Source organism: Coenobita brevimanus, chromosome 56 (genome assembly GCF_032717465.1).
Source record: "Coenobita brevimanus isolate Jiangsu-jjx chromosome 56, ASM3271746v2, whole genome shotgun sequence".
Classification (NCBI taxonomy): Eukaryota; Metazoa; Arthropoda; class Malacostraca; order Decapoda; family Coenobitidae; genus Coenobita; species Coenobita brevimanus.
In genome coordinates, this window is record NC_137009.1 from 1,084,569 (window position 1) to 1,156,657 (window position 72,089).

The following is a 72,089-nucleotide window of genomic DNA, read 5'->3' on the forward strand; positions in this document are numbered from 1 at the left end:
GGCAGAGGGTATTGCTCCCTCGTGGCACACTGTGGATGTGGCAGAGGGTATTGCTCCCTCGTGGCACACTGTGGATGTGGCAGAGGGTATTGCTCCCTCGTGGCACACTGTGGATGTGGCAGAGGGTATTGCTCCCTCGTGGCACACTGTGGATGTGGCAGAGGGTATTGCTCCCTCGTGGCACACTGTGGATGTGGCAGAGGGTATTGCTCCCTCGTGGCACACTGGAGAGCCTCTTACCCTGGACGTGGCAGAGGTAGGGACACCTCGTGGCTCACTGAAGGGCCTCCTGCCCTTGAGGGGTGTAACTAGGGCCGTCGCCAAAATGTTACTAGGGACTGACTCTTGTTCAGTCCCACCCCACTGCTGTCGATGGTTGTCCCGCCTGTGAGGTTGTTTCCGATCCTGGTTCACCTGGTGTCGGGGCAGTTGCGGGGAAAAGGGGCACAGGTCAGTGGTGGGTGGGTGACCCTCTTGCCCTGGGTCATTAGCCCCCCCCCCCCGTTGTCTCTTCCGGCGGCGGGTATTATATAAAAGTAGAACAAATAATTTACCACTAAATGATAGGAAGAGATTTTCAGGGGGCAATATTAAATGTGATTTGTGCGGGGCAGCAGAAGAGAACATAAAACACTTTTTATTATGGTGCCCATTGTATCAGGAAGACAGGAATAAGGAAGAACACCTACAACAGCCTTATATAGAAAATGAAAACAATTTAATAGGACAATTACTGTTTAGTGAAGAAAATATAGGAAGAACAAAAGACTATTTATATAATATATGGAGGAAAAAGAGAGAAATTAAGGAAAGAAAGAGGAATACGTTAACAAATAGCAAAGAATAGAAAAAAATACAAAACAAAATAAAACAAAAGACACACGAGCAAAACACGAGCTAAATACAAGAAAAATAATAAACTAGAAAAATTAATTGACAAGAGGAGTGCCGATGAAAAGGCAATACTCCTCACCTATCAACTGAACTGAACTGAATTTTACTTGACATGGCTCGACTTCTTCCGTGACGTGGAGGCGATTTGCTTGTGGCCACCCCGAACAGGATTGAGGCGTCTGGCAATAGATAGATTAAAAGGGTTAGGACGTCATTTGTCCCGGGTTGGTGTATAGGAGAACCGAACATCGAAGTCTGTAACCATAGTAACGAGGCGCCGTATGTGTTGTATTACGCAGCTTCTGAGAATAAACAGATTTGACCGCTTACTGGTGTAGAACGTGCTGGCTAATCAGTAATAGTAAGTAGTAGTACTTCCGTAGTTGGGTTAATTGATTTAGAATTGTTAGACATGCTCAAATGACGGTGTAATATTTGGTAAATTTGGAGGTTCAGTCGTGGTTATTCTGTTGGCTGTTTCTGATACTGTGTAGCAGAAGCCACAATTAGAAATCAGTCAGGTTTTGGTAAAAGGTAAAAATTTAAAATGCGGGCATGGCAGTTCCACCTATCTTCTTATATTCCCATGTTCTTAAGGAAAGTAACTTTAGTACATTATCCAACACAGAGAACTGCTTGTTGATTTTAGATGACAAAAGGATTATGTGAGAAACAAGTTTGACCTATTTTAAGGTATTTAAGGAAACTACCTTGGTAGCTGCAGCAGCCTATTTACTAATGGTCTTGCCAACCTAACCAACCCCCCAGGTCCCCCACTGATTTTAACCACTTGGAATTGCCACTAAATCTAAAACTGGAAGCCTCCAATTCCTATCAGCCCAACACTTATGCCCCAACCTGTTCCAGTCAACCGGTGGTAGAACCATTTGGATTGGAAATTTTGAAGTTGTGTGTTCAGAGTGGTAAAGGATTTAATTAACTTACCACACGGGCACAGCAATACCGCCTGCCTTCTTATGTTATCACATTCTTAAAGAGAATAATTTTACTACATTATGCAATACAGATAATTGCTTGTTGATTTTAGACCACAAAAGATATACAGTATATAACAAACAAATCTTGACCTGTTTTAGGGTAGCCATTTAAGGAAACTGCCTGGACACCTGCAGTAGATTCTTTACTGATGATCTCGCCAACCTAACCTAAGTGGAGAGCTTCACCTTCTAGATCCCTGATGATTTTAACCACCTAGGATTGCCAATAAACCTAAAGTTGAAAGCCCCCACTTCATATGGAACATTTGTATAATTAGGCAGGTGAGCTGCCCGGTTATATAGTGGCACCACATGACGATGACCCTCTCCAGCGCCAAATTTAGTACGGTAATACCTCAACATACGATACCCCTAGATGCGATACCCTGGCTTAACGATGGGGGTTGAAATTGCACCATGCCCCTCCTAACGATGGCCAAACCCTGGTTTAATGATGGGTTTTGATTTTTCTTTCCGATTTTGATGATATTTTAGACTAAAATTGTGTGTTTAGGTTGACTTCATTTAATGTGTTTTAGCCACAGGTGGGGTGAACATTGTCATTTTGGGGTACAGTTTACTATGCTTGAATTTTTCCAGACTTATATTTGACAATATTCAGATTACATTTGTTGGTATAGTTGAGTTATTTACAGGTGTTAGGCTTAGGTTAGCTTCCTTAACAGCTGTTAGGCCATATTGATTGCCTTTAAACCTGTTTTGGGGCTCATCTGGGTGGGTTTTGGACCTGGTTTGGGGGGAAACCCATGGCTAGTAAACAGTCCACATTGAAATACATGTTAAAAGTACCCCGATATACGATACCCCGCCTAATGATGGGGTTTTACCCAACCAATTAGATCGTTAAACCGGGGTATGCCTGTAGTTTATTACAGTGTATGGGTATGGTAGCTTAGCCTCGGAAGATAGGAACCATTTTTTTTTCCCCAAGATTTACTATTTTCATCTGTTAACTGTGTCATGGTTAGGAGAGGTCTAATATTCTTTTCATCTAATACCATGCAATTTTATTCAGCTGAGAATGAGTTCCATGAGACTGAGATTATGAAGTATGTTCATGGGTAGCTACATTATGTGGTACCCTTTTAGGTGCGATGAAATACTGACTCAGCGATCATTAGCCAAATCAGCACCTTTGATTGGAAAATATAATTTTTATCACCATATACGTTCATTTTTTCATTCATTCATTGCCAGACGCCATGTATCCCAAACGGGGTGGCCAAGGGCTTAGAGTTAACTGTTTTACAGGGAGGGGCACTAATCCTCCACCAACCCTACTTGACACGTAGGGATAATATACGTTCATACTGGTACATATTTAATTATCTGAAAGCCATTCAAAATTTTCTGTTTAAATTAACATTTAATAAAAAATGAGGATTCAGAGGGAAAACTTGTGAAAGCAGAAGTGTTTTGCCTATACAGTAGTTCAATAGTTCACCTTGGCAGACTTGTAGTTTGTATAAATATTGATATAATATGCAAATACATCAGGCATACACTGGTTTAATACTGAAATTGGTAGAGTGAAAACCCATCACTAGGCGGGTATCATATCTCGGGGTAGATTTAACATGGAAAGTATAAGGATGTGTTTTTGAGCCTTGGGTTTCCCTCACAACCAAGTCCTAAACCCATCCAAATGAGTCCACAAACAAGTTTCTAGCTAACCTTAACCCTCAAATAGCTTTCAAACAAGCTAAACTAAGCCTAAAAACAGTTTATAACTCACTAAACCCAAAAATAAAATCTGATCAAAAATAAGTCTGGAAAAAATGAAACTTGGTAAATTGTACCTCAAAATGACAATGTTCATCCCACCTAGGACTAAAATACATTAATCTAAGTCTAAAAACAGGCTATAAATGAACCTAAACACAAAATTTACGTCTAAATTGTAATGAAAATCGGTTTTAAAAAAACAAAACCTGTCATTATACCAGTGTTTGGCCATCGTTTGGTGGGGCAGAGTGGTATTTCTACCCCCATCGCTATGCTGGGGTATTGCATCTAAGGGTATTGTATCTCAGGGTCTGCCTGTATGTGCACTGTAAAGCAATATTTATGCAAAATAGAAGTCTGTCAAGGTGTACTGGTGATCTAAATGGGAAATATCTGCTAACTTTAGCATATTTTTGCCTGAATCCTGATGTTTTATTATTAGTTAAAATAAGCACAATTTTTTGACTGGATATCAGATTATTAGGTGTGTATGAACCCATATGGTGAAAAAAAAAATGATAATATATAACTATTAAAAATGCCGATTTGGTGTTGATTTGGTAAATGACTGCCGATTCGGTATTTCGTTGCACTGTACCCTTTTTACTAACTTGGACCAGATTCCTGTCCTTTTGCAGCATATTTTATTTAGCTGTGACAGAAAAATACAGTACTGCAGCCTTACATTCATTTTGTAGCACTTCTTCATTCCTAGCACTATACTGTATTCCAATGTTAAGTGCTTGATACTGCTCAGTATTCAAGATGAAGAACTGGCAGGTTTATGCCTAGTTAAAGTGAACTGAGTGTAGTAAATTTTCACCACTTCTTGCCCTCTCAGCAGGGTAGATTCCAGAAAAAGAGGGAAGACTTAAGAGTTCCTGGACAAAATCAGTAGAGAAAAAGAAGAGGGCCTGGTGTTCTCGGAAAATTATTGGGTAAGCAACTAGCTCAAAGACAAATGGTTATCCCTAAAAGGATTATGGTATCTGGCTATAGACAGAATAGACATCATATAAATATACCTACCGGTACTTCACTATATGGATGTGGTTGTAATAGTAGTAGTAGGAGAAGTATTATAGTAGTAGTACCAGTAGTATAGTAGTAGTAGCAGCAGTATAGTAGTAGTAGTAGTAGTAGCAGTAGTAGTTGTAGTTGTAACCCCAGGCTCTTCTGAATATGATACTGGTGGACTGCAGGTGGAGGTTGTTCTGTTTCCTCAGTCCATCCTCCTCGTTTGGGAGATAGGGAGGTAGCTGTGGGACATTTTTATAACTGGACACCTCCACTGCTTAGTCATATTGGTGCCACCACTTGAAGGCATCTCTATCTCCAGCACCTGCTATACAGAAATAAACTACACTATTCAATGTGCCCTTCTGTACACCATCCAAACAATATGCCCTTCTGTTCACCATCCAAACAATGTGCCCTTCTGTTCACCATCCAAACAATGTGCCCTTCTGTTCACCATCCAAACAATGTGCCCTTCTGTGTGGTTATTATGCACAAAAAATAATTAAATACAGTAATGGAAAAATCTGGGAAAACTATAAACTGCTTCCTTTTTGTAGGTTCATGTGGCTTTCTTATCATTACTGTGTTTGTGTATAGGCTACGGTATCAGTGGTGAATTTCAGGCATCTTTTCAGTTTTCAGACAGTTTGGTTGGTGGTCGTTTTTTGTACAGTACTGTGCCTTTTTCATACTCCTTTCATTTCTTGCTTAGTTGCTTCAGTATACAGCAGTTTCTTTTGTTGTTAGTGTGTTCTAACGATTTTCACCTCCTCCTTCCAGTGGCACAACTAGAAAAAATAAAAACAAGGGGCACAAAGTAGAAATATGTCAGATTTTATTGCATGCCTTGCATGTGTTGTTTCCCATTAAAAATAGAGGCAAACTTAAGGAGACTAAGGATAAAGTTCTTGGAAATAACATCAAGCTTTGGTGTATGTAAGTAATGGCTGTCAAAAATGAAGTGCAAATGACAAAGAGTGTAAAGTGGAGCCAGGATTTCAGGGACTTGAATGATGTTTAAATGATTGTCTACCCCCTTTGGCATACTGTTGGTAATTTTGCCTCTTTCATTCTGTCTTTTTCCTTTTGTTATGGATTCCACCTCACTTCACCCATGGTTGTGAAGAAAGGTATGGGAAAAAAAACTAAAGGTGTTGATAATGACAGTAAGAATGAATGAGAAAGTAACAAAGAAAAAAAATACAGATAAAGCAATCTGGGATGGATGGGTGATGATGATGATGATGATGATGATGATGATAAGAATAAATAAAAAAGTAAAAAATAGAGATAAATAAATAAATAAATAAATAAATAACTGTATTGCAGAGAAAGGAAGGGTGTTGTGTTTTGGTGATGATGAGGATGATAAATAGTACCGGTATGTGATTAAGCTCCTCTGGCTTGCCTAGGTGTGTTATTTTTCATTCTGTCTTAATATCACTGAAGCACAAAGGTTTCATCAGGATCAGAAAACAGCATGTGACCTAAACATAGCCCTTCCTGTATCTCTTCACTCCCCATGCATTAACTACATGTGTATTTACCTATTTACCTATTTGTAGTATGCAGGAATTGAGTGATGCTCGTGTTGTCCTGTCTCCATATCCACATTTATCTAGTTTACATTTACACACATGAATGTTTTTCTCCTGCACCACCTTTTCGTCTAAGTCGTTCCAAATACTTATGTATTTACCCAGTATACCTAATTGAGATACACACGAAATATGCTATGCTCGTGGGTTCCCATCGCTGTTTCTCAGTAAGTCAAATTTGGCTTTAAACTCATTTAAGTTTTTAGACTGGATGATCTCTTTGTCAAGGCTATTCCATAAATCTATACTTCTGTAAGGAGAGCTATGTTTCTTGATATCCTTCAAGCAGCTTGACTTTTTCAGTTTCATTCCGTGTCCTCTTGTTGCTCTCTTATCCCATAAAAACAGATCTTCTCTGTCAATTTTATCTACTCCCACCATGGTCCTGAACACTGCAGTCATGTCTCCCCTCTTTCTCCTTTCCTCTAAGGAAGGCAAATCCAGCTTTTCCAGCCTCTCTCTCTGTATGACAGATCTGCCAGACTGGGGACCATCTTGGTTGCTGTTCTTTGTATTCTCTTGATCTTGTTTATATCATTCTTTTTGTGTGGGGACCACACTACTGCTGCATATTCTAACCTGGGGCGGATCATGGCCACTATCAATTTTTTCATCATCTCCTCATCCATATAATGAAATGCTACTCTTATGTTAGTCAGGAGTTTATAAGTCTCTCTAACTATCTTATTAATGTGCTTTTCAGGTGACAAACTATCTTGGACTAGCACTCCCAAGTCTTTCTCTTCTCTCATTTTAGTGATTAATTCATTACCCAACAAATAATTCAGTGATGGCCTCCTGGTACTTTTACCCATTTCCAATATTTTACATTTCTTTACATTAAATTTCATTTCCCACGTCCGGCTTCAATCATGTATCCTATCCAGATCCTCCTGCAGCATTTTACAATCCTCCTCAACGTCTACCTTCCTCAAGATCTTTACATTATCAGCAAACAGACTTGCATAACTGTTCACTCCATCTACCATATCATTTACGTAAATCAGGAACATTACTGGCACCAATACCGAGCCTTGGGGGACTCCACTTGTTACTTCCCTCCATCCAGACATCCTATCCATTATTACTGTCCTCATTTGTCTGTCCCTCAGAAAATCTCCCATCCATTCCAGGAGTTTCCCCTTCAGTCTTCCTATATATTCTAGTTTCCACATTAGTCTCTTATGAGGTACCTTGTCAAAGGCCTTCTCTAAGTCTGAGTACACACAATCCACCCAACCATCTCTCCCCTGTACCACGTCCATCGCTCTTGAGTAAAAGCTCAACAAGTTAGAAACACATGACCTTCCACCTCTGAATCCAAACTGACATTCGGCCAAAATATTCATCTCTTCTAGATATTTTACCCATCTGTCTTTCAGGATTCGCTCGCACAATTTTGCGACCATGCTGGTTAGAGACACTGGTCTATAATTCAGGGGTTCTTCCCTGTTTCCTCCCTTATAAATTGGTACCATGTTTGCCCTCTTCCATTCTTTTGGCACTTTCCCCTCTTCCAGAGAACACATGATTTAACTGTGAATTTTATCTGCCAGTTGTTCTCTGCATTCTTTCAGTACCCAGTTAGAAATTCCATCAGGTCCTGGGGCTTTCCTTACATCTTGGGTTTCCAATAATTTGTACACTTCCTGTACCTCCACTTTTATATCTTTTATCACCGGTACATTTCTAGTCACTCCCTCCCCTTCCACAATCTCTTTTTCATTAGTGAAAACTGATTGGAAACATTTGTTCATTATTTCAGCTTGCATTGCTGCATCTTTATAGACCTCTCCTTTTACTTTCAATTTGGTGATTCCTTCCTTTTGTTTCAGTTTGCCATTAACAGACCTATAAAACAGTTGGGGTTCATCCTTGCATTTGTCTATTATACCTTTTTCAAAATTCCTTTCTTCTTCTCTACTTATTCTTATGTATCCATTTCTAGTTCTTTTATATTCTTCCTTTTTTCTGGTGTTTCCTCTCTTCCTGCAGTTGTTCCATGCGTTATCTCTCTCTTTTTTTGCTGTCATACACCTTTTATTAAACCACTCCTTTTTCCTGTTTTCTTTCCCTCTTACTCTTGGTACAAATTTTTCCACTCCCAAATTATAGAGGTCTAGAAAGATATCCCACTTCCTTTGTATCTCTCTTGTTTCTCTGAATTTTCTCCAATCTGGATTTTCAAAAAATTTGTCTGTCCTGTGAAATTAGCTTTCCCAAAGTTGTATCTTCCCCGTCTATGAAGCTCGTCTCTTGGCTCGACGTTCCCTATTATCATCTGGAATACAGTGACCACATGATCACTTTTTCCTATAGGACCGAAATATTTCAGTGATTCTATTACATCGGGTTCTTTGGTAAACAGTAAATCTAACCTTGCTGGTGTGTCCTCACCTCGGAACCGTGTCTCTTCTTTGACCCATTGCGTCATCACATTATTCATTATTATATTTAATAATATAGTGCCCCACGAATCCTCGCTGCCTCCTGAGTACCATTCCTCCCAGTTCACCTCTTTACAGTTAAAGTCACCCATCAGAATTATATTGTTGCTTTTCTCAATTGTTTTTTGTAAATACAGGTCTCCCTCACTATTCGATTCCTCACTATTCGATATTTCGCTTATACGATCGATATTTATTGATACCAATCCCTCATTAATCGATTGAGAATGCTCGATTATCCGATCGCTTAAATAAAAGTAAATGTACGCATCGTAAACAAACGCATCGCATCACGCGCTTGTTTTTCTGGCTGAGCGATCGTACCCAAGCCCGCTCATTCTCGCGCTCATTCCCGCCTTGTCCCGTCTAGGCTAAGCTCTGATGCCGCATTTCTTCCATCCACTTCTGCCACTGTCATCATCCATCACTGACATCCAGGATTCATCAAGCCCTGCCACTGCTGACGATGAGGAGCAACTTTTCTTCCAGTGATTTAATGAAGACTAAAGAGTCTCTGAGTTGAGAGTGTACTGCAGCCATGAAAGGTACGTTATGTGCAGGACTTAGCCTAGCGCGTTTGTGATTTTGATTTTTCTGATCTTTCCAGTGGATATAGGCCTCCTGGGGAAGCCACTGTATAAAAAAAAATAATGTGTCTATTACACTACCTCCTTGGGTGACGTGGAAAAGTGTTCTCCATCTCTTTATTGGTAAATATTAATGTAGCGGTCCGCATTAAATTAAATCCTATTAAACCTTAAGTTCGTTATTCGATCGTTCACTATTCGATCTAGTTTTCAGGAACGTAACCCAATCGAATAGTGAGGGACGCATTAAATTAAATCCTATTAAACCTTAAGTTCGTTATTCGATCGTTCACTATTCGATCTAGTTTTCAGGAACGTAACCCAATCGAATAGTGAGGGAGACCTGTAACTAGCCATATCTGACAACATCTGGTATTCGTCATCATTCCATGCTCTTGTCTTAGGGGGAACATACACTACCACCATATCTCTCTTGACTTTCTCTCCAGTTTCTAATTTCATATATATCACTTCAGCCCTGCCTTCTCCCATTTCCACGGTATCTACATTTATGTTGTTCTTCACTGCTGTCATCACTCCTCCTCCCGTTTTTTCTTTTCAGTCTCTTCTCCACAGATTGTACTTACCGTCTCCCAAATGAGCATCAATATCCTCTCTTAATTTAGTCTCTACAAAGCACATGACATCAGGTTCATATTCTCTCAAGAAATCATTAATTTCAGTTCTTGCCTGTGTGATACATAGATGATGTTTAGTAAGGGAAGTTTGTTGATTGCAGAGTTGAAGATAGTGTGCTTTGGTGGTGTGATCATATGGAGAGAATCAGTGTAAATAAGATTGTGCAAAAATGTACATAGTGTGAGTGAGTCTGAATGAGGAAAGAGACGTTATAGGCTATGCCAAGAAGGAGGATGGATAAGGTGAATGAGAGTTAGAGAGTGAGGTATGGATGGTGATGATCCTACAGAATTGAGTGAAGATCAGATTGGCTGAATGGAATATGTATGGAGGAGTACATGGCAAGAGTCTGGCATCCCTCATTGAACTTGATAGCTAACAGACTGACTTAATCAGGCAGGCTCTTGTTGTTGAGTAACCTTGGTCTTTCTGGCCAAGCAGATCCATTAGTTGCAGCAAGCAACTGCCCCTGCAGGCCCGACCCATGCAGTGAACCTGTGTTCCTTTGTGGTAGACAGTGCCCCACCACAGCAAGGCATGGGGAAGAGTGTGGAGGTTTGGTTCCCAATACTGTGCAGCAAAAGTATTAAGATAAATTTTTAACTGTGCAAATGGTTAGCCCTGTGAAGCAAAGTCAGGATACTGTGTGTTTGAATGTGTGTGTATGAGCATTTACTCCATCCCATTGGGCATACTGTTGATAGTGCATTTTGTATGAGGTTTGTGTGTTCCTACCTTAGCCCATACTGTACTTGGGTAGTAAAAAAGTTAAGGGTGATGATGATGATGATAAATATTATATTCTGCCTTTTTGGGTGATTGCTATTGGCCATGTGGAGAGGATGGAGGGTGAAAGACTGACGAAGAGAGTGTATGTGAGTGAGGTGGAGGGGGGAAGAGGGAGGGGGAGGCCGAGGATGAGATGGAGGGATGGGGTGGAGAGGTATATGAGAAAGGGGGGTGTGAGTTGGGAGCAGGGCAGTGAAATGGCGCGGGACAAGGCGACTTGGAGGCGATTTGTTTGTGGCCACCCCAAACGGGATTGAGGCATCTGGCAATAGATAGATAGATAGATAGCTATTGTAGGATTCTTTTCTTTAATGTTTAAGCTCAGCACATCGAAAACTGTCTCAAACGATAATTATATATTCGTAGTTCAGGGAGGGGGTATTAAATTTTGTGTACAAGTCTTACATACCTTACAGTTTGTATATTATTCCATCTAAACTAATTGCTGAGCATAATGCCATACCATCACCTTACCCATCAATCTTAAGTGCACATTTGCGGGGATGGCTACATTGACGTTTTGGGGAAATTGTAATTTGGCGGATCACCCAAATCACCTAGTAGTGTGTTGCCTGCATTCGTGGTAACAGAGTTTCCAAAAAAGTTTGTTCTCCAACCATCACATTCATATGAAAGTCATGTGATAGAAATTACTTGCATATTACTGGTGCTGAGTCTACCTTTTACCTGGACATCAGCCTGGGTCAAAGCTAGTTTATACTCATTTTGATTACACAACAGTCAGCCTGTGGGAGCCCCATACCTACAGGGCCTCTAGACATGTTCCTGCTGTGTCTGTTGGGTAATCCAGCACTGATGATATCCTAAGAGATAATGTATTTGCATTGCAGGGAAAGAAATCTGTGTTACAGTGGTGATGATGATGATGATGATGGTGAGAATCAGTGATTAATAAAAAAAAATTGTATTGCAGGAAAAGAGTCAGTGTTACATAAGTGAAGATGGTGGTGCTACACGTGAAGAGAGGAGATGATAGCAAGTTCCTGCTGAGTGCCAGTGTGGTTGACCCCATAGAAGAAGTGCTGGGCAGGACCATCATGATATACAACGGATGCCTTAAGATTCATCGTATTTGTTTTGGTGAGGTTATACCTGTGTTCTTTGTGATAAGTAGGTAGACAGATTATAATAGTAGTTCTTTTAGCTTCAGGTTCGTCGGAAACATGAACCCAATGAACTGCGGGCTGGAGCTGCCCGTCTCCGGCAGACCACCATCCTCCTTTTGGGGGATTGGATAGGGAATTTGTAATTTTTTTTTCTGTCTAGTTATATTGGTGCCATTACATTAGTACCAATAATATATACACTTGTGAGGAATAGTGTAGTTGACCCTATTGATAATGTATTGGGGAAAACCATCTTGATATACTGTACAAAATAATGGACGCATAAATTTCTTGATATTTATAATGGTGTTTGTGGCCTGCATTGACATCAGCTTCTTAGGTTTTGTAGCATAATACACCTTATTCTCTTGTAGGCTGTTTTTATTGTTATATGTACACAGATTGCATAAATAACATACCCTTGATATGTTGAACTAATTGGGGGATGAGGCTGATGATATATCCAATAATTCAAGATAGCTAGTGTTTGGTATGGTGGATTATAATGAACCCAGGTTTAATCTATCTATCTATCTATCTATAGCCCGACACCCTAATCCCGCAAAGGGTGGCCGCAGACAATACGCCTCCAAGTCGCTCTGTCACCCACCATTTGCAGTATGTAATAAATCTTATCTGGTGGATACGTAGCACAGTTATAAGTGTTCAGACTAGTGTATTTAAGTTTATGTGGGTTTATAGTACTGTATGTATGTTGAGACATGGTGGTACCGTAGATGGTGGTGACCATCATCCACTCATTTGATGTAGTGCTGTCAACTTTTTCCTTCAGTTTTCTCACTTGTTTTCTGTGTCTGCCCTCTTTTCTTCCTATTTCCTTCATCTTTCCTGTCACTTTTTATTACTCGTCTTTCCTTTTCAGGTGGCTTTACATTGAGTGACAAGCCTAATGGTTTCCTGTAAGCCAGGAAACCATGTACAGCATTGGGTGATAACGATATAACCAACCCATGCGTGTTCCCTATGTGTCAATAAGTGGGTTGGTGGAGGGTTAGTGCCCCTCCCCATAAAACAACTAACTCAAAGACTAACGGCCATCCCTTATGGGAGTATGGCATCTGGCTATAGATAGATAGATAGATAGATGATGACACCGTATAGATAAATGTTAAAAATTTCAGTCAGTAGTAATGTACAGACTAGAAACAAAACAATAACTACTTTTTATTTACCTTCTCCTCATGTGGTCATAATCAGTGTTTGTTTAGATTATTAGAAGATTATTTGACAGTCTCAAAGAATATGATGTATCTGATGGTTGGTACTGTATATTGTGGTTTGATACATAATGGGCTTACTGTATAAGAATTTAACAAGTACAGAAATACAGTGGGGCACCAATTTTCGCGCCTAATTGGGTCCAAAAATAATGCGCGAAAGTGGAATTAGCGAAAGTTGGGGCATTGTCTTTATGGCAAAAAGGCTAATTGGTTCCCGGTTATCCTAAAGTAACATCAGATTTTCATTTTCACTTGCAATACAGTACATCAAATCACTATTGTACATTGCATTGTGAGATACAAACAATAAAAACTGTACAGTACACATTATATGAGGAGAAACATACCACAGAGACCAGGTTGAGGTTTCTTCACTCCAACACGATACTCTCTTTTAACCTTGGCCTTTCCTCCCGACTTTGAATGTCCCGGCCACTTTTTATCACCACCACTGCCTCCCGGCCCTCCCCCCACACCACCAGGCTCTCCCCCCACACCACCAGGCCCTTTCCCCACACTACCAGGTATAGTAGAGGCCATTGAACCGTGAGAATCCAACACAATGGAGCTAGCATGCTCATACACAATGGCGGGAATGGGTGGACAGAGTGTTGACATGACGTCATTCAAGATGGTGGTGGGTTGCGGGCGGGCAGTGCAGGAAATTCAAAGTTCAAAATATTGTCCCAAACCCAAAATTTGTGCGCGAAAATCGATTTTTTTCAAGCGAAAGTGGAAGTTAGGGAATATTTGGTGCATGCTGCGAAAGTGGATTCCGCGAATCCTGCTGTAGCAAAAGTTGGTGCACTACTGTACAGTGATAAGGAAGAAGTATTTGTAAGCTTCCTAATGGCACAAGAATATTGCTTTTTGTCTGTGTCCTTTTGGATGGATAATAATGATTGTGTATTTACAGTTGCAGACAGTAATATCACTCTACTTTTTAGTCAAATGTGTATGAAACTATAGCATAATATTCTGAAAAGTTTGTTAGGCTTTTAAAACTATCACAGGATTTGAAAGACTTATTACTGTCTTTATTTTTCACTGTGAAGTGAATCATTATTTATGTTCAGAAAAGCAGCATAGTAAATACTTTCTTTCAAGATGCACAACTTTGCCAGCTTCTTTGTTTGGGGGGTAAATAAATCATCATAGTACTCTATGATGATGATATTTTGAGCTCATTCAACCAAATTTGTTGTGTAGTCATCTCAGAATGCCCTTTAAGCATATATATTCCAATGTATGGTGATGCTTTGTGGCACTGCAAAGGGTTTTTGAGTCATTATATAGGTATCCCTTCTATTTGCAAGGCCTAGGCTTGAGCCAACCTTAAGCCAAATGCCCATTCGCATTTTTAAGGTGCAAAGGCTGAAACTGGACTTAGGCTGCACTTTAGCCAGTCTCACACCAAGTCAAGCCACTCATGGAGCAGGCTGGAGGTAGCTTAAGGCCAGAGGTATGACATCATGTGAAAACAAAGATGGTGTCTTCTGTTGTAAGTGTAAAGTAGCTTAAGGTGTTCCTTTGTGAAGTGAAGTGAGGGGGTTAAATGACGAGGAGGTGTCTATGCAAAGACTATACCTCTGACCAAGCATCAGATCTGATATGGTCAGTAAGGTGTTCCAGTCAGATTGAGCCAGTGCAGGTTTATAACCAAGGGGTGGTTGGGGTTTACTACTCACATAAAGCCACCCAGGGATGAGTGAGGCTGGTCATTCTCATCTTAACTGTCAGGACCAACTTGCCTAGCCCCAGGCTACTCCACCCCTCGTGGGGCAACACAGGATTAGATGATGAATGTATGAATGAATACACCATGAATATGTGACTTACAATGACTGATGATAATGTACTGTACTGTACATACATAATACTGTAGAAGTAACTGTGGATGCATTTTAGATATGAACATTGTATGTTAATAGTGTCAGCTGATTGGAGTGTTTACAGAGGTCAACTGATTGGAGACTAGAAGGTGTTTTTGCACTTTCACAGAGACAAGCCAAGGTATGGAGCCCGGCTTAAGCCTAAAGTCTTGCAAAAATGTGGCATTAAATTATGGCTGTGGGTGCCATTTTCCTAGGAAATTCATTACCTTGCAGAATTTCATTTCTCATGGGTTTCCATGGAACACAGCCCTTGTGAAAGACAAGGGCTTTCTGTATTTACAAGTACCACTCTCCTTGTAAATACACACTTGCTTTAGTGCTGCCTATTTCTTCCTTTTCCTCTGCCATTCATTTTCTGTGTTTGCCCTCCTCTCTTTCTATTTTACCCAACCTTCTTGTTGCTTTTTTTTTCAATGTCTTTCATTTTAGATGGTTTTACACAGAGTGATAAGCCTAATGGTCTCCTGTTACCCAGGAAACCATTAACAGCACTGGGTGGCAGCTATATAACCAAGATCTGGATGGAGTCTGCTATGATGCCTTCATTAACTGGGTGTAGAAATGCAAATGTGGCAACCATTCAGGACCAAACCTCCACATCCTTCCCCATACCACATTGTGGCAAGGCACTGCCTACCATAAGGGAACAGTGGTTCACTGCTTGGGATGGTCTTGTGGGGTCAGTTGCTTACCTGTGATCCATGGGTCCTCTCAGCCAGACAGACTGCAGTTATTCAGTGCCAATAATAGGCACAGAACACCTGACCAAACATGGATACACTTTACCACTGCAGATACATGGACATACCAAGGACCAGATTGCAGACCTTGAGTTACTGGATGTCTAACAGTCTATCTATCTATCCATCTATCTATCTATCTGTCTATCTATCCATCCATCCATCTGTCTATCTATATGTTTGTCACCAGATGCCTTAATCTCATAAATGGTGGCCTCATATGACTGTCCTCTGCCATCGGGGTGCCCTCATTCCAACACACACCCATTGTCTCATATACCTCTTCACCCTATCCCTCTGTCTCATCTTTGGTCTCCCCCTCCACCTCACTCACACTTTTTAAATCAGTCTCTCTTTCTCCTTGCTCTCCACAAATTAGGAGCTGTGTTAAGGTGGGGGTGCTCACCATTCATTCACTTAATGCTGTGCTGCTCTTGGGTCTGCCCTTTCCTCTCCTCCATTCTTCTTTCCTTCCATCCTCTTCTATCTTTCTTTCCTTCATTCTTTCCTCATCCTTCTGCCTATGGGTGAATTTACATTCCCTGTTCTGTCTTGCTTTCCTTCATTCTTTCCTCCTCCTACTGCCTGTAGGTGACTCTACTGTACACTGAGTGACAAGCCATATGGTTTCCTGTACACCAGGAAACCATTTACTATGCTGGGTGGTGACCATATAACCAAATTTTGATGCCTGGTGGTTTAGTGTATAATTAAGGTGCTCCAATCAGATTGAGCTGGTGAAGGTTTATATCCAAGGGCTGGTTGGGGATTGTTGCTCATGTAATGCCACTCAGGGATGAGTGAGGCTGGTCACTCTCATCTTAAATGTCAGGACTAACTTGCCTAGCCCCGGGCTCCTATGCTCCTCATGGGGCAACGTAGGATTGGGTGATGAATGAATGTTAATATATTGAGGTCAACTGAACTAACAGGAGGATAATGATGGTGATTTTGAACATACTATATTTTATTATTCACAGGCATAGAGTACCTGGCAGAACATGGCTATGCCTTGCCTCCGGAGATGCACGGGCTTACTGAAGACCAAATAGCAGACCTGAAGCTGTCCGATGAGCACGAGGGTCGGTGTATCCCCAGCGGTGGATATGAAGTGAATAAGTAAGCTGAATGGCTGTGTTGGTTGAAAAACTGGGTGCCAGAGATATAAGCGGGTCCATCACGTTTCTGTCATCATCATCATCGTTGTTGTTGTTGTCATCATTGTCGTCATCACCGTCACCATCATCATCGTTGTTGTTGTCATTGTTGTCATCGTCATCATTATCGTTGTTGTTGGTGTCATCATTGTCATCATAATCATCATTATCATCACCATCATTGTCATCATCATCATCATCGTCATCATCATCATCATCATCATCATCATCTCACCCTAGAATGTGGTGAAGTAGGGTCAGGAGAGTCAGAAAAAAAAAATGGTAGGAGAAACTAACCAGCATCTGGTCCCTTGAATGGGCCACACTCTCATTCACTCACCTTTCAAACCCATGGAATCCTAACACCACCTCATAGTCATACAGATCCACATTTTAAGCACTTCATACCACCTGTCAGCTGAAGGCAGTGCATGAAGAACCCCACAATTTTTTACTGTCATTAACTTGGCAAGATTAGATTGTAGACTTGAATTTGGCGGACAAACATGAAGCTTGGTTGATCCCCATTGGTGGACATATGTAAATAAGTAAGCTGTAGGACTGGGTTTTTAAGACCTAGTGTGTTGTAGTAGTAGTGGTGATAGTAATATTTTAGTACGGTAGTAGTAGTAGTAGTAGCAGTAGTTGTAGTAGTAGTAGGAGTAGAAGTAGTAGTAGTAGTAGTAGTAGTAGTGGTAGTAGTAGTAGTAGGATGATGATGATGATGACGACGACAGCGACGATGACGACGACAACGACGATGATGATGATGATGATGATGATGTACCACCTGGTTCACCTGAATGTAAACCTAATGGACTGCAGGCTAGAGTTTTCCCTCTCCTGCAATCCACTATGCCTCTTTTGAGGGATAGGGAGGTAATTGAGGGACATTTGTACAGCCAGTCAACAGACCTTCCTTGTTATATTTTTGGCACCACTTGAAGGTATCGCTCTCCAGCACTGTGATGAATTGATAAAAGCTCTATGTAACACCCAGTATGAAAATATCCTCGAATGCACAGATATAGCAGGAAGAAAATGAGGTACATCACTGGATTGAAAGAGTTAATTTTGTTGTATTATAGTTTGTTGTATTATATGTTTTGCAGTTGGTGGGGAAATTCACCATCCACTCACTTGATGTACAGTAATGCTGACTTCAGGTGACACAGCTCTGAATGATAAGCCAGATCATTTTCTGCAAGCCAGGAAACTATTTACTATGCTGGATGTTAATCATATATCCAGGTGATGCCTGGTGGTGTAGTGGATTAAGATGCTCCAGCAGTATAGGGCCTACAAGGGTTTACATCCTAGGAGATGGTTGGGGTTTACTATCACCAGTCACCTTTGTCTTAAATGTCGAGACTGTGTAACTTAGCCCTAAGTCCTATGCTCCTGATGGGTTGGAAAAGGAATGGGTAATGGATGGATAGATGGATGAAATAATGGTAAATGAATGGTCTCTGCTGAGCTGATTAAAATAATGCGACAGTAACAAAAGCAAAATCCAAGTATATATTATGTCATGGTAAAGGAAAAATGAATAAAATATAAGCAGTTTGTAATCCATTCCCAGTGAGATACATCATGGTGCTGTAAAGGGACAGTTATGTGTTGACATCAGTATAAATGGTTGGCCGTGTTGCATGGTTATACCAACATCCTTCAGTTCACTCTCTGTCCACTCAAAGGATGATGTTGGCTTACAGAATGACAGCTTCTGTCTGCAGTCCACTGGGTTCACATTTAGCTGAGCATGGAACCACAACAACAACAACATCCATCCATACATTCCTTCATCCATCTATCCATTCCCTTTTTGCCTCATCAGGAATGTAAGGGCCCACTGCTAGGCCACTCAGGAACAAGCCTTACTTTCCCTTGAGTGGCATTTTGTGAGCAATAAACCCTAGCCATCCACTGATATAGATCTTTACAAACCTCATCTAATTGTATCACCTTAACACACTAAACCACCAGGCAACCAAACAGAAACAAGAGAGTGACTAAAAAAAATCTTATTGCAGAGATCCATATGGCAGGAGGTGTGGTCAGCAGCCTGTGGAAAAAATGAGAGATGTTTTGCTGAAGACTGTACAGGAAGCTAAGGCAATAATATCCGAGGTATGTGTGTGTGTGTGTGTGTGTGTGTGTGTGGGTGTGGGTGGGGGGACTCATTAATTCCTGAACTATGCATGTTGTATCACCAGATAGATGAGTTTCCTGGTTGTATCAGTGCCACCACATGAAGGCATCCCTCTTCAGCACCACACCCTCACAGGAACAAGTGAAAGGCAACAGGCCACTCACTTCCTGCCAGACGATGCTGAAGAGAACTGTGGCCTTTGACAAAATGATCATCTACCGGTACTCTGTTGTCCTAAAAGCCAATCTAGGGTCACATTCTATGTGGTTTGGGGCATTTTGTAACACATCTTTCTCAGTGATTAATTCTGCACAATTCTCCTCTATATTCATTTGTATGTTGATGCAGACTGTCTCAGTAAAATAGAGAAATTTGAATAACAGGCAAGAATATATGAAAGTGTAACATTCAAAATACAGTAAATGGCTAATATTAAGAGATGCAACAAAGACTCCTGTGCCACTTTGAATATGAGCATCTTGATAGGACTTCCTGTATTTCTGGTGGTGGAGAGGGATGCCTTCTTGTGGTGGCACTGACATAACCGGTCAGCTCCACTGCCCAGTTACTCAAACATCCCCCAGCTCCCCTTATTTTCCTGCAACAAGGGTAGTAAACTTCTGAAGGAGATAGTCTGCAGTACACTTAGTTCACAAATAGATGAGCTTGTTTTACAGCTGCTATTACTGCTACTGTATTTTTGCCACCGTCACATAAATAAATGAAGAGCAACACACCTTTGATCTCCCATTGCATGTATGATCCCCTATATATGCTAAATGGAGTGGTGGTCAGTGTCTACCTGACTATCCAGAAAGGCAGCCTATACTAGGATTCATACTTTTCTTCATCCACTCAACAGACACAAGTGAATAGCAACATGCCCCCCACCTCCTACTGTACGTATGATGCCTTGGAGATGTTGAATTAATTGATGGCCCTCATCTGCCTGATTGTATACCTGTGTATGCAGAGGAACAGCTTGTAATTATACCATTTTCACCTTAACCTGGCCCAGATTTTTGTAATTTTGCAGCTTATTTCACATATTTTGGGGGAGGCAGTGGCTGAATCGGTAGAGAGGCGGCCTGCAGTCCTGATGGACCCAGGTTCGAATCCAGGCTGGGGCAGGGAACAGTTCAAGGATTTGAATTTCATTAAAAGCAGACTTTCCTGATCTACCAGATGACCCGCCAACATGTCGTAAAAATACCCCCGCTAATACCAATACACCAGTCCTGTATGAGACAGCCCTAGCATGTATTCAATATGGACGGTGGGTGTTAGCGCCGAAGTGGTGACATGTGGAGGTGTACGAGGACTACTGGGCCTTGGGATAGGCTACTGCCTCCGAGATGCAGGCCCTGAAGCCTTTGCCCAGAGTCGGACACATTAAAAAAAAAAAAAAAAAAAAACAGTGGCATAAGGTAATACTATGGCCCTATGTCATTTCCATACCACTTCTTCATGGCTAACATCATAGTCTTGTATTAATCTCTAGTTATACCTCAGCATTCAAGATGGAGCAATGACATTTTTAGGCCAAGTTAGAGTAAAAGATTAGAATACCACTGTACTTAATGTTTTTCATCCATCCCACAGGGCCAGTGAAAAGCAACACATCCTTGACCTTATGACAAATTTATAATGGCCTAGAAATACTGAACTCAGTGTTAGCCAAAGTGTACTAGTAGTCTATCTAGTCATCAATACAGTTGTCCAGAAAGGCAGTAAAACATAATGAGCATTCACTGTTCATCATCCAACCTTTAGGAACAAGTGATATGCAACACACCCCTAACTTCCTGCCATGTTTATATTTCCCAGGACATTTTATAAGATGACAGACTTTCTATGAGGCCTTTTCAGAAAGTGTCCAACCTTAGGCTCTAAAAAAATAACTAACTAACCTGTTGAGCAAGGACACTAATCCCCCACAAAGTAGGCCCCATCTGACTTGATGCATATAGCCCAGCATTCTTTCTACAGCCTGAGACATTTTTCAAAGTCAGTTTTGGGTATCTCCTGCAGGTGCTTTTGTCATGATCTCATCTCTCGGATGAACATTGGTCAAAATATGTTGGAGTGTGCAAATTGTAATCCAGACTTTTTGAAGACTGTTATCACTAGAGATGGGACTTGGGTGTACGGGTACAATCCAGAAACCAAAGGACAGTTGTCCCAGTGGAAGCATGCATGGTTGCCTTGGCCAAAAAAAGGATGACAGATCCACAGCAAGGTGAAATACGCTCACCTGTTGACAGTATACATCACGAATACGCACCAGAGGGTCAGCCTGTCAACAAACATTGCTACCTTGACATTATCCGTCGTCTTCGTGACGCAGTTCAGTCGAAGAGACCAGACCTTTGGAAAGCTGCAAATTGGAAGCTGCACCATGACAACACCCTTGCTCATTCTTCTCAATTGATTCAGGGATTTTTGGCCAAGTACAACATCCTTCAGGTCCGGCAGGCTCCCTACTCACCAGACATGGCTCCATGCAACTTTTGGTTATTCCCTGAGCTCAAAACTCGGCTGTAGGATTCCCACTTTAAGATAAGAGAAGAGATCATGACAAAAACGATGAAGCATCTGCAGGAGATACTGAAAACCGACTTTGAAAAATGTTTCAGGCAGTGGAAAGAATGCTGGACTACATGTGTCAAGTCAGAAGGGGCCTACTTGAGGGGGGATTAGTGTCCTAGCTTAACAGGTTAGCTATTTATTCTTTTTGAGCCTAAGGTTGGATACTTTCTGAACAGACCTCATATAACCAGACAGATGACCACCCAGTTGTATCAGTGCCACCATAAGAACGTGTCCCTCTCCAGCACCAACAGATAAGGAGAACTGAGTATATTTCGCCCCTACAGGAACAAGTGAAAAGCAACACACCCCTTACCTCCAACCATGTATACGATGCCCTGGACATGCTGAAGGGCGCCGTGACCATAGTGTACCCGATGGGGCTGCCCGCACACGACCCTATCAGGGAGGAATTGGAAAACCGTGAGGATCTGTCAGGCACACACGGTGCAAAAATGGTAAGTGCAGTGAGTCTGTTTTTATATTCATGTTCACTTATAACTATCTGTCTGTCTGTCTGTCTGTCACCAAATACATTAATCCCAGAGGGGATGACCACAGACGAATTGCCTCAATGCCACCCTGTCCTCTGGCTCTCCCCTCTCCTGCCCACCTCCTGTTCTCATTTGCCTCCATCCCTCCATCCTATCCTCCCCATCTTCTTTCCCCCCCTCCATCTCACTCACATACATGCTCCTAGTCAGTTTGTTATTCTCCATCCTTTCCACATGGCCAATCCATCTCACAGTATTTCTGGTTTCCAGCATGCGCCCATCAACATCACAGTGGTTCTTGATATCCCTGTTTGTTTATCTGTGTATCCAGCTGAGTGAAGGTCATGGGCAAACTAGGATAAGATACTTAAGTTATGACCTTGAGTTTTTTTTTATTTATTTATTTGGTTGGTGGAGTCTGGATTCCAAGGACTTCACTGGTCAGTGAATTGGGAGTGTGGCTCATTCAGCTGGGCAGACTTTAATTAGTATCTCAATCTATCATGTGTTTTCAGGCTCTCTGGACCATACCTCATCCCACCCAAGGGTGGGAAAGGAGGCCTGGATCATGATGATGGTGGTGGTGATGGTGGTGGTGGTATTAAAACTCCCAGTCTCTTTTGTCTCACTCTCAGCTGAAGAAGAGCATCTGGTGTCTGTGATAAAGTACTGGAAAAGATGTTCTCATGCTACAGAGTGGTCTCAGGGATAAGGGACTGAATAGGGAGGTTGCCAGAGATTGAGCAGCATGGAGATCTGCCATTAGGCGATCAAGGCTGACACATGCAAGCATGTTAGAGCCTTTATAAACAAAATGAAATGAACATAACAGTCAGTATTATGTATTGTGTTACTGAACATTTTTATTTCCATTGTGATCCATTGTGAATTAAATCCTATCCCTGCATTGTGAAGTGCATCTCCTTGCTACATGATCAGCTCTTATGGAAAGGTACACGATTAAGTCACATCAGTTTTCCCATGATGCAAACTGAAATTGAAAAGGAATGAAAATGTATTCTGCTTCAGTCACCATTATTTTTGTATTTACTTTGTCCAATGGACAAAGTACAGGTAACTTGCACGGAACACGATCTCACGGAACGCGCTCGCAATTATACATGGTAAGGGCTGGGATACATATAAGACAACATAAGATTAAAAAACCATTATGAAAACTACAAATTAACGCAGCAGAGGCCTTTGAAAGATCAAATCCTCGAACGTCACCGCAGCGCGCGGTTTGTTTTGATTACGTGACGATCTAGGCGGGAAATTATTCAGTGAGTGAGACATTCCCGAGTACAGTAGCACAGTATTTGTAAGTTAAATATTTACAGTACTGTACTGTTCTGGTAAGTTTATGTGCAACTTAAAGTACTATTAAATAACGTTAAAGCAAGAAATAGTCTTATAACCAGTTTACCTGATAGGCGTCAGAATATTGCCTTTTTTATTTGTTCGTTTTTTCCACAGTGCTGTTCAGTATTTGTAAGTTAAATATTTACTGTTCTCGTATGTACTGTACTTGTAAGCACTTAAATAAAGTTAAATCATTAAATAAAGCCTTGTAACCAGATAACCCGAATTATATGATTACCCATGATCGGCGTTGGAATATTGCCTTTTTTGTTTGTTCGTTAAACTCTTACTGTACTGCTTTTCTACAGTACTGTATTTGTAAGTTAAATATTTACTGTTCTGGTATGTACTTGTAAGCAATTAAAGCATTACATAAAGCCTTGTAACCAGTTAACCTGATTTAAATGATTACCCATGATCGGCGTCGGAATATTGCCTTTTTTTTTGTTTGTTCGTTAAAGACTTATAATAAGAGAAAAATACATTTTTGTCTTGGTATCTTTACCTATTTGCTCAGGTTTGCTGTAATGGTTTGCAACTTGTAGAAAACTGTGAAAACTTTCGGGAAGTGAACGAAAATCTGGGACATGACCTTGACATCACCCTCTCATGTATCATCTGTCAGTTCACCACCGGTATCGTGATGAGTGGATGTACGATTTTTTCGCTCGTGGCCATGCCTAACCACACATAGTTACACCCATTATCTCGACCCAGACAGAAAATACAACCTTTTTCCTCCCTTGCAAAACACAAACAACCACCCTGTTTACGAGACAGCATTATATATTGCGAAAATAACAAGGTAAAATGATAAAGATGAACGTAAAATGATAGAGAAAGATGAACATGTTATGACGGAAGAAATACGTTTTCCCTGTCTGTAAACGTATTTATTTCTGCTTTGTATCTGTATTCGTAATAATTAGACTTATTGTTAGTTTTGAAACTGCATTACGATTCTATTTTTAGCCATTCTCGTGGTGTGGGAGCTGGAAGTTGTGACACAACTTCCTTATTGCTAATCGGACTGACCCTCCACTTTATTCTCCCGTGGCAGAGTCTAGCCTTGGAGGACGTGCAGTTTTCTCATTTAGGACTGAAAATTCAACTCTTTCGCTCCCTTTTCCAAGCATGGGCACAACGATAACGTAAAAAATAACTCAAAACTATAAACATATATCAAAAAGGTGAAAATGTATTCATAACATTTTTTTTTTCCAACCATTCCTAACAGATTATGTACTGAAATCATTCGATATCACAGTACTGCATTTCTAAGTTAAATATGTACTGTTCTGGTATGTACTTGTAAGTTAAAGCACTGGTACCAGTTAACCTAATTTATATGATTACCTATGATCGGCGTTGGAATGTTTCCTTGTGTTTACGTACAGTATTTGTGTGTTGAAGTTTTGCTCAGGAGTACTGTATTTGTGAGTTATAACATTAAATAAACCTTCTAACCACTTAAAGTGCTTTCTAGTGACAGATAACTGCAAAACAACACATTTGGGGGGTCTAGGGAGCAAAATACGGAGTAGTTTAAATATACGCGATTTCGCACCTAACATGGCACGGTAGGAACGAAACCCTCGTGTTCCGTGCAAGTTTCCTGTAAATACAAAAATAATGGACAATGTCCATCCATCCATCCATCATCCAATCCTACGTTGCCCCATGAGGAGCGTAGGAGCCCATGGCTAGACAAGTTGGTCCTGAAATTTAAGATGATAGTGGCCAGCCTTACTTATCCCTGAGTGGTATTATGTGAGCAATAAACTCCAACCACCCCTTGGATATACACCTGCACAGGCTCAGTCTGACTGGAGTGTATTTACTTTGTATTTATTTGTTTACTGTACTTTTTTTTTTTTATAGAAACCAAGGCTTGGATGCCTTTAACATGTTAGTAGTAGTAGTTGTTCCCTAGGCAGTCTGACCGAACAGCCCTGAGTCCCTTAAGAAGGCCATGGCCGAGACCGGGCTTTCCCACAGAGCTCTCAAAGAGTGTATGTTGTGTTGTTGGCGTAGGTGATTGTGTGCAATGCAGTTTTCCATAATGTGCTTAATAGTATGGGGTGCTGTGTTGCATCCTGGACAGGCATCAGCGACGGAGTCATCCAGCCTCTTCTGGTAGTTTAAGAGGGCTGGATGATGCCCATATCTCAGCCTGGCCAGTTGGACCCTGTCCTCACAAGGGAGATAGGATTCAGAAGGGTGGATGTCAGGAGGTTGTGCATGCAGCTGTGTGTTGTCTTTAAGTAAAATGCTGTCTTGGAGGGATATTTGATGCCTCAGCCGTGAGATTATTTTGTAAATGTTTATCTGTGAGCTGAGATGTGTGACTGAACTTGAAGTTCATCCAAGAGAAGAGCTGTTCACATTAACACGTTCTGCCAGACAAGTCAATCTACTTCCTTGGAAATGCAGTGAGGCTTGATTATTTGTCACATGAGGAATATTTACTATTTCTGTAAATGGTTTTGGTATTTTTAATGAATAAAAAATATAACCACCAATTTGTTGCCAAATTTAGTAAATGTTGTATGAAAAATAGTAGCTTATAATTGCTCAGAGTACTAAATCCAGTACAGTAGAACCCTGGAATTTGTACACAATTCGTTCCTGGAGGCTGTAAGAGTTGCAAAATTTTCGAAAACTGAATCATTTATTTTCCATCAGAAATAATGTATTTTGCATTAATCCGTTCTTCAGTATGGATGAAACGGTAGATTTCACCATACCATAATGAATGCAAGATCAGAGACAGGGGTTCCACTTTCAGACTTTGCAAAGAGTTCTTTTTTCAGCTTAATTGTTGTTCTCACTGCTTTTCTTTTTGTTCCAGCTGACTCACTGACCTTCTTAGGGCCCATGATTATGTACAATTTTCTAACGAAAATACTGTATGTAATTTATCACAGAGTTTAATGGAGCCTGTATGACTGATGCATAGCTGGCGGAACACAAGGCAGGAGTGGCAACGACGTGGCACCTACGACGCCAAGTCTGTTAGTGCAAATGACGGGTTGCTGTACGAAAACTAGAGGGCTTATTGGACGAAAAAGCTGTACGAAAATCGAGTTGTATGAGTGGAGAGGCGTACGAATTACGGGGTTCCACTGTACATTAATACAAAAACGTTCCACCGCTCTCATTTTAGCTGAGCTGCAGGCGAAATTCATGCAGTTATCATATGGTTTGGCAGGACGTATGAAGGGTGTAGCCAAGCTGCAGGTTGCCCATGTCTCTTGTAATGAATATTGCTTACTGCTCTTTGAAACTGGAGTTTTCCCCTTAAGAGTATTTCCAAATCAATACAGGAACAGCTCATTATAATTTTTTTCTCCTGTAAACTCCTCAGGTCATTACCAATTTACATAGACAGGCATCCCAAAGTAACCAAAGGGGTTATGTCCAGTAAAGTTAGTTCAGATAATGATTTTTCAGATGCCAGGGTGATTATAAAATGGGTTGTATGGGGTTATGTTTATTGACAATAGAAGTTTACTCTTATGTGACTTTGATCTCCCGCCTCCAGTACATATCCACTAATGATATAAAACATTTAACAGCACAGTACCTGCCTTATAACATTCAATAACACTTGGGTTATATGGGGTTATTTTATGTTGTTATAGAGGGTTATCCCCAGGTAAACAGGAATACTATCTATCTATCTATCTATTGCCAGATGCCATGATCTCATACGGGGTGGCCATATGACTTTGAGTTATTTGTTTTACGGGGAGGGGCACTAACCCTCCACCAACCCACTTGCATGTATAGTTTGGTTATATGGTTACCACCCAGCGCTGTAAATGGTTTCTGATTTAGTTAAAGGGTTCGAGGCAAAACATACAGTACACTACAGCCACACTTGCTAGGGGTTTGGCTAGGTACAGTATTTCATCCATGTTTAGTGGTTTGTATAGATGAATAAAAATTGGGATAGGGGTATTTATTTGTATTCAGAATTCAGAGAAACAGGAATACTTACTAAAAAAAAACGGTTTTAGTGAAAAAAAAAAAAAAAATGGTGGTCAGATAAATAAAGGTTTGCATATTAGTCGTTCAAATATTGGGAGTTGCTTGTGCTGTAGTTCACTCACTAACTTGGTCAAAATTTTTAATTTTTTGCAGCTTATTTCCCAGACCTCAGTTTATTTTGTTTCATTTTGTTTTGTTTATAAAGGCTCCAACATGCTTGCGTGGGTTGGCCTTGGTCACCTAATGGCGTCTCTCCATGGTGCTTGATCTCTGGCAGCCTCCGTATTCGGTCCCTAATCCCTAAGGTCACACTCAGTGACCTCGTCCCAGATCTTTTTTGGTCTACCTCTTGCAACCATACCCCTACATTCACACTTCTCACTTTCTGCCCCAAATTGTCATCCCCCATCCTCTCCACATGCCCAGACCATCTCATTCTACCCCTCCTCATCACAACAGCAGTGGCAGAATGAGACAATATTATGAACCAACATCCTTTCCAGAGAAATTCTGTGTGACTACCACCATATTTCTAATGTAATGTATTGTTATGACTCAACATTCAAGATGGAGACATAACAGTTTTGCTTCTAGCAGAAGTGAACATCATAAAGTTTCATACATACCCAGTTTGCTGGTTTTTGTCAGTATACTGGACTGTTTATATGAATGTAGATACATAGCTAGATAGAGTAATTGATAGATAGATAAATAAATAGATAGGTCAATATGGATAAAGTTGTGGTATTTTGAAACATCACAACACTCAGGCTTCTGTGACCCCTCAGCTGGATAGTATTGCATGGCATGAGTGTGAATAGGATACTGAAGTTCTCTAAGCGATGGCAGGACAATGTAAAGGCACTGCAGAGCCTTTGTGGTCTGTGAAACTCTTGTGTGACTTCATAGCTATCATATCTCTCTTTCTTACTCTCTCTTCATCTTACAGATACTGGATGCTGGGACAACGCAGCTGTGGTTTGCTGGTAAAAAGATGTTGTGTGGCAAAAAGCTTAGTGATTATGTCGGAAAGAATGAGAAGTCTAAGGTGAGCCATTTGGAGAGAGTGATGCCTTTTATTCATTCATTCTTCCTACATACAATCTCCCTTGTTGCACTTGGGTACTTTCTTTTTTAAGGGACATTTCTCTGATGCAGACAGGGAGATCAGGGGTGGGTTTTTGTTGTGTGTAATGATATAATGCATTAGCCCCATCACCCTCATGGAAGTCTAAGACACTTGGTGGTCTAGTGAGCTCAGAGACTCAGCTGGTGGCCCCAAAGGGTTTAATTCTAAGGGGTGGTTAGGATTTATTGTTTACCTAAAGCAAAGAGGTGAGAAGCTGATTACTCTTGCCCTAAATATCTGGACCGAGTAACCTAACCCCGTGCTCTGTGCTTCTTGTTGGGCAGTCCTTGAATGGATGATTGATGGATGGAAGTCACCTACAGACAGTTTTATTCAGTTTTGAGGCAGTCTGTTTTTTCTTCTTCATACCTTGCATGCTGCCTCGAGAGACAATTTGTGGTGGCATGCTGTTATAGGATCAGATTTCCTAATCTTGAAGAAAAGCTTCTGCCCACATGTCCACAAACCTTGAGCAGATACCCACTCTTGCATCATTTGATGTGATTGCTGTTCTGGGATGAAGTACACTCAACCCCCTGCTATCGCGTGTTCAGTTATGGCGTTTATCTGCTATCGCGCACACATCAAATGCACAACCATACATGCTATCACGCACCACAAGACCGCTATCACGCGTCGAGTTTGAAGACAGGCTAAGCGAAACTTATTCACACGGCACTTCATACGAGGTTTGCCGAGGATACAATGGTTAATCAGAACGGTAACATGGTAAAATTGCCGACAATGCCACGGGCATTTGGAATGCATCTAAATGGATTCCTGCCGAGGATATGACGGGCAAAACAGTGTGAACAAAACCCATTCGACTCGAAAGAATATATCGTACTACAGCATTGAAATTTAGCCTAACACTGAATACCTCTTAATAGTGTATTTTAGAATAAATATCAATCGTTTTGAAACCCTTACAAAGAGTTAATATTTCCTATGCCGAGAAAACTGTGATGTCGATAAAGTAATCACGTGTTTACAACTGAGACGGGGCTCTGGCAACAGTATGAGGAACGTGTGTGATAGCGTGCAAGTTTTGTTCCACTTAAATCTTCCTCGGCCGTTCCTGATACAATGTACCATGTGATACCCCCTTTAGCCGTGGACACTAAGAAATCATGGAGACAGCTAAAGAGATCTGGCGACAATTAAGCCACTCCCAAGCCTCGGAACCCATCAAACCACCCAAGCCTTAATCTTTATAAAAGTTTGATATCCTTTTATGTTGTTTATTTATTCATTATACTGTTATTATTAATATAATAATGCTGTATTTCATGTTGGAGGAGAGATTGGCAGGAAATCGCAGGCATAAAGTGGTTAAAAGTTAGAAAAATGGGCCACCGAAAACCAATTAGAAATTTTCCCATTGATTGTTCAGTTCAGCTATCGCGTATTCAGCTATCACGCGCATTTGCTGTGACCAATTAGGCGTGATAGCAGGGGGTTGAGTGTACTCACTGTCGAGAGGGAACAGAGCTGATTCTGTGGTGACATCATGGCTTATTTTTGTAGCATTTTTGCAGTGAGGTTGCGTACTTCATCATGTCCAATGCGCAAAAGTTTTTGATAAAAGTCAGTGCCACAGGCACACTGTTGAGGTAGGTTTTCTATTGGCCATCCAATATAAATCTTGTTTGTTGAAGCGGAAGCCTTTTGCCTTGAGAGGCAGGGTCGTCAGCCAGTTCATTGCCCCAACCTCCTGTGCCGTTTCAGTTCTTCTGCACTGATGTGATGTAAGATGTTTAGTTATTTGCTACAGCTGGCCCTTTTGTCCTTCTTCCTGCACTTTGCCTATTTGTCTTTATACCTTTTTACCATTGTTGGTGGATTTATAACTACTACTACTACTGCTACTACCACCACTGCTACTATTACTACCACTACTACTATTACTACAACTACTATTACTACCACTAGTCCACTACTACTACTACAACTGCTGCTGCTGCTGCTGCATGGTACTACTACTACTGTTACTACTTCTATTTCTGTTTCTGTTACTACTTCCACTACCAGTACTAGTACTACTACTGCTCCTACTGCTACTAGTACTATTAGTATTACTTCTACTACTAAAACAACATCAGTAGCTACTACTAATACTACAGTAACCACTACTACTACTACTACTACTGCTGGTGGTGGTGGTGGTGGTGGTGGTGGTGGTGGTGGTGGTGCTGCTGCTGCTGCTGCTGCTGCAGACCACAATTACTTGTAAAGGAGAGGCTTTTCACACTGGAAGGTTTAGTTGTAACCTTCATTAACCCTTTGGCTGCTTATTTCATGTAGCTCAGTGGGAGAAAAAGTCAATACTACGGCTTTATATTCTTTTCATAGCACTTCTTTTTAACTAGCATCATTTTCTATTGTCAGTCTACGTTAAAATTCTGCATTCACGATGGTAATATGGCAGCTTTGGTCAAGTTAGAGTCAAATTAGTATTGTATGTTCAGAGCTGAATAATACAGATAAATTGTGTATGTGAGTTAGGTGGGGGATGGGAGGGGGAAGGGAATAGTGTACATGAGATGGTGTGAGCAGGAGAGAGGGCAGCCAGATTGCACAAGACAAGATGACATGGAGGCAGTTAGGTACAGGACTCAGGTGTCTGGCAGTGTATTGATAGATCTTCATACGATTTTATTCCTTAGCAGCAGTTGCATCCCCGGGCTCATCTGAATGCGACCCCAGTGGACTGCAGGAAGTGAATGTCCACCAACCTTTGTTTAGACAAGTGAAGGGTGGAGGGGGAGTTGAGGGACGTGTATGCATCGGGCATGTCTTTCATCCAGAAGCATTGATGCCAGTGCATGAAGGCACCCTTCTCCAGCACCAGTTTTATTAATCTCAGGGGAGACTCTTTAATGTGGAATGGGTTAAATGTAGCCTGAATATCCCAGTACCACAGTGCATTTGTTATTGCCTGACAGATCCCTAAGTCCATTTCAGCTCAGTTGATAGCCAGGTGTAGTTAGATTGGAGGGTAAATTTGACTACCAAGAAGACTCATTCATTCACCATAACTAAGAATAATTGAATTTCATGCATTAGTTTTATATCATTAGAGTGGAATAGTTCTGTCAGATGAAAACAAAGTTACTACACTTTGGAATTCTTTCATAGTAAAAAAATATATATATTTCTGTCAGCAGCAAGGATAGATTAAAATGCTATCACCATAGTGATAGAGTGTAAGTTCATGGTTGTGCCGGAGAGGGATGCCGTCATGTGCTGGCACAGATTGGACCAGGTGGTGGAGCTACCTCCTTTACTTCTGAAAGGAGACTGGTGGACTGCAGGAGAATGGCAGCTTTGAGATATAGTCCACCCTGCATGTTCAGATGAGCTTGGGGTTCCAGCTGATACTTATTAGGATAAACTAAAAAAAAGATGGGGGAGGTACTGTATAGGCCAAGTGGTTAGAGAGGTGGTATGCTGTCTGAAATAACAAGTTTAATTTCAAGTAGGGGCAGGGAATGGACTGATGAACTGAATTTCCTGATCTTCCACAAGGCATATTGCCATGACATTAAAACACCTCAGCTAATACCATTGCACCATGCCTGAAGAGATACCCCTGCCATGTATTCAATATGGATGGTGAGTACTGGTGTTGAGGTGCAAATGGAAGAATTTAATTTCCTGGTACAGGTTGTGGTGAAGCTGCAGCGTCATGGTGAAGGACCACCAGGAAGAGAGCCATCCCTGACACAGGATCAGAGGAATGCACTGATGGCTCATGAATACAAGCGTAGGGAGGAACTTAAGGTAACAGCAGTTGCTCTGTGGTTTTCATTATTTGGGTTAGTGGCCAGTTGTTTAGAAAAAGCAATATTAGAACTCTTTCACCTTAACTTGGCCCAGGTTTTCTTTACTTTGGGGCTTATTTCATATAACTTATTGGCAGAAAAACAGTTCTCCCGCTCTACATTCTTTTCATAGCACCCCTTCATAACTAGCATCATATTTTAGTCCATATCTATTGTTGTGGTGTGGATGTGGATGTGATAGGAAGCATTAGGAGAAACACACTGAGGTGGTTTGGCCATGTGGAGAGGATGGAGAGTGAGAGACTGACAAGGAGAGTGTATGTGAGTGAGGCAGTGGGGGGGAGAGGGAGAGGGAGGCCAAGGATAAGATGGAGGGATGGAGTGGGGGGGTATATATGAGAGAGGGGGGTGTGAGCTGGGAGCAGGACAGTGAAATGGCAGGGGACAGGGTGACCTGGAGGCGATTTGTTTGTGGCCACCTCTTATGGGATTAAGGCGTCTGGGAATAGATAGATAAAGCAAAAACGAATATACTGTAGTTGTGCCCAGGAATGCTTGTAACACCAGTTCCTGTTTACAGTATATTCATAATCCTAACTGCATTGCATTTACAAAGATCCTTAACCCATATCAGCATGGTTGTTGGTGTTAATGTAACCCCAGGATTATACTGTTGTGAAGCGTGTGGACTGTAGGAAATCAGTGCAGTTGCTCCCAGAGGTCGTGTGTTTAGGTTATGTTGAAGGAATGTCTGTGTTGTGGTAGTGTGGTGCATGTGGCGAGTGTGTTGTGGTAGTGTGATGCATGTGGCGAGTGTGTTGTGGTAGTGTGGTGCATGTGGCGAGTGTGTTGTGGTAGGGTGGTGCATGTGGTGAGTGAGTTGTGGTAGTGTGGTGCATGTGGTGAGTAAGTGAGTTGTGGTAGTGTGGTGCATGTGGTGAGTGTGTTGTGGTAGTGCGGTGCATGTGGTAGTGTGGTGCATGTGGCGAGTGTGTTGTGATAGTGTGGTGCATGTGGTGAGTGTGTTATGGTCATGTGGTGCATGTGATGATTGTAGTGTGGTGTGAGAGGCTGCATTACAGTGTGTGCAAAGGTGATTGTAAGTTGTATTTTGTGTTAGTAGTGTAGCAGGGAAGGGAGATGGTCACACTGCAGTCTGGCTGGGTGTATTTGTGTCTTAGGGTAGGGAGGTTTGTGAGGGGTATATATCTGGAGGTGGAGCTTGAAGGATGCTGTTTGGCTGAAGGTTTTGAGTGGCTGTGTTGGCTGTGTGTTTATGTATGTGTGTGTGAATTGCAGTGTTGCATGGAGGAGGGAGGATATTACTGAGATACTCTTTGTAGTGTTGGGCTGTTGTTTGTTTCTTGTTTCTCTGTGGATCAGGGTGATACAGCGTGAAGTTACAAGAGTGGGATGGGTCTTGAGCTAAATCAATGAACTGTGTGCCACTCATGATGTTTGATTGGAAGTGCTGTATTTTTGCTTATTGGTGTAAGTGATCTGTCAGTTTAGTTGTGGTTTTGGTGCAATCTGTTATTATTCTTAACGCTTTGTATTGTGTTTTTTGAAGCTTATCCAAGTTTGCGTTGGTTAAGGTTGGGACCCAGCTTCGGCTAACATAGAGTATGGTTATTCTAATAAACTGTTTATAAATGGTTTTCAGGAATTTTCTTTTTGCCCAGAAGTAGTTCTTGTGAATGTCTTCAAGGCATCAAATGTACAAGATGCCTTTGCATTGATGCTGCTTGTGTGCTGAGAAAAGGTCATGTGTGTGTCCACAGTAAGTCCTAGAATACTGGGGTCTTTCCAGTGGGAGTGGTTGGTTAAAGAGGGAAACATATGGATGAGTTTGAGCTTAATATCTGTCTGAAGTGAAGAGTGTAATGGTTGAAGTGGTTGGTGAGGCAGTCATTTTGTTTCGAGTTAGTCAATTTTCTAGTGAATTGGAATACACAGTAGGCTCGCACAGTGTGCGAGAGATTGGGCAGTCCACGACCTCGCGCACTGGGAATTCGTGCACTGAGAATACATAATTTTAGGGGAAAAATTACATATGGATTGTACCTCCTAATACCTGGACATTTTTTGGCCCTTAGAGACATAATAAAAGTCAAAATTTTCAGACATTGTACTACAGATATAGCTACAATAACAAAAATATGGGCAGTCACCTTAACAGCGGTAGACAGCAGGCTTGATGGATTTAAACAACAAGAGTTCTGAGGTGCGGCAACGCACTTACAGTGCCCCCGCCACCACCCCGGCTGCACCACGCTTGTTTAACAGTTGCCAATGTTGTATTATTCCAGTCTTTGACGAAGAAATTTACGGCCTGTTGAATGTTACATTTCTTCCAGAATGCAGCAACAGTCATTATGGTGGGGGTTGCAGGTATGCCAGGTGAAGCAGGTGAGTCAGGTGGGGCTGTGAAGGTGGAGAGGGAGGCGGCTGGTGAGTCAGGTGGGGCAGTGGAGGACGGCGGTGGGCGAGTCAGGGGAGGTGGTGAGGGGAGGATCCTCCCTCTCCTCCTCGCTGCTGCTCACTTTTTCGGCATTTTCCTTCATGTCTTCTTGCTTGTTTGTTTCATTCCTCATCTTGTTATGGACGTATTGGCAGTATAACAACTTGGTATTCACGAAATAAACATCATTATTATAGAAACTGGGTGTCTATTCCAACTTACTGTTATTGCCGAAAACGTTATTATTGGAGCTGTTATTGGTGATATCTTATTGTAGACTGCTCTTGAGCACCTTCCCCATGAGCCTGTAGGTCACTATTGGCGCGTTGTGTGGGGGTGGTGGTCGCGTACTGATGGAAAATGGCGTTTTTAAGCCACTTCTTGCCTCTACCTCGTGTTTTGTGGGGTAAACTCGCGCATTCAAGGTTTTTCATTATGATTTTTGGTAACTCGCGCACTATGCGATTTGCGCACTGTGATGACGCGCATTGGGCAAGTCTATTGTAGTTGGAGTTGAATTGCTGCTTGTTGATATTTGGAGTACTGTTAAGCTATTGATAAGTTGTTTATCTAGGACAGGGCTACTGAAAGGAGAGGGGATGGCAAGTTGTGGAGGAAAAGGTTGAATAGTGAGGGTTAATGGCCAGGTATGGTTAGAATGTATGGTAAATTTAACAAGTAATTAAGGAGACTCATTCTTACCCATAACAAAGGTGTTCTGAAGTTCACATAACCATAACATAGTACAGTATTGAAATTGTGGGATTGGTCCAGTTCCATCAGGTGAAAGTGGGCCAACTACTGTACAGTATAGTGACCTGTACATACACTTCTCACTTTACCTCCATATACTGTACAGTCATTCTTCAGTTAATTCTAGCAAATGTTTATCAGTCTATCTATCTATCTTCTGTCTGTGTGTCTGTCTATATATCTATCTATCTATCTATGTATCTATCTATCTGTCTATCTATCCTTGTGATGCTGTCTCCTATCTATCTATCTATTTATAGCCAGATACCTCAGTTCCAGAAGGAGTGGCTGTAAACAAATTGCCTCTATATCACTCAGTCTTCTGCTGTCAGACTGCCCTCCCCCCCAGCTCACACCCTCTCAACTCACTCCTCTCTATATACAGTACCTCTTCACCCCATCCCTCCATCTCATCCTTGGTCTCCCTCCCCCCCCCCTCCAACTCACTAGTACATCCACATCAACACCACAACACTCCTTCACATCCTCATTTGTCTGTATCTCCATATACTCGTAATTCCGTATGCAGGAAAAATACTGTATTATCAAAAGTGGAACATATAAATGTGAGAAATATGCATTTGCTATATGACAGGAGAGTTTTATGTACAGATAACACTGACTGTAGATTTCAGAATAAATTTATAAGGAACAAGCAGTGAATGCAAGTTTTGGAAGGATACAAGCCAAGAGTGAGAGCAGTGGAAATGAGTAATCTGAGAGGAGCATGTGAAGTTACATGGAGAGAGACAGACAAATGAGGAAATGAAGGAGCATTGTGGTGTTGATGTGGATGTAGTGGAAAGCATTAGGAGAAATTCTTTGAGATGATCTGACTTTGTGGAGAGGATGAAGAAAGACTGACTAGGAGAGTGTATGTGAGGGATGTGGAGGGGGTGGGGGGAGACCAAGGATCGGATGGTGGGATCAGGGGGGGAGAGGTACATAAGAGAGGGGGGGGGATGAGTTGGAGAGGGGGCAGCCAGATGGCAGAGGACAGGGTGACATGAAGGTGATTTGTTTAAGGCCACCCATTCCGGGATTAAGGTGCCTGGCAATGCAGTACATAGATAAATTCTAGTTCATGACAGGTATTCATTTTCTCTGTCTGTCTGTCTCTCTCTCTCTCTCTCTCTCTCTCTTTCCTCTCTCTTTCCTCTCTCTCTCTCTGGATCCTACTTCACTTTATCCTGTGGTGGGAAAAAAAGTCTAGATGATGATGATGTTGAATTTTACTATATTGTTTTCCTACCTGACAGTGGTTGGAGGCTTGCGATGACGACAGCTACCTGGACTCTACCTGGGCCGACCGCAAACACCTCCACCGTGCCTTCCAGGGCCTTGACTGCATCTCCTGGAAGCCACACTGACATGGCCCTTATCCTCTTACTACTCTGCCTATGTTTATCAGTCATCTGCTTTCCCCTATGTCTTCTTCCCTCTCATTGAAGTAGCCAATTTTTGTTCAGCTTCCATTTATCATTGCCTTGTCAAATTTGTTTCTCATGTTTACTCGCCTGTTACTCATGTTGAAATTATTGAATTGCTTTCCTGTCCAAGTCCCTCAGTATGGTGATGTAATTTTAAGTAAAAGTCTCTTCTTGACACTTGGTGATTTATTGGGTTAAAGTTTTCCACCTTGACTGAGCTAAGGGTGTATACAAGGAGTGGTTATTAACTTTACTCCTGCCACCAGCCAATTCTTTTTTTTGTCTTATCAGTAGTGTTGGAGCCCAGGACTAGGCTACTCAATCCCTACGCTTACAGTAAAGGTGACTGTTCTTATTTTCTTGAGTGCTATTATGTGAACAATAGGCTCCAACCATCGCTTAGATATAAACCCATACAGGCTCAGTCTGGTTGGAGCACCCTACTTGTCTAAATCACCAGTGATCATTTTGCTTAGTTTGATGATGGATGTATGGATGGATTGTTTATTAAGACTCCAACATACTTACATGCACTAGCCTTGGTCATCTGATAGTGGCTCAATCACTGCCAGCCTCCTTGTTCAGTCCGTTATCACTGAGGTCGCACTTTTTGACCTCGTCCCAGGTCATTTTCGCTTCAGTCTACCTCTTTCAACTCTAGCCCCAGTGTTCACACCTCTCACCCTCTGCACCCAGTTGTTATCTTCCATCCTCTCAACATGCTCAAACCATCTTAATCTACCCCACCTCAACACAGCACAAATAAATTCAAGTCCATCCTTCCTTTCAACTTTTCATGCACATTCCAAATCCCCTCAGACTTTTCATTCAAGGATACACTACATATCCATCCAACCGTTATAATTTCTGTATGTTTGAGCCTATGAGTATCCTCTTCTTTTACTGCCCTATTCTCACTAATATGCTCTTACCAAAATAATTGTATTCATTGGTATTATTCATCTCTAGTGTTGTAGGAATTGATTAAACTCTTCAGTATGGTACCTTATTTTAAAATGTATCAGTATTCTTGCTGACACCAAACAGTTATTATATTCTGTATGTGGTTTAGAAGAGCAATGAAACTTGAATCACACATTGTTTCATTGGTCCATATGTGTCTCAGATGACTTTTCTTGCAATAGTTTCCAGTAATTGTTGGGAAGTCATTAACTGCTTTTGGCACTTGGTTCAGCGTCCAATCCGTAGAAATCATCAGCTGTACCATGGCCATTCCCAATACAGGAATTCTCTAAGAGGAGATGTGGTGTCATTTTTATGTGTGTATGGCATTTATCTCTCTAGAAAAAAGCATACTACAAACTAAAGAGGGGGTTTATGGAAGGTTTGTATATGTTTAGTGTAAAGGAAAAGTTTGCTGAATGCTGTTGGATTTTATGGTGGTAGTGAAGCATGTACTGTATAAGAGCAGGCAGTTGTCTAAGTGTGTGGCTTTAGATCAGTGGTGGAGTTGTTGTTGCTTAACCCTGGTCTGTCTGGCTGAGCAGATTTGTCAGTCACAGGTAAGCAACTACCTCTGTGGAGCCATCCTGCACGTACAGTACAGTATAGTACTGTACATACACTATGTAGGGATCCAGCATTCCCATGTGGTTGACACTGCCTTACAAGGGCCAAGCCAGGGTCCTTCCCCACTGCAAGGTGCTGGGAAATATGAGGAGGCTTGGCTCATGAGTTAATGCCACAGCTGCTCCAAGTATGGTTCACAGCACCACCCCATGTAGGCTCCTCGTCAGTGCCTCAGTGTTGGAGTAAGACAAGAGTGTATGATGTCCTTACAGCTGTTTGCTATTTATTTGGATGGGGTTATGAGAAACGTAAAAACTGAAGTGATGGAGACAGGGATGAGAATAATAGTATTGAACAGTGAAGGGTGGAGTATTTCAGATCTCATGTCTCTAGATGATGCTGTTCTGCCAGCTAATGGTGAACAGGAACTTTGCAGATCGGGGTAGAACTTTACTCACTTCTTTGAGCATTGTGTCTTAAGAGTGAATGTAGGTACAGGTAAAGTGAGAGAGGAGAGGAGGTGATTCTTAGTGTGATGTTCTGGGAACTGGAGAGAGAAGGAGTGGTGAAAGAGTTCAAGTACCTGGTGTGGCAATAAGAAAGGCACAGTACTTAAAAATGCAGAGGAATAGAGAGGTTGGAGGAAGGACAGTGGCTGATGCTCTGAAGACCTTGATATGAGAGGTCTGAGTGTGACAGCTGCAAAAGAATTGCATCAAGGATTACTGTACTCTATTCACCTTACCCTGGACTAAAACTGCTATCTCCCTGCTTTAAATGCTAAGTAGTAGCAATAGATTACCAGCGGAATAAGATACCAGTCACAAAGAGGTGCTATGGAAAGGGTGTAGAGCCACATTATTGTCTTTATTTCTCCACTGAGTGATTAATTTTGTTTATTACAGCTTATTGTCCTCTTCTGTGTTATGTAAATCCTTCCAATATTGGCATACTCTGCACAGCTAATGTACAGTTGCGGACATATCAAACAGAAACATCCCGTCCACCAGGGAGGTGGTGTAATGCTCTCCGCATCTGGTAACACTGCCATGGAACTTTACCAGGCTTCATTCAGTCACTAGGACGAACTGAACGCCGTGATCATTGCCTCTGTGCGCAGTAATTGGTGGTATATAAACAATGTCCTGCTTGACAATATACTAAAAATAACAATGTTTTGTCTATCTATCTATCTATCTATAGCCCGACGCCCTAATCCCGCAAAGGGTGGCCGCAGACAAAACGCCTCCAAGTCACTCTGTCACCCACCATTTGACTACCCTCCCCCCAACTCACCCCCCCCTCCCTCATATACCTCTCAACTCCATCCCTCCACCTCATCCTCGGTCTACCCCTCCCTCTCCCTCCCTCCACCTCACCTACATACACCCTCTTAGTCAGTCTTTCATTCTCCATTCTCTCCACATGTCCAAACCACCTCAGTGTATTTCTCCTAATCTTCTCAACCACATCCACATCTACTCCACAACGTTTCTTCACTTCTTCATTCGTCAACCTGTCCCTCCACGTCACTCCACATGCTCCTCTCAAGTAACTCATTTCCACTGCTCTCACTCTTGACTTGTTCCCCTCTTGCAAGGTCCACGCCTCACTTCCATACGTCAGGGTAGGGATCACAATACCATCATGCAGTGACTTCTTAACTTCCATACTCACCTCCCTATTTCTTATCACTGCTTTCAGTGTACCAACAACCTTCCTTCCCTGCTGTACCCTTTCACGTACTTCATCCCCCAAAGTTCCATCCTTACTCATCACACTACCCAAGTACTTGAATGCACTCACATTCTCCATATCCTCACCATCCAACCTCACTGCATACTCTGTGACTTCATTCCTCTCAAACATCATAACTTTACTTTTGTTTACATTAACTTTCAGCTTCCTCCTCCTACACACTGTCCCAAATTCATTCACCAAACCTTGCAACTCCCATTCATCTTCACTCAACAATACTGTATCATCAGCAAATAATTCCACTCCATACATATTCGTAATTTATCCATATGAAGTACACAGGTTTCGTAAGTGTGACTTTCAACAAACATCATGAACCATATAACATTTATTGACAGCCAGCATAAAAGCCAATATAATATAGCCTGCATTCCCATACCCATCATAATAATGACAATATTACCATAACCCCTCTTTTCCCTTACCGTGAACCTGTAACTGGTAGACCTCTTTAGGTGGCGCCACAGAAGAAGGCAGGGTGAAGCCCCTGGGAAACAGGAGGAGGGAGGAGGGAGCAATACTGGGTCTGGCTGGTGGGAGCGGTGCTCTACAGGAGCCAAGTGATGTGGCAGGGGAGAGTGGATTGTGGCAGGAAACTAGGATGGGGTGGATAAATGATACGCTGCTGACACGGTGCCAAATCAGCTATAGTTTAACATTGATTGTGGAATTTCATAGTCAGGCTGTTCAACGTTATGCAGACTTTGGCAAGTTAAGCAGTGTACCAGCATGTTTTGTTATATCATCTAAAGGACGACCTACTTCCCATGGGGTAGTATATTACATAAACTGTTATGCTAGGTGTTTAAGGGTCAGCTTCCCGTCCCTTGAACGCCTAGTGTGCAGCAGGGTTCTTTTTCTAGACAGGAACTTAGACAAATAAGAGAGAGGCAGGACACAAAAACTCAAGGCAACAACCTTACACGTGTATTGACTAATTCTATATGTGGAACAGGTAGATGTCACAACAACAGGAATCTGGGTAATTATAAGTCATATGCAAGTATCATGGACAGTAGTATCACGTAGGATACTATTTAGATAATAGTTCAGGATAGCAGGTGAACAGCATAACAAACAGTGTGTGAGATCTTTTGGGCAGAGGAACAGATCACCATCACTTTGAGGAAAATATAAACTGTGGTTAGGCTGGGCAACTAATTCACAGGTCTGGCAGTGCAGAGGAATCACACTATGAAGGCCGAGTCTGATGTTCACTGGAATCACTGCACTCTTATTGGGTCTTCCTTCTTACTCGCACTATTTCACTATCTGCCCAAATCGTCACTAACACACATTAATAGGCCTTGGACTTAGATTCCCGCAGATAATACACTGTTCGATATTCAAGTCACTATTACACTGTCAATGCACTTTTCACAGTCACTCACTGTCAGTGGGGTGGCGGCGTGGGTAGGAGGGGGAGGCAGCAGAAGGGCTCACAGCCCGACTCCTGATGGGGGCTGAGTCCCGCCTGTGGCCTCTGTATCCAGCAGCCACGGGATCACTCGTAGGGGCATCCTCTCTCGTCCGGGGCTGCGGGCGGCGAAGGACCCTGCACTGTCAGGGCTGAGAGTTGGAGTGCAGCCCTCAGGGCTGGGGCTGAACAGCCTCCTGAAGCACTCACTTAGGCGCCTGACGGAGGACAAGGGTTGTCTGCGTTGGGGGGCGGAGAGGCCTCGTCCGGGGGTCCTGGGGGCTGTCTCAAGGGCCTGGTGGCTGCGGTCTCCTGCCGTTGGGGACACCATCAGGAGAGAGCTACAGCGTCGGCCTTCATCGGAGTCCGTCAGGTAGGGTTCCTTTGGTGTCGGCTGGGCGGAGAACAACCCTGCAGATAGCACAGGGCCTCTCCACAGGTCCTTGGGACTGGGACCCTCCTCCTGGAGGTCGTCATGTTGTGGGAGTGTGGCAGCACCTGATGAAGGAGCAGCTTCTGGCCGTCTCCTGCCATAGAGCCCGGCTTCTGGCCATTGCTGAAGCCCAGTTACTGGCCGTGGTCCGTGTGGGGGAGCGGCTACTGCCCGTCTCGGGCACCTTCAGAGCGGCTACCAGCCGTCTCCTGATGAAGGCAGAAGCGGCTACCGGCCGTCTCCTGATGAAGGCAGTAGCGGCTACCGGCCGTCTCCTGGTGAAGGCAGAAGCGGCTACCGGCCGTCTCCTGGTGAAGGCAGAAGCGGCTACCGGCCGTCTCCTGGTGAAGGCAGAAGCGGCTACCGGCCGTCTCCTGGTGAAGGCAGAAGCGGCTACCGGCCGTCTCCTGGTGAAGGCAGAAGCGGCTACCGGCCGTCTCCTGGTGAAGGCAGAAGCGGCTACCGGCCGTCTCCTGGTGAAGGCAGAAGCGGCTACTGGCCGTCTCCTGGTGAAGGCAGAAGCGGCTACCGGCCGTCTCCTGATGAAGGCAGAAGCGGCTACCGGCCGTCTCATGATGAAGGCAGAAGCGGCTACCGGCCGTCTCCTGAAGGAGGGATAAGCGGCTACCGGCCGTCTCAGGGGCACCTTCAGAGCGGCTACTGGCTGTCTCCTGAAGGAGGGGTGAGCGACTACTGGCCGTCTCAAAGGCACATTCAGAGTGGCTACCGGCCCTCTCCTGACGAAGGTGGGAGTGGCTACCAGCCGTCTCCTGACGAAGGTGGGAGTGGCTACCAGCCGTCTCCTGACAAAGGCAGGAGTGGCTACCAGCCGTCTCCTGAAAGAGGGGTAAGCAGCTACCGGCCGTCTCTAGGGCACCTTCAGAGCAGCTACTGGCCGTCTCCTGAAGAAGGGGTGAGCGGCTGCAGGCCGTCTCGAAAAGGGCGCTGCTACCAGCCGTTGCAGGGGTGCTGCCTGGAGCTATAGGAGTAGCTCCACCCCGATCCTGTTGAGGGTCAGCTTGCCCGCAAGGTAGTCTCCTTTTTCTGTTATGGTGGCGGTAGGCAAGTTCCGGGTCATAGGGGCGCACGGCCCGGGAGGACTTATGCCCCTGTCACCCGGGGTCAGGTCGTGCTCTGTCTGCCCCGCTGTAGGCCCCTCCTGTGGGTGTCTTGTTGCCCTCAACTGCTATTCCTGGCATTTTACCACCATCGTCGGGGAAAAATTCACGTCCCCGTGACTGGAGGTGATAGACTTTGGTGTTGTTGGTGTGGTGCATGGGTAGGAGATGTTGGAGGAGGGTGTTCTATGCTGTGGTGGCTGGGTTTTCGTCCATCTAGGTGTCGCAACTGACAAAAAGGGCGGATGTGTCGGTGGTGGTGCGGAGGAGTCGCAGGAGGTGGAGGGGGCCACGGACGCTGTGTTTGTGTCCGAAGGGCAGTGCTCATGTGGCTCATCAGATTCTCATGTTGATAGGTCTTGTCTCCTGTAGAGAGCTGTGCTGAATGCTGGAGATCGCTGTGGAGTGTGGGGTTTTATGACGGGGTAATGTGGCGTGATGTCTCCGGGGAGTGGTGGTAGCAGGAATTTGGGCTTGATGTAGCATGACTGTGATGGGGCTAGTGTTATGAGGGGAAGTGTGGTGTTGCGGTGAGGTGGGTGGTGTAGGGGTGGGGGCATATCGGGTGGGTGGAAGGGAAAGGCGGCTGGAGTGTGTGATGGTGGTTTTTACGGTGGGTGTGGGTGGCGAGTTGGGTGCGTGTGGGCAGTGTAGTGGAGTTGAGGGTGGTGGGGAGGTGGGCGGGGTGCGTGGGGGTGGCGGTGTGGTGGCGGAGCTGGGAGTGGTGATGGGCAGTGGGCGGGGTGAACTCCAAGTGGGTGGAGGAGAGGTTGGTCCGTGGGCAGGACACGTGGCGATGGGCATGGGGGATGGGGAGGCAGGTGGGGAGCATGGGGGTGGAGGGGTGGCGACGGGGCTGGGGGTAGGGATGGGTGGTTGGTGGGGTGAAGGCCGGGTGGGCTGAGGAGAGGTTGGCGTGTGAGTGGGACAGGTGGTAGTGGGTGTGGGGGAGAGAGCGGACGGCGGGAAAGCGGTGAGGTAGAGGTCGGGAATTTGCAGTGTCAGTGAGTCTTCAGGTGAGGTGTGATGCGGCGTGACGGGGGGAGGGGTGGTGGAGGACGAGGAGGAGGAGGCTGAGAGGGAAGGCGAGGGGGATATGTAGCAGTCGTAGGAGGAAAGGGGAGGTGGGGTGGGCTTGGAGGGTGGCGTGGGGCGCGGGGTGGAGTTGGGGGAAGTGGGGGCATTGAATGGGTGCACACGGCGATTCCTGAGTATGCGGGGCGTGTTACGATAATCAACTGTCACTTGGTAGGGGTTGGGGACGTTGGTGATGGTGTAGGGTCCTGTGAAGCGAGGTGTAAGCTTGTGGAGTGTAGGGAGCTGTGCTATCATGACGGTGTCACCCGGTTTGTACGGGTTGGAGGCAGTGTCAGGTTGGAGGTCTAAGCTACTATGCAGGTGAGAAAGCCACCTTTTGAGGTGGTGGAGGGAGTCAGAGGTGGGGGTAGGTTGCGGGGGGTTGTAGGTGTTGCCACATTGGTAGGAGGAGAGGCGCTTCCCCAAACACACGCTTGTAGGGCGATATGCCGTCCTCTTGTTGGCAAGCGTTAATGCCCCATTGCACGATCTTGACGTGTGCGGGCCAGTCATTCATCGTTCGTTGTTTCTTCTATCTGGGTGCGAAGCTGGTTTATTAAGGTGTGATGGCTTTGTTTACAAATGGCGTTGCCCTGTGGCCAGTAGGGGGAGGAGTGGGAGATGTGATACCCAAAGATTTGAGCCAACTCCTGCCAGATTTTACTTGTGAACTCCGGGGCGTTATCGGAGTGGATAGCCTGTGGGATGCCAAAATACGGGAAGACATGACGGATCAATGCATCGGCAACTGCAACTGCGTGATGTTCCTTCACTGGGCAGGCGACGATGAATTTTGGGTATGTATTGACAAAAGTGATGACATCGATAGCCTGATTTTGGCGGCAGGGACCCCACTATATCGATGGATAGTAACTGCCAGGGCTTATGGGCAGTGGTGTGGCCTGATGGGCCGGCAGTGTGGGTGATGTCTCTCCCTAAGGCGCACGCCTGGCAGGATTGGATAATATCCTTGGCTAGGGTGGATAGGCTGGGGGTCCAATATGCATCGTTGAAAGCCTACAGGAGTTTCTTCGTGCCCAGGTGGATCCCGTTGTGGGTGTGTAGGTGTGGGAGGGCATCGAGGGCAGTGTCGGGGGCGAGGACGATGTCCCCTAACGGGGTAAATAGGTGGTCACCCTGGCGGTGTAATTTTTGGAAGTGATGTTGGGGGATCCAAGGGGGTCGTTCTTTATACTGCCACTGTCGGAGAGAATCGGGCTCGGGCTGCATTGCATTGACGGGAAGCCGGGAGAAAGCATCCGTGTTTGTGTGAAGTTTGTCAGGGCAGTAGGAGATCTCATAGTTAAACTCCTCCAGTGTTTCGCGCCATCTGATGAGCTGGGTGTTGTGGGTGTCGGACTGCCGCAGCCATTGGAGGGATTGGTGGTCGGTAATGATGGTAACTTGGGTCCCCAGCAGGTACACCCGGAAGTGTTCCAAAGCCCAGACAATGCCCAGGCATTCCCTCTTCATGGCGGCGTAGTTCTTCTCCGCCTGATTGAGGTTGCAGCTGGCACAGGCGATGATGTGTTCGTGGTCCTCCTGGACTTGGGCTAGCACAGGGCCTATTGCTATCAGGGAGACGTCGGTATAGAGATGGAATGGAAGGGAGTAGTCGGGGAAGGCCACGATCGGGGGGGAGACGAGTTTGTCCTTTAGTTGTTGGCAGGCAGCTCGTCTTTCATCCGTCCAGGGGAAAGGTTCTCTCTTCCGGGTAAGGTCGTGGAGTGGCTTGGCAATGTGGGCGAATCCCTTCACGAAGCATCAGTAATAGGAGGTCAGGCCGAGGAAAGCTCGGACTCCGTGGACGTCTTGTGGAGGGGGGATGTCTGCGATGGCGCGGAGCTTGTCTAAGTTAGGGGAGATGCCGTCCTGGGAGATGATGTGTCCTAGGAAGGAGACGGTTCTAGCGGCTAGGACGCTCTTAGAGGGTTGTAATTTGATGCTGGCCTGTCGAATGCGGGAAAAGACTTTTCGGAGGCCCTGGAGTGGTCGGCCCAGGTCCTGCTGAACACAACAACGTCATCCAACTAGGCCAAACAGATCTTCCAGGTGAGGCCGCTGAGGACAGACTCCGTCAAACGCGAGAAGGTGGCAGGGACATTACAGAGGCCGAAAGGCAGGACGTTAAACTTGCAGTGCTTTCCGTTGCTGGTAGAGAAAGCAGTTTTGCCTCTGCCTTCTGGCCGCACTGGTACCTGCCGATACCCTGATTGGAGATCGAGGGCGGAGAACCAGGAGGCGCTGTATAAGGAATCAAGGGAGTTGTCTATCCTGGGGTGTGGGGCGGCATCTTTGATGGTCGCGTCATTGAACCGGCGATATTCAACGCAGAACTGCATGGTGCTATCCTTCTTCTTCACGAGCACGACGGGGGGGGACCAGGGGCTGGTGGAGGGGGAAACGACTCCGGCCTCAATCATTTCCTGAACCTGGGGGTCTTCTTCCTCCCGTTGCTTGGGATTCTTTCGCTGGGATGGCTGGTGGATTGGCGGACCTGTCGTGTGAATCTCATGAGCGAGGTAGGTGGTAGGTCCAGTGTCGGTGGGTCCCGCTGTGAACAGGTCCTGGAAGTCCAGGAGAAGGCGGCGGAGGGTGTCTGATTGGTGGGGGGAGAGATGGTCAGGGATGGGGACAGGGGGGGAGAGGGAGCTGGGGAGGAAGGGGGCAAGGCTCGGCTTCTTCCATCTCTCCTATTACGAGGCCTTTTGGTAGTGTTAGGGGGGAGGGAGCGAGGTGCCGTGACATGACGGGGGAGAAAAGTGGGGGCAAAAGGAAGGCCGAGAGGGCCCTAGTTGGCAGGTGGGGGGAGAACAGGACAGACGTACCCATGGGCCTGTTCAGGGGCAACCAGGTTTCATGGTGGGGGGGAATCATTACTGTGGAGTTGATAGCGGGGAACATTGGGGGAGAGGGGGAGAGGGATAGAAGGGGGGCGGGGCCGGGGAGGGCGGGGGGGGTTTGGCTAGGGTCGGGGCATGCAAGTGCACACTGCCGGGGAGGGGAGAGGGCCAGGGGACTTCTGGAACTGGAGCTGTCTGTTATGGCAATCGATGGTGGCTTTTAATTTCTGTAACAGGTCCAGTCCCAGGTATCCATCATAGTTGCGGCAGGTGGAGTCAAATATGATGAGTTTGTGCTGTGTCGATGCCGGTTGGTGAGTGCCGACACGAAGGGCCCGAGTTTCCCCACGGATAGGCAGGGGGCCATCCCCCGCTTCCACAAGATGAGTTGATGTCGGGAAAAGTGGGCCAAAGGTCGACTTGTGACGGGAGTAAAAGTGACTGTACGGGCAGGATCTGGCCGCTCCCGTGTCGACCAGAAGTCTGGCTTTCACCCCGTTCAGCCTCACCTTGTTGTAGACTGGGGGGCGATATTTGGGGGAAGTGGCCCCCGCCACCGTGGGGAGGTGCTGGGGTGGTCCTAAAAATCCAACTGTCATGGACCTCCTTCTTCCTCTTCTGGTTCCATCTCCCTGGGTTCGGCTTCCTCCGCGGGTGCAGGTTCGTCAGCTGGCTCCTCGTTTTCTAGGGAGGAGACTTTACGTCGGCCTGGGGTGGTTGGCTTGCGTCTATAGCAGCCTTTAGTTGGTCCCTGATGTCGTGGAATGGTCACCTGGTGATGCACGCCGAGAAGTCCCAGGAATTAATCAGGATGAGGTTAGAGTTCTCCTTATGGCTGGGGCGTCTGTGGGTGGGGTGCGCCCTGGGAGTTGGGGTGGGGCTGGTGTGCGGCATTGGCGGACGTGGCTTGACTAGTGGTGCAGGTTTATTGGTGGGGAACTTATTCAGCACGTTGATTTGTTGGGGGGTAGGGCGGGAGGTAAGAAGGCGTCATATAAGTTGGATGTCCCTGTCCAGGTCTCCTGTCGGGTCGTGGATCGTGAAGTGCTCCTTGACCATGCTGGGGAGGACTCTGAGGAGGGTGTTGAAGGTGTGTTGTTCCCGGGTTTCGTTGTCCGCCTCCGGGTAGGTGGCAGTAACCAGGCGTATGGCCTGGATTAAAGCATCATCCAAACTGCCATCATATGTCTGGCTATCCAACTGGGATAGTGCCACTACTTTTCCTAGTGAAGGTGTGATGGCTTGGATCACGAGCTTCGTGAAGTTTTGCCATGTGAGCCCCGGGACGATTTTTGGCACGATATTTGCTGCCACTTTACCCAGTAGTGGGAGTGTTACTGCTATTTTTTGTTTGTCGTCCTCAAACCCGATATCTAGCAATGGCTTAATAATCGCCAGATACATGGGAACATCGTACTGTTCTGGGTCTAATTTAGGCAATTGCACATGAGGTTTGGTTACCATTTTGCCGGTATTTCCTCAATGCCTTTCTCGTATGCCCGGGTCAAATACCACCACTGTCCACCAGTGTTATACTAGGTGTTTAAGGGTCAGCTTCCCGTCCCTTGAACGCCTAGTGTGCAGCAGGGTTCTTTTTCTACAGGAACTTAGACAAATAAGAGAGAGGCAGGACACAAAAACTCAAGGCAACAACCTTACACGTGTATTGACTAATTCTATATGTGGAACAGGTAGATGTCACAACAACAGGAATCTGGGTAATTATAAGTCATATGCAAGTATCATGGACAGTAGTATCACGTAGGATACTATTTAGATAATAGTTCAGGATAGCAGGTGAACAGCATAACGAACAGTGTGTGAGATCTTTTGGGCAGAGGAATAGATCACCGTCACTTTGAGGGAATTATAAACTGTGGTTAGGCTGGGCAACTAATTCACAGGTCTTGCAGTGCAGAGGAATCACACTATGAAGGCCGAGTCTGATGTTCACTGGAATCACTGCACTCTTACTGGGTCTTCCTTCTTACTCGCACTATTTCACTATCTGCCCAAATCGTCACAATCACACATTAATAGGCCTTGGACTTAGATTCCCGCAGATAATACACTGTTCGATATTCAAGTCACTATTACACTGTCACTCACTGTCGGTGGGGTGGCGGCGTGGGTAGGGGGGGGAGGCGGCGGAAGGGCTCACAGCCCGACTCCTGATGGGGGCTGAGTCCCGTCTGTGGCCTCTGTATCCAGCGGCCACGGGATCACTCGTAGGGGTGTCTTCTCTCGTCCGGGGCTGCGGGCGGCAAAGGGCCCTGCACTGTCAGGGCTGGGAGTTGGAGTGTAGCCCTCAGGGCTGGGGCCGAACAGCCTACTGAAGTGCTCACTTAGGTGCCTGATGGAGGATGAGGGTCGTCTGCATTGGGGTGGGGATAGGCCTTGCCCAGGGGTTCTGGGGGTGGCCTCAGGGGCCCGGTGGCTGCGGTCTCCTGCCGTCAGGGACGTCATCAAGAGTGAGCTGCGGCGTCGGCCTTCATCGGAGTCCATTAGGTAGGGTCCCTCTGAAGCTGGCTGGGCGAGGAACAACCCTGCAGATAGCACAGGGCCTCTCCACAGGTCCTTGGGACTGGGACCCTCCTCCTGGAGATCGTCACGTTGTGGGAGTGTGGCAGCACCTGACGAAGGAGCAGCTTCTGGCTGTCTCCTGCCATAGGGCCCAGCTGCTGGCCGTGGCCTTTTAGGGGCTCGGCTTCCGGCCGTCACTGAAGCCCAGCTACTGGCTGTGGCCTGTGTGGGAGAGCGGCTACCGACCATCTCCTGAAGAAGGGGTGAGCGGCTGCCGGCCGTCTCGAAATGGATGCGGCTACCGGCCGTCGCAGGGGTGCTGCCTGGAGCTATAGGAGTAGCTCCACCCCGATCCTGTCGAGGGTCAGCTCGCCTGCAAGGAAGTCTCCTTTTCCTGCTATGGTGGTGGCGGGCGAGTTCCGAGTCATAGGGGCGCGCAGCCCAGGCGGACTTATGTCCCTGTCGCCGGGGGTCGTGTCGCGCTCTGTCTGCTCCTCCATAGCCTCCTCCCGGGGATGTCATGTTGCTCTCAGTCACTATTCCCGGCATTTTACAAACCCTCCATTATTAGTGTGTGGTGAGGACTGTCATCATATGGTGATATATGAAACGTCCCCAGAATGTTTGTTTGATGTCACACATGTTGTCACAGCGACTGGGAGCTATTCTTGTTGCATTTATGCAGTAACATCATGGATGACCACTGTGATATCGAAAGCAGAGGAGGGGGAGGCAGGAATTTTCTCTTGCTACAAAAAATAATAGTTAACAGTAGTGCATCGTGCTTATGGTTCTCGTTAATATCTGTATAGCACCGGTGTAAACCAACACGTGATTTGCTGGGGAGGGGGGAGGGATGGACTGAGTCCCAGAACATAGGTGGCGATACTGGGACGGGCTTATAGATGGGTAAAGAGATCCCTTATCAGCTGTATTATATGATCTTTATGTCGGATTACTGTTAACCCTATATTGATAAAAGTAAATAGTGGTATTAAGGACATGAAACTGTTAAGCAATCTGATTCACAACCTCAGTATCCAGTTTGCTTTCCCCCCTTCCCTCTTCCAGACAACTGCGTGCACTCAGACATGGGTACTGAAGGGGAGGGGAGATGGCCGTCATAACTGCTACACCATGAACCTCGGATCACATGTTTATACATCAATAAAACGCAGTATAATGTCAATGAGGGCAACCCAACACCCCCAGAAGGAGCCCAAATTGCAGTCACACTCCCGCTACTGAGCAAAGTGGCAGCTAATATAGCACCCAAGATCGTTCCAGGGCTCACCTGGCAGAATTTCACGAAACTCGTGATACAAGCCATCACTCCATCATTAGGTAAAGTGGTGGTGCTATCCCAGTTGGATAGCCTAACCTCTGATGGCAATTTAGATGATACTCTAATCCAGGTCAGACGCCTACCCGGAGGCAGATGATGAAACCCGGGAGCAACACACCTTTAATACTCTCCTGAGAGTGCTCCCCAGCATGGTCAAGGAGCACTTTACCATCCATGACCCTACCGGAGACATGGATAAGGAAATCCAACTGATACGCCGCCTCCTGACCTCCAGCCCTGCACCCCAGCAAATCAACGTGTTAAAAAAGTTACCCACGAATATTCCGGCTCCCCCAGTCAAGCCACGTCCGCCTATGCCCCGCACCAGCCCCACCTTAGCACCCAGCCTGCTTAGGGCGCACCCCACCCACCGGCGCCCCAGCCACAGGGAAAACCCCAACCTCATTCTGGTGAATCCCTGGGAGTTCTCTGCTTGCAGCTCTAGGTGCCCACTGCACGATATCAGGGACCAATTAAAAGCTTCCAGGTGAAAAACCACCACCCTAGATAGCGAGGAACCAGAGGACGAACCTGCACCCGCGGAGGAGACCGAACCCGGGGAATAGGAGCCGGAGGAAGAAGAAGGAGGCCCCCAGGAGTTAGATTTTTAGGACCGCCACCGCACCTTCCCACAGTGGCGGGGGCCACTTCCCCCAAATACCGCCCCCCAGTTTACCACAAGATGAAACCTCCCGGGTATCAAAATATGGCCTAAATTTTGAGCTTGGTCAACAGCATATCCTTGCGGGCGATTAGCATTTGGCTCCCAAACGCCTGTTTTCATTATTAATACATACCACGTATATTCACCGGTAAAGGGTAAACAACAGGCCTGGTGGCCCAAGGATGAGGTGAGGGGTAGTGTGGTGTCGGAGTGGCGAAGGAGTAGGGTCCATGGTGGGTGGGAGAGAGGGGGATGCAACTGGGGTACCGGTGCGGGGTAATTGACGAGTTGTCCACGGTGGGACAGGGACAGTGTGGTTAGCAGATACACAGACATAAGGACAATCATATGTATTATTGTACAGATTTGTAGTGGATTAGTAGTAGGACTAGCAGTAGTAGTATTGTGAGGGAAATTAGACACAATGGGAAAAGGAGGGTTAGTAGTGGCAGTGCCAGTAATGGTAGTAATAGATTGTGCTAACGTTATTTGTGTGGGAATGATGATATGACGAGTAATGTAATACAGTAGGGGTTATAGGACCGGACGACTAGAAACCCCCTAAGGAATATGACGGCTCACAGTACGAGGATACCCGGAAGTAAGAGTAATGAAAACGGCAGAGACTGAAGGAAAATAATGCACGTATGAGGTGAAGCAACACGTAAGGCCTGGATAACGTGGCGTAGCAGCATACTACAGCTGTATCTTCGTTGTCTCATAATATTTTGTGTTGTTTGCATGTAATTTTATCTCCTTATAGTAAATTATTGGTGAATGTTCTCCACTGCCCAGAACAATGTAGTTTATTCCTCCACATAAAATAATTGCAACATTTATAACCATCCGCGCAAATACTGTGGGAATCAGTATTAAATTCACAATCATTCTATATTATAGCTATAGACAATCTAGGAATAACATATTCACAAAAATTTTCACTGTAGTGATAATGACCAGTTGCAGTTTATATAGAACTGGCTCGGTGCTTTATTTGTATGATGAGGATCTGAAACAGATGGGTCGTGTCTCGACCAGTTTCACAGGACACCATGATAACATAGTGGTCTGTGTTATAATGTATGCTATGTATGTTACGAACGCATAATGTTCTGCAGGTGAATAGCATGGAAATGTTTCGAATCCAGTTCATTAGGTTTCTCACTATTCGTCTCGTAGCTCAGTTCCAAACTACCACTCACGGTTGTCCGTTCGCCTGCCCTCTCTCCAACCCTGACTTCCACTTCCTTCCACCGAGGGGGGGTACAGAAACTTTGGTGCGTGGGTGTACGTACCAGGGAGGGAACGGCCACTGTACGTCCCTCAGCTGCCTCCTCCTGCAGCCACGCGACGACGGCCACTGTACGCGTCGGGGAAGGAACGGCCACTGTATGTCCTTCTGCTGCAGCCACATCTGGAGCCCGCCTCAGTGTGACGGCCACTGTACGCACACCAACAGGCAAAGGCAGGAGGAGTGGAACCGTGATGATGGCCACTGTACGCATCGGGGAGGGAACGGCCACTGTACGTCCCTCATCCACCTTCTACGAGAGTAGCCCCGTGGTAACGGCCAGTGTACATACCGGGGAGGGAACGGCCACTGTACATTCCTCAGCTCCTTCCCGTTGGGCAGGCAGACCCACGGCGATGGCCACTGTACCCGCCTGGGAGGGAACTGCCACTGTACGTCCCTCATCTGCCTCTTCCTCCTTCGGGAGCAGCCCTGTGGCGATAGCCACCGTATGGATCGGGGAAGGAACGTCCACTGTACGTCCTTCTTCTGCTACCCCAAGGAGCTGTGGAACCATAACGACAGCCACTGTACGCGTCGGAGAAGGGACGGCCACTGTACGCCCTTCGTCCACAGTCCCGAGGGTTCTCCCGGAGGAGAAGGTCCCTTGCACGGCCCACTCTCCACCCCTAGGCTGCACGGGACGCCCTTCTGTCTCTCCCTCCAGGTGTGGTTCCCCAGAGATGCTGCCGTTCCAGGAGTGCTGGCGAGGTCCTGTCGCTGAAGGTGGGGTTCACGCCCTCGTCTGCCCCTGGATGACGCAGGATCCTGACGGAGGCCCCGCAGGTGAGGTGCCACAGCCAACCCCTGATGGCGCCCCCACCTAGAGGTGACTGCAGTCCCAATCCTCCCAGGGCCAGCCCCCGGACCCCAGGGCAGGACCGCTCTGGCCCTACTCACCATCAGCCCTCTGCCAGGAGCAAGAAGCAGCATGCCCGACTCCTGACGCTGTTTGGCCCCAGTCCCGAGGGCCCCTTACCAGGTCGAGGCCCGAGCAGGAAAGGGCCTCCCTGCACCCCAGAACAGACACACGCCCGAGCCGCGACGCCCCCAGAGCTGTCCTATGCCTTCTGCAGGAGGGCTCCCCAGTAGGGCTCCCTCTAACCCCCGGGCGCCACCTCAGTTAAGCCCAGGCCACAGCAGCCCAGTGACGACGCCTCCAGACCCCAGTGTCGTGCTAAAGATTTAATAGTGACAGTGACTATATGTGGTATAGAAACAGTGAGACAGAAACACCACCCATAAAATGTCTCTACCCCAGTTTATCCAGAGTGCTGTGTGAATGTCTAAGCACCCTAGAACCAGAGTAATATACTAGTGTGTGGCCAAGAGACGAATATACCACGTCGAGTCCAAAGAGACCGAGTGTATGAACAGTGTCACCACATCTATGTGATATTCTCCTGGGTAGTAACTCAGGTGTAAGCACAGTGCCCAGTGATATATTGTACCAATATTAATTAACCTGTCACACTGCCCCATCCACATTCAGTGTACCATTGTATGTATATTGTAAGGAAGTTGGACTAAGGCAATAGATGTGTTAAGGTGTCCTGCCGAGTTTTTATGCCCTGTTCCTTTGTCAGTGTTCTATTTCCGGTCTAGAGAGAGGACACCGCTCAGTCGCTGGTGTCTTTAGACCGAGAAGTCGGTCTAAAAACATCCAGTATAACAGTAACACATTTGTGAACATTTTTTTAGCCCACACCTGTGTTATATGAAAAACCTAGCCAAGGAGCACGCACCAACTACCTTCATCCGACACAGCACATCATTTTAGGAAGCTACTGAGAACACCACCCACTTGGGCCACATATGAAGCAAGGACCATGTGGCCAAAGTTTGCGTGGGTCACAATAGTGTCCTCGAATGCATTCCAGGAAAAAGGACCCAGAGTTGCACCGTGACTGGACCCAAGAAGTCGGGACACAGACTGTTCGATATGTTCGCAACTGTACAAAAGGATACCCAGTCATATCCAAAAACAAATTGCTGGGGAAGAGGTGTTAGGGAGTTTCCTTAACCGACAAGAATAGGGGCCAAAGGCTCTTCAAATTTCACACAACCATGGGTATAAGCAAGGTTTGGGACTGGCCCAGTTCCGTGAGATGAAAACAACCTATTGTTCTTAAAATGCAGCAGGACATCAAAACAGACTGCAACGAGCCACCAGAAGGAGCCCATGGAGGAGTGTACACGGCCCGAATGAGATCCGGGCGGAAACGGCTTAAGTCCACCCGGGCCGCGTGCCCCTATGACATGGAACTCGCCCACCGCCACCATAGGAGGAATACAAGACAACCTGCCGGGCGAGCTGCCCACAGATCAGACCGGGGTGGAGCTGTTTCTCCAGTTCCTAACAGCACCCCTGAGACGGCTGATAGCCGCTCACCCTCCTACAGAAGATGGCCGGAAGCCGCTCTGGAGGAAACTAGGAGACGGCCTGAAGCCGCTCCCATCTTCGTCAGTAGACGGCCTGAAGCTGCTCAGAAGGTGCCCCTCAGAGAGACAGCCTGCAGCAGCTCGCCCTCCTACAGGAGATGGCCTGAAGCCACTCGGAAGGTGCCCCTCGGAGAGATGGCCTGCAGCCACTCACCCTCCTACAGGAGACGGCCTGAAGCCACTCTGGAGGCCAATCAGGAGATGGCCAGTAGCTGCTCCTGCCTTCATCACGAGACGGCCGGAAGCCACTCTGAAGATGCCCCTGGGGAGATGGCCGGAAGCCACTCTGAAGTTGCCCCTGGGGAGACGGCCGGTAGCTGCTCACCCTCCTACAGAAGACGGCCTGAAGCCGCTCCGGAGGTCATTCAGGAGACGGCTGGAAGCAGCTCTGAAGGTGTCCCCGGAGAGTTGGCCTGTAGCCACTCTACCCTCTTGCAGGAGGTGGCTAGTAGACGCTCCGAAGGTGTCCCGAGACAGCCACAGCCAGTAGTTGGGTCATACTGCCAGAGACGGCCTGATGCCACTCTTTCATCAGGTGCTGAGCCTGGTCCACCTACCCATGATTTGGAGGGAGCCCCCAGCCTGGAGGAGTATTGTGGAGGCCCTGTGACCACCACTGAGCTCTTCTCCCTATAGCCGGTGGAGACGCCCCTGACGGACCCCGATGCCGGCCGACACCACGGCTCACTCTTGATGGCGCCCCCGACCTGCAGGGACCGCAGCCTCCTGACCGCCCCTCAGACTCCCGGGTGGGACCTCCCTGCATCCAGACGCCGGATATCCTCATCCTCCATCAGGCGCCTGACTCAGAAGTTCAAGCGACTGTTTGGCCCCAGCCCAGAGGACCGGACTCCCACCCCGAGCCCAGAAGCCCCGGGCCCCTATGCCCCCAGCAGCCCCAGACGAGAGAGGACACCCCTACGCGCTGTCCCCCGCCCCTGGGACCTAGCCACCCCTGGCAGATCCCAGCCCCGTCAGTAGGGAGGCTGGGACTCCGCCGCCGCCCCTACGCCTGACTATGACACGTTCGACCTGACAGTGAGTGAAAGTGAACACACGCAGCATACAGACAGTGTAGGAGTGACAGAGTAAAGTGGGCCGGTGGTTAGAGCATAAAAGAAAGTGGTGGAAAAGATAGTGCAATAGTAAGACAGAGAAGGACGGGCCTACCATAGTGTACAGTGCCGCCGTAAGACAGTGAAGATCATACATAGGCCCCTGAGTTGAAGTTCCAGTACCGCCAGCTCCACCCGGGTACATAGTAAAGTAATGTAAAAGTGATCCACGGGCCAAGGTACAGTGAACACTCTATATAACAGTGACGGCACGTCTCAATAAGGTCACGCTTAGGCCCAGTGTAAAATAACGCCACCCTGGGAAATCGAGACAAGCACCACCACCGGCCTAACAAATCTAAACTCCCCCACCAACATAAGTGTCTAGCTCAAGTGTTGTTCCCCCTAACTAATCTGATCCTGTACAGTATCGTGCGTGATAATCCATATCTGCAGCCGAAGAATTATAATTGTCCAGCTTGTTTGTATTTGTGACATCTACTCGTTCCTGTGTAAGATTTAGTAATACACATGTAAAGTGTTGCCTTGAGTTTTTGTGTCCTGCCTCTCTCTTATTTGTCTAAGCTCCGGTCTAGAAAGAGAACCCAGCTACTCACTAGGTGCACGAGGGTCGGAAGGCCGACCCTAAAACACCTAGCATTACAGTTCTGACCTCGCGGTTGGGAATTTTCATCCTTCTGCAGTCTATTCCAAGCGGCTCAAAGATGACAGGACTATGGCTATGTCCTCTCCATAGCACTTCTTTGTGACTAGCATTATATTCAGGTGTCAGTCTTTTGTTACAGCTTGGTGTGAGAATAAGACAATATGATCACATACTTTCCTTAGCACTTCTTTGTGACTATCATACTCTGATGTTAATCTCGTCACAGTTCAGTGGCAGAAAACAATACTATGGCCAAACATTCTTTTAATAGCACTTCTTCGTGACTAGTGCCTTACTCTCGTGCTTGTAATAGTTCAGTGGCAGAAGACTATAGCCCAACATCCTTTACACAACACTTCTTCATGACTAGCATATTCTAATGTTAATCTTTTGTTACAGCTTGATGTAAAAAAAAAAAAAAATGTGTCCCTACATCTGTTCCATAGCACTTCTTCATGACTAGCAGTATATTCTTGTGTCAGTTTTTTGTTACAGCTCAATGACAGAGTAAGAAAACAAGACCTCATACTTCCATGGCACTTTTTCGTGATCAGCGTAATTTAGTGTCAAATCTTTACATACAGCTCAATGACAGAAAAAGACAATAGGCTACTACGGCTCTGTTCTTTCCTTTCATAGCACTTTATACTTGCTAAGATATTCTGTTGTCAGTATTTTTTTTGAGTACTGTGGATCTATATTATTTTTATACCACTTCTTCATGACTAGCATAAGATTCTAGTCTTAATCTCTTGCAACAGACTACATACGTTGTCCGTAATTCAAGATGAGATGTTAAATTATGGTGAGATAGAACATGGTAGTAGTAGTAGTAGTAGTAGTAGTAGCAGTAGTAGTAGTAGTTGTTGTTGTAGTTGTAGCCCCAGGTTCATCTGAAATGTGAATCTAGTGGACTACAGGCTAAACATGATAGTCTCCTGCAGTCCATCGTTCTCCTTTTGAGGAACAGGGAGGTATATAGTTGAGGGACACTTGTATAGCCAGGCAGTAGATTGATTTCCTTGCCACCACATGAAGGTGGAATGGTGTGGAAGAACAGTGTGGTAGAATGGAGTGGTAGAATGGTGAGGCAGAATGGTGAGGTAGAATGGTCTGGCAGAATGGTGAGGCAGAATGGTGTGGTGGAATAGTGAGGTAGAATGGTGAGGTATAATGATGAGGTAGAAACAATGAAGAAAGCCTGTTGGTTTCCCCACCACTTGGAACTCACACTGTTTAGTTTGAAGTGGCAGCTCCATACCCACGATATAAGAGCCAGCGTAGCCTACCGTCGAGAAGGAGAGAAAAATGCTTAGGCTAATGGCAATCGACTGCTGAGACATAGACATCTTTTCCGGTGCAGTGCAGGGTAGGGAAGGAAGAGGATCAAGTTTACCTAACGTGGAGGGAAAAAAATCACCAATACATGGTTCTCTACGGGTCAGATGGAATGGATGGTCCACAGAGGCGTAAGTGGAGGTGGAGACCCCCTGTGCGCTGCCAGGTAAGTTATATTCGCTGTATGAGTCACCTTCTGTTTTTATAATTATTATTATTAATGCAAGCCAGAAGAAGTCAAAGCCTGGATGGCTGTTAACCTTAAAGAAAAATTAATCAAAGTGAGTCAGTTTTAAGATGATAAGATCTGCTGATCTCGAGATGCCCGGACATTGCTCTGTCACTTATATGAGCTTATGTTTCTGTTTTATAGTCTCAACAGGCATGGAACATGGGTCTGTACTGTATATTCATTCTCCACAAACCAACCATGCGTCATTAACAGTTTCTGATATGTCATCTGCCTTGGACATTGAAATTTCCTCTCTCTCTCCACAACATTTCTTCGTGACTAGAATCATATTCTTGAATGGTGAAAATATGGATAAATCAATTCCCCAAGCTAGACCTTGATCAATCATATAACCCCGCTATTTGATGGGAGAGCGCTACTTTTCCCAGCAAGGTAGCTATCCGGACGGGGCGCGATTGAGCCCCCGCCCCGACCATTCGGTCTTGAGTTAGGCGCCCTACCACTGAGCTACCCTGCCTACAATATTGAAGGTGAGAGATCGCAATTTTAAGCCAAGAAGGTTATGGCGCTCCAGCTGGACGTGGCCCATTAAGAATGTTTCACGTTTGTTGCTCATATAGTACAATGGTAGGAGAAAGAGACTGGTTATTGTTAAATATTTGGACTAAAGTCCTTCTCGCTCCTGATGAGGCAAAAAAAAAAAAAAAGGGCGAACAAAAAAAAAAAAAAGTCGAAAGCTCAGTCAATGGTGTGACATGGAATACAATTTTTGGTATGTAGTGATAATAGTGTTGCTGCTCACATTAGTGGGCCATGATCTCGGGCAGTCTTTAGAAGGACCAAAGGCTGAGTTAAGTCGCGGTGTTTTGTTTTGGTATTTAAATGTGGTTAAATGCCTTGGGGAGAGGCTTTGGTTCTTTAAATGAAGGAAATAATGGAGAACAGGGAGGTTCTAGGCCAGCATTTGGAGAGTGTCAGTATTAGGTAAGTTATGGGGAGCTGAGTGAACTTGGTAAGAAATTAGTTGAGGCTTCTGTCAAAAATATTCATCAGCTGAGACAGGAATGATTTGTGTTTTTCGGTAAATATTATGTAACCATATAATTAAACTGTGGGACAGGTTATATGGGTAAGGCACAGGATCAGCCAATTATGTGTTGTCTGAAAGCCAGTACTGAGCCTAACCCAACCAGAAATAACTCCAACCACTTGTTAACAAACAACCTAACTTGTCCTAACCAAGCCTCGTATATTTGCTGTATTACAGTATGATGAGTGATGTGGTATTTCCAAATTTCCTATTGGAATGACTGGGGAGCGTGGTAGCTCAGAGGTAGAGTGTCAGGCTCGTAATTGTGAGGTTGCGAGTTTGCGCCCTGCTCGGTGGCTGCTGTACTGGGAGGGGTAGCACTCTCCTGTAACCCTAGCAGGGCTATATGATCTGATGAGGTCTAGCTTGGGGATTAATCCTCCCTCCCTATTGGAATAAGTGTTAATAGGATCCTTTATTATTTATTTTATGTCAGTGTATATAGTGGGTTTAGTTAGCTAAACTGTTTTGTTTTAAAAAATAAATGTACTGTAGTTAGGGAGTTCCGCTGTTCCGCTTTTGTACCTCATGCTGTATATGTGGAAGGTTTTACGGAACATGAAGCATTTTCTTGACTGCGTTAGTTTGCTAACCTGTATCATAGTTTAATGGATGACGTGTGTGATGTATACGGTATAAAGATTTGCCCCATGACGCACCTGCCTTCACCATCACATGGTTGTGTGATGAATACTGTATTGAATGTGCGATGATTAATGAACACTCTTAATGCACGGTACAGTTTTGGTGCAAGTTTTACCTAATGCACATTTTAGTAAACGTACATGGGAAGTAATTGAATGCTGTGAAGAGTACATATGAAGGTGCTAAGGCTGGAGTGCGTGAGGATGGTGAACTGAGTTTTTCTGTTTGAAGACTGGGTTGAAATAGGGATGTGTCATGTCTCCATGGTTGTTCAATCTGTATATGGATGGAGTTATAAAAGAGGTACAAGGTAGGGTAGTGGATGTGGGAGCGGCCCTAGTGAGAGAGAGTAGTGTTTGGGAACTCCCTGTACTGTTGTTTGCAGATGATACTGTGTTGTTGAGTGAAGACGAAGGGGAGCTTCAAGGCTTGGTGGATGAGTTTGGAAGAGTAAGAAATGAAATCTAAAGGTGAATGTAAGGAAAAGTAAAGTTATGGTCTTTGAGAGAAGTGAAGTCAGTGAATGTACAGTGAGGCTGGATGATGAGGAAATGGAAAATATGAGTACATTTCAGTACTTGGGTAGTGCGACGAGTAAGGATGGAAGTTTGGGGGGTGAAGTGCATGATAGGGTACAACAAGGAAGAAAATTGCTGGTTCCTTGAAAGCAGTGATAAGAAACAGGGAAGTGAGCATGGAAGTGAAAAAGTTACTACATGACAGTATTGTGATACCACCTCTAACGTATGGAAGTGAAGCTTGGACCTTGTTGGAGAGACGGAAGTCAAGAGTGAGAGCAGTGGAAATGAGTTATTGGAAATGAGTTATTTGAGAGGAGCCTGTGGAGTCAAATGGGGAGACAGACTGAGAACTGAGGATGTAAAGAAGCGTTGTGGTGTGGATGTGGATGTGATAGGAAGCGTTAGGAGAAACACACTGAGGTGATTTGGTCATGTGGAGAGGATGGAGAGTGAGAGACTGATGAGGAGGGTGTATGTGAGTGAGGTGGAGGGGAAGAGAGGGAGGGGGAGGCCAAGGATGAGATGGAGGGATGGAGTGGAGAGGTATATGAGAGAGGGGGTGTGAGCTGGGAGCAAGGCAGTGAAATGGCGGGGGACAGGGCGACATGGAGGTAATTTGTCTGTGGCCATCCCGTATGGGATTAAGGCATCTGGCAATAGATAGATAAATAAACATTTTAGTTTGCAAGCTGATAGGTATGTTATATTTATTGGGGGTGGGGTCTGCCTCCCAATTAGGTTTCAGTGCCTGTAGTTAGGTTTCCACTGCTATTTATGGTTTTTAAATTGTGTACATTTCAGTGTTTGGTGTACTGACATCCTGTTGTTGGGATCATTAGTAAATACGCTGTCAGGGAGAATCAGGCTTTCTGTAATATTGCAAAATAGGTATGGTATATTTTGTTTGTTCACTTCAATATTTTTTGTTCGAAAATCAGATGTTAATCACCTGCGATGTATCTAGTACTAAAATTAGTAGTGTTAAAAACATGGGTGTATAAGAAAGCAGCTGGAATGGCTGCATTGCTGTTGTCTTGTTTGTCTTTTGCAGTTTGGTGAAACTTCAGGAGAGCTCCCATACATAAAATTTACTATATTGGAAGGCTGCCAGAGATGGAGCATTGTGGAGAGTTTCCATTAGGTAACCAAGGCCAATTCATGCAAGCAAGTTGGAGCCTTTATAAACAATATGTTTTCTTTTCCCAGTAAACTACAGCTTAAGTATCATTGTGATACCCTTAAATAGTTGCAGAAATGCATAATTTGAAGATATTTTTTTTTTTTTTTTTTTTTTTCATGTGTCTGACTCTGGGCCTAGGCTTCACAGCCTGCTATCAAGGCCCAGCAGTCCTCCTACATACCAACACCTCTACATGAACTATATAACCACCCGTTTTACGTACAAACCATGGCAAGCGGCCGCCTGCCGTGTGTGTTGAACTTTTAGGTTGATTCAGCTCCAAAATCTGTCCATCACTAATCATTTGGCCCTACTAACCTAATCTAAGACAACTTGACCTAACCAAATCTAACCCAGCCCAGCCTATCCTAACGTAACCTATCATAATTCAGTCAAACCTAACAATGTAACATAACCTAAGTACTGTAACCTGAACAATTTGAGGACATACTGGTATGCATTTAGGATCTGAATCAAACCATTGCTGTCTGTAGGATGCCACTGCCAGTGTCAACAAACCTAACTTTGTGCTCTTGAGTAATATATTATTGCAGAATTTAGGTGTCACAGATGAATTATACAATCTTTAGCAATGTAAATTATATTTCTGCAGAATCTGGGGGGTCATAAATGAATTTACAAAAGGGTAATGCATGTCATAAAATGTTCATCATTTGTTAATGGGAGCTCTCCTGCAGAGCATCTGCAGTTTTAGGCAGTCATAGCTATATATTGTATATACTGTGTATGTCTATATGATTTTTTTTTTTTATATATACTAAACTAGGGCCAAGTAATTTCCCTAGTGTTTTAGTAGAAACACTTCTGGATTTTCTTTGTTTATTATTCTACAGTGAAAGTACCAATATCTGAAATACAAAAAACTCAAATACCGGTACATCCATCCATCCATACATAGCCTGACACCACAATCCTGTATGGGATGGTCATTTGACTTTGAGTTGGTTGTTTTACACGGTGGGGCACTAACCCTTTGCCAACCCACTTGTTGACACGTAGGGAACACGTAAGGGTTGGTTATATGGTTACCACCCAATGTTGTAAATGGTTTCCTGGATTACAGGAAACCATTAGGTTTGTCACTCAGTGTAAAGGAAATCAATATAACAATTATGAATTCCATTCCAAAATAAACTCAAAACAGTACTGTTCTCCCTCCTTCAGTTCAATAAGGTGGTTCTTCTGTTTGAACCAGAACCTTCAGTTTGAAGGTGGTTTTTCAGTATAAGGGTTTCTGTGGTTTCGTGGACAGCTGGATCCCCAGTTCTCTATCAGGTCCTCTTTATCTTCCTCAAAATCATCAGCTCCATCCTGATATTGTAGTGGTCTTCTTATTGTGCATCATGATGTTCTGGGAATGGGTACGGTACTTCCTCCTGATCCCCTCCACCCTGACTGGGCTGATCAGTATCTTCCATCTGCACCTCACTCCTCTGTCTATTTTTCCTTTCTGGTGGTCTCAGAAGTCGATGGTTATTGGTGGGTTTATTGAAAGTCATGTGACTCTCATAGTTGTCGTCGTTGTCAGCCTCACAGTTATCGTCTCCCTTCCATCTATCGGATCTTTCTTCTGGGACCTTCTCCATTTGTGACATACAGTACTACGTAATATTTCCTTGTTTCTACGCTGGATTATGACAGACTCTCCTTTCTGTTCAGTGATTTTCTACAGTTTTGGATCATAATTTGTTGAAATTTTATCCTTCTTTGGCCTGTCTCAGCAGAACATTGTCTCCTTCCACTAGGTCAGTTGTTTTGACCCTGTTTCTATGATTATTTTGAATCCAGTTTCTCTTTCTCCATTTCATCTTTCTGCTGTGCAGCCTGCCACTTGCCAGTTTCTGTCTTCTGAGCTGTATTGCATTTGTGGAAGTTTCACCTTAAGATTTCTTCCCACAAGTAGCTTGGCTGGGAGTCTCTTCAGTCTTACAGTGGGGTATTCTTGTAGTGTAGTGTAGTAAGAATTTCCGCCTCCAGTCCTTCCCTTCTGCATTCACTGCTTGAATTGCTTTCAAAGTGATTGCAAAGAAGCTTTTTGGTGCCTTATTCCCCATTCTTTGCAGAAATGATCAAATTCTTTGGCTTGGAATTATAGTCCATTATCAGAGACTATAACTGGTGGGACACAGTGTGTGATAATACATTTTTTAAGTATAATATACTATCATAACAGTACTGGTATAAGTAGACTTGACTATAAAGGCATCAGGCCATCTAGATCTTGCATCAGTGACTCCTGTTACATACACACCGCTTGGGAACAGCCCGCATATACCCCCCCCTGGGGGTAGGGTTTTTTTTCCAAGAATACTCCCCCAGTATCCTTGCTTGTCGTAAAAGGCGACTAAAAGGGTTGGCGGAGGGTTAGTGCCCCTCCCCGGAAAACAGCTAACTAAAAAAACAAACAAGAAGCCTCGGACAAGGACTGACCAAACGTTGACGACCAAGGACTGGACAAAGGACATTGCAATTGGAACTTGGAATGTAAGGGGAGCAAATGATGAGGTGAAAGAGAGAGAGATTGTCCAGGTGCTTGAGGATGCGAAAGTGGATGTATGTGGAATAACGGAAACAAAGTGGAGAGGAGAAAGTGTGAGAGAATGGGAGTATGGATGGGGTATATGTGCAGGAGTAGGTGAGAATGAGAGGGCAAAGGAAGGAGTATGTATAGTTGTGAGTGAAAGATGGAAGAGGAGCTTAAGACAGTATGGATCAGTTGGATCAAGGGTTGTGTGGGTAAAGTTGAAAGTTGGAATACAAATGTGGGCGATTGTGTGTGTGTATGCGCCAACGCAAGATCGTGCTAGAAGAGTGAGAGAAGAGTTCTGGACAAATGTAGAAGTGTGCATGGAAAAGTTTGGAAGGAATGAGAGAGTGTTTTTGATTGGTGATATGAATGGTAAAGTTGGGAATGTGAAGGTGGATGGAATAGTTGGTGAGTGGGGTGTGCCTGCTGAGGTAGATGAGAATGGGAGTGCATTAGTGGACATTTGTGCTGGGAGGGGTTGGTGATAGCCAATACCCCTTCAGGCATAAAATGATCCACAGGTATACATGGCGAGTGATGAGAAGGGTGGGTGAACTGAGTGAAAGGAAGGCAATGATTGATTATGTGTGTGTGGATGAAAGGATGCGAAGATGTATATTGGATGCAAGAGTTTATAGAGGTTGGGGGAGTGGACTTTCTGACCACTACTTGGTGGTGGCCAGAATTAAAGTTCAAGTAAGATGGAGGAATAGAAGAAGGGAAAGACGAGAGGAAGGAGTAGTTGCAAGGAGAGTGGAAAGGTTACAAGAGGATGAGAAAAAGGCAGAGTATAAGAGAGAAGTGGAGGAACGATTGGGCAAATATGAATTGGAGCAGATGGGGGACGTGAAAGGTGTGTGTAGAATATTTACAGAAGAAATATGTGCAGCATGTGATGTGGTGTGTAGAAGGAAGAGAAGACGGAGGGGAGTGCAAGGAACAGCGTGGTGGACTGAAGAGGTGAAACGGGCTGTGGCACAAAAGAAGAAAGCATACAATGAATGGATGAGAAATAGGGGCGTGGAAGAAGTTGAGAGGCGGAAGAGAGAGTTATATGTAGAAAGAAAGAGAGAGGTGAAAAGATTAGTAAGAGAGAGTAAGAAGAGAGTGGATGAGGAATTTGGAAGGAATTTGAGTGTAAAGTGGAGGGACTGTAAGAAAATGTTTTGGAAAAAGGTGAAAAGAGTAAGACAGGGTGGAAGTGAAGTTAGCAGGGGAGTGAAAGATAAAAATGGTAGATTACTAGTGGAGAAGGGAGAAAAAGTGAGCAGATGGAGAGAACACTTTAAGGAATTGTTGAACGTGGAGGATGGAAGTAATGCGAGTATAAGTTGCTGGGGAATGGCTGGGAGAAGGAGGGAGGTGAGAAGACAGGAAGAAATCAGTAGGATAGAAGTTGTGGAAGCAATGAAGAAAGTTAAATCAGGGAAAGCCCCAGGAATTGATGGAGTGTGTGGTGAAATGCTGAAGCATGGGGGAGAGATAGTAGTAGAATGGATGTGGAAGATGTGCAGATTGGCCTGGGAGGAAGGTAGAGTCCTGGAGGATTGGAAGTCAGGTATAATTATTCCCTTGTACAAAGGAAAAGGGGAAAAAGAAGTGTGTGGTAATCATAGGGGCATTTGTCTTCTTAGTATAATAGGAAAATGTATGGTAGGATACTTATTGACAGAGTTAGAGAAAGAACAGAGAAATTAGTTGGAGAAGAACAGGGAGGCTTTAGGAAGGGAAGAGGTTGTGTAGATCAGATATTCATTCTCAGATCTTTAGTGGAAAAGTTTCTAGAGAAGGGAAAGAAGTTGTATGCGGCTGTCATGGATTTGGAGAAAGCATATGACAGGGTGGATAGACTAGGATTGTGGAAAGTGTTAAGAATATATGGAGTAGATGGGAAGTTGTTGAATGCTGTGAAGAGTATGTACGATGGTGCGAAGGCTGCAGTGCGTGTGGATGGTGAACTAAGTGAATTTTTCTCTTTGAAAGTTGGTTTGAAACAGGGATGTGTAATGTCTCCATGGTTGTTCAATCTGTACATGGATGGGGTAATAAAAGAGGTACAAGGTAGGGTAGTGGATGTTGGAGTGGCCCTGGTGAGAGAGGATAGTGTTTGGAAACTCCCTGTACCGTTGTTTGCAGATGATACTGTGTTGTTGAGTGAAGACGAAGGGGAGCTGCAAGGCTTGGTGGATGAGTTTGAGAGAGTGTGTAAGAAACGGAATCTAAAGGTGAATGTAGGGAAGAGTAAAGTGATGGTCTTTGGGAGAGGTGAAGTCAGTGAATGTACAGCGAGGTTGGATGGTGAGGAATTGGAAAATGTGAGTACGTTTAAGTACTTGGGTAGTGTGATGAGTAAGGATGGAGGTTTGGAGGGTGAAGTGCTTGAAAGGGTACAGCAGGGAAGAAAGGTTGCTGGTTCTTTGAAAGCAGTGATAAGAAACAGGGAAGTGAGCATGGAAGTGAAAAAGTTACTACATGACAGTATTGTAATACCAACTCTAACGTACGGAAGTGAAGCTTGGACGTTGTTGGAAGGACACAAGTCAAGAGTGAGAGCCGTGGAAATGAGTTATTTAAGAGGAGCCTGTGGAGTCACATGGAGAGACAGGCTGACGAATGAGGATATAAAGGAGCGTTGTGGTGTTGATGTGGATGTGATAGGAAGCGTTATGAGGAACACACTGAGGTGGTTTGGTCATGTGGAGAGGATGGAGGGTGAAAGACTGACGAAGAGAGTGTATGTGAGTGAGGTGGAGGGGGAAAGAGGGAGGGGGAGGCCGAGGATGAGATGGAGAGATGGGGTGGAGAGGTATATGAGAGAGGGGGGTGTGAGTTGGGAGCAGGGGAGTGAAATGGCGGGGGACAGGGCGACTTGGAGGCGATTTGTTTGTGGCCACCCCAAACGGGATTGAGGCGTCTGGCAATAGATAGATAGATAGATAGATTTTTTTTTTTATGTGTTCGACTCTGGGCATAGGCATCACAGCTTGCTATCAAGGCCCATTAGTCCTCCTACATACCATACACCTGTACCTGTCACCACTTCGGTGCTAACACCCACTGTCCATATTGAATACATGCTAGGGCTGTCTCATACAGGACTGGTGTTTTGGTATTAGCGGAGGTATTTTTACAGCATGTCGGTGGGTCTTCTGGTAGATCAGTAAAGTCTGATTTAACGAAATTCATGTCCTTAAACTGTTCCCTGCCCCAGCGGGGATTTGAACCTGGGTCCAGTAGGACTGTAGGCCACCTCTCTACCAATTGAGTCACCACATCCTGAGGTCCTTTCATTATCTACATGTTCACTGGATTGATTTGTTTCCTTGGGTCTTGGCCTGCACCTGGGATACATTGTTTAATGGCATCCTCAATGTATGGGATTTATTAGTGGCGAGCCACCTCACTTTGCCACAGAGCAATGGTTTCGTCATGACTGTTCCTAAGGGTGTCTCATGAGCAATCTGTAATGTACATCATTGCAAACTTTTGAATATAACAATTCTGGAGCCCCATTACACTATTCCCTGTTTTGTCATCAGTCCAGTTTGTGTAATGGGATGTATAAAAAAAGCCCGCGTTGGCTGTGGGCAGAGCGGGGATCCTCTCTTTGGCTCAGTGGTAATGTGCGTGCCTATCAAGCACGAGGGCCCAGGATCGAATCTCGGCCAGACCAGTGATTAATTTGTTAAGTTTCATTCCCACCTTTACATTGGATGGAAGCGGTGTGGGATGTGAGGCGAGGCCTTGGGGGCATTGATGTTGTTGACAACCTTACATCCTGGGGGTGAGCTGTCTGTGTGGTTCGCTGGCTTCCCCAGTGGTGGCCTCCAGTGTGTGCTATGCTACCATGTGTGTTCAAAACTGACCAAATTAATCACCAGGGGGAGAAAAGAGTGATGTAGTGGGGGTGTATAAAAGCCCACGTGGCCTGTGGGCAGAGCGAGGATCCTCTCTTTGGTTTAGTGGTAACATGCGCGCCTGTCGAGCGCGAGGGCCCAGGATCGAATCTCGGCCACACCAGTGATTAATTTGTTAAGTTTCATTCCCACCTTAACATTTGTGTGGTACATATTTGAAAGGCTTTGTCAGTTTGTCAGTCCAGTTATTGTTTTGAATGGCTTCTTCCACAGCTTTATGATCGGATCTTTACCAGATTTCTCCAGTATTTCAGAGACTGTCAGTGCTTTCAGAATGCTGTTGGCGACAGTATGGTTGATGATTCCTTCTGCGAGCTTCTGTTCTGAAATTCGTCTGTTGAGTTGGAGTGGCTGTCTGAATTGTGTCTGCTGGATTCTCATTTCCTTTGATGTGTTGTACAGTGTAGTCATGCTGTTGCATGTGTAGAATCCATCTGAGGTTCCGGGCTGGGGGTTTGCCTTTGGGGATGAATATTGTTGTCAGAGCTTGATGGTCAGTCATAGTGGTGAATTTTTTCCTGTATAGATACAGATGAAATTTCTCACATGCCCACATTATGGCTAGAACTTCCTTTTCCAGCTGACAGTACAGTATTGTCGTTTCACAGGAGTTAAGTGTTCTTGAGGAATAACTGATAGGTCTGAGTACTCCTTGGTGATTCTGGCAGAGAATAGCTTCCAGTACAATCGGACTGCCATCCACAGTAAGTGAAATCTGCAACTGCAGGCCATATTGCATGATGGTAACACTCTTCAGAACTGCTTCCTTTAGTTTGTTGAACCAGTTCTCCTCTTTCTTTGTCCATGTCCAGTGGGAGTTCTTCCTTGTCAAGCTCCTGAGGGGTTCATTCAGTGTTGCTACCATAGGTGTGGTATCAATCTTGTTAGGTAGTTAATCAAACCCAGAAAACTACAATCTTCTTGAACATTTTCCAGTCTTTTATAGTTCTTACTGCCATAATCTTTGAATCTGTAGGTTTTATACCTTATTTTTGATACTGTTAATCCATGAAATTCTACATCTTCAGCATGAAACACACTTTTATGTTTAGCTGTGGTCAGGTTGTTGTCTTTCAAAGCTTGCAGTACTGCTTCCAGAGCTATACTGGGATCCTCTGAATCCTTATCCCAAATCAAAATGTCATCCTGTCCATTCTGGGAATTTGGGCACTTTGAAAAATCTGTTGTAACAGACGTTGTCCTTCTTCTGCTGCTGATGTAATTCCCATGACCATTACATGAATCTCTTAATTATCCATCATCACAATATCCAGCCCAATGCAATATCCGATGCTGCTGGCTCAGCTCTATTAAAGCAATATCCGGCAAAATTATGAAGTGTCCGATGCCGAAATGAGATGTAACTGGCTGTTCTGTGCAATATCTGGCATTGAGGTGTATCAACTGGCTCATAAACAGTAGCCAACCAGCACTGTATTGCAGTATTTTATCATTATTGTATTTTATGTTTAATTTTCATCTTTTACTCTTGGGAAAGTTTTAGGATAGAGGTTTGAGATGGATAGTGATGCAATATCCGGCACAATACCAAATATTGAGCCAGTGGGGGGGGTACTATGCAATATCCGAGATTTTACTTAAACCAGCGTAGGGCTTGGCTGAATTACACTGGATAATTGAGAGTTTACCATACCTTGTATCAGTAAATACGTGTCACGTGAAATTATTGTTCTTTCTTTCGATTCAAGGGATAACTTGATTTGATGATAGTACGAATTTAAATCTATCTTTGAGAATACTGTTGCTCTGCTTACTTCACTCTGTAGTTGTCCTACTGTTGGTATGGGATGGCAGGTGTGTTTTATTGCCTTGTTTGCAATCAGGTGGTCTTTGCTTATTCTGAGATCTCCATTTGGTTTTGGTGCTGCAGCTAGTGGAGAGTCCCATGGAGTGGGGCCTTCCACTCTCTCAGTGATGTCTGCTTCCTGCATTTCTTGTATTTTTTGCTCAATAGCATCTCGAACATGGAACAGTATTTGCCGAGAAAGTTGTGCCACTGGTTTTACATTGTTGTCAATGTTGATTTTGAGTTGAAAATTCTTTAATCTACCTGGCCCATCCAGAGTTGGCAGGTGTTTGTCTAGTATCCACCATGTTGATGATGGGACTCTGTTGGCTGTTACTGTGTTGGTTTGTTGGATGATGAGGAAGCCCAGTTTAGTACTGGCTCGGTTACTCAGTTTTGCTTTTGTAACATAACCTTTGTGAGCAGTTCTCTTTGTGATGTTTGTCAGCATTGCATAAAGCTCTCCATCTATTGGTATTTGAAAACACTAATCCCTCTTTTATCCGGACATATAGAGCCAAAGGAATGTCCGGGTAGTGGCAACATCCGGATAATGAACATTATTCCTCAACTATACCCAGACCCTACCTATGCCCACGTCCAACCTATACCTAACCTATTTGTACAGTACCTATGCTTAATTTGGCAGTGTTTTCTGGTCATTCAGGTATATTGGACATCAAAACACACATTGGAATATCCAAAGTAATGCTAAGCACCAAGAAAACCATGCAGAAAAACCACTGAAAACCCAAAAAACACCCTACCTAAATACTACTGTATGTTGGGTCTGGTTAGTACTTGGATGGGTGACCGCCTGGGAACACCAGATGCTGTTGGAATCCCTACGTGTCAAGTGGGGTTGGTGGAGGATTAGTGCCCCTCCCTGTAAAACAGTTAACTCTAAGCCATTGGCCACCCTGTCTGGGATACATGGCATCTGGCAATGAATGAATGAATGAATGAATGTACTGTACCCCTTGTTATTTTGGCAGTGTTTTCCTGTCATTCTGCCATATTTTGACATCAAAACATACGTAGGATGATCCAAAATAATTTTAGACACCAAGAAAACCACGTAAAAAACCACTGAAAACCAAAAAATACCCTACCTATACACCACTGTATGTACAGTACCCCTTCTAATTTTGGCACTATTTTCTGGTCATTCTGCCATACTGAGACATTAAAACACACATAGAATTATCCATAGAAATGCTAAACACTAAGAAAACCATGAAAAACAAAACAAAACCAAAAAACATCCGAGCTAAACACAAGTATATGTACAGTACCCTTCCTAATTTTGGCCGTGTTTTTCAGTCAGTCTGCCCTATTGGGACATCGAAACACACACAGGATTATCCATATTAATGCTAAACATCATAGAAACAATACATAACCAACAATAATCCACAAAAAACCTGACGGCGGTTTGAAAATCTTTTGTCTGTGACGAGTGATTGCTCCGGTGGCTCAGAAAAAAATCCATGGCCAAATATGCCACCAGAAATTGGTTATATTGGTATAAATTGTATGCCATTATCTTAGCTGGTGTTTATACAGTACTATAAGGTAAGCTAATAAAAATGCAGAAAACTGATAAGTAAAAGTACAGAAATGCAGCGAGAGTAAAGTGTTCAAGAGTAGAACTTACCTTC

General features: G+C 44.8%; 1 protein-coding gene across 2 annotated transcripts; it reads left to right on the forward strand.

The window, feature by feature from the left end:
- Window positions 1–1,168: 1,168 nt before the first annotated feature.
- LOC145401756 (cilia- and flagella-associated protein 298) lies at window positions 1,169–38,098 on the forward strand. 2 transcript variants are annotated; one of them, XM_080273935.1, is made up of 8 exons: window positions 1,169–1,255; window positions 11,653–11,819; window positions 16,702–16,840; window positions 18,912–19,008; window positions 21,907–22,077; window positions 28,418–28,516; window positions 32,264–32,380; window positions 36,856–38,098. In XM_080273935.1, the coding sequence occupies exons 2-8, from the start codon at window positions 11,681–11,683 to the stop codon at window positions 36,964–36,966; spliced, it is 873 nt and encodes a 290-aa protein (XP_080130061.1). In that variant the 5' UTR covers window positions 1,169–1,255; window positions 11,653–11,680; the 3' UTR covers window positions 36,967–38,098. The 2 variants fall into 2 exon arrangements, with proteins under 2 accessions (XP_080130061.1, XP_080130062.1); XM_080273936.1 differs by lacking the exon at window positions 32,264–32,380.
- The last annotated feature ends 33,991 nt before the right edge of the window (window positions 38,099–72,089 follow it).

What these genes read in the sequence shown, in the direction of transcription:
- LOC145401756 (XM_080273935.1), top strand. Translation starts at nt 11,681, where the DNA reads ATGGTGGTGCTACACGTGAAGAGAGGAGATGATAGCAAGTTCCTGCTG. An exon ending in GATTCATCGTATTTGTTTTG is followed by an intron (nt 11,820 to 16,701) that starts GTGAGGTTATAC and finishes TATTATTCACAG; the next exon opens with GCATAGAGTACCTGGCAGAA. An exon ending in GGTGGATATGAAGTGAATAA is followed by an intron (nt 16,841 to 18,911) that starts GTAAGCTGAATG and finishes ATCTTATTGCAG; the next exon opens with AGATCCATATGGCAGGAGGT.